General features: G+C 34.3%; 2 protein-coding genes across 2 annotated transcripts; both read right to left on the bottom strand.

Annotated features, from left to right (window-relative positions):
* Positions 1-14,674: 14,674 nt before the first annotated feature.
* LOC142357154 (uncharacterized) lies at positions 14,675-24,980 on the bottom strand. The gene is made up of 2 exons (XM_075408834.1): positions 24,657-24,980; positions 14,675-15,514 (listed from the first exon to the last, which is right to left on the bottom strand). The coding sequence occupies exons 1-2, from the start codon at positions 24,892-24,894 to the stop codon at positions 14,898-14,900; spliced, it is 855 nt and encodes a 284-aa protein (XP_075264949.1). The 5' UTR covers positions 24,895-24,980; the 3' UTR covers positions 14,675-14,897.
* A 16,321-nt stretch (positions 24,981-41,301) lies between these two features.
* LOC142357153 (prothrombin-like) lies at positions 41,302-42,753 on the bottom strand. Its single transcript, XM_075408833.1, has 2 exons — positions 42,380-42,753; positions 41,302-42,027 (listed from the first exon to the last, which is right to left on the bottom strand). Exons 1-2 carry the CDS (start codon positions 42,624-42,626, stop codon positions 41,417-41,419), a joined length of 858 nt encoding a protein of 285 aa, XP_075264948.1. The 5' UTR covers positions 42,627-42,753; the 3' UTR covers positions 41,302-41,416.
* Positions 42,754-50,465: the final 7,712 nt, after the last annotated feature.

Below are 50,465 nucleotides of genomic sequence, written 5' to 3'. Positions count from 1 at the left end.
ACTTTTTTTAGCAGTTTTGCGGTCTGTTTTATGGCAAATTTAGACAACGTGAACTAATAACAGTTACAGGAGATAGTCGGACCAAACAAACTCAGCAAACCGCATTAGCCTCTGAAGGTGAAACCAAAAATACTAATGTTAACAATTAGGGCATACTTTAACAAAATTGTTCAAAGGTTCGGTTCAACAAACATTTGCGGAAATTTGAACAAACACAAAGAAACTTAGTCTAATTTAAAAACAAATTTATACATTGGTAATTCTTCAAAGAATACTTAACTAAAAAAATTAACCCATTACCTATTCTATATCCCGCTCGATGAGCTATATCATGCCACCACCCACTCATGTCTTTCTATTGCATCTACATCAATTGGCTATTATTGACTGAAGAAATAAGAGCCTGTTGAGCATAAAATTCCTCGCTCGATTAAGTTGGGGCTGGAACAATAAAGAGAGGTCGAGAGCCCAAGAATGTTTGAGAAAAGTAACTAAACGGAACGGAGATTTTTATTACGGAAGTCTGATTGTGTGACCACGGCTAAAAACTAAAAAGTGAGTTATTATATTAGTGTTTTTAATCATCAAATGCAATGTCAGTCACAATTGACACCAATTTTTACTGTCCAAAAGTTTCTTCACCAATAATATATCTCCGCTAGAAAACTTCAGACAGCCTGTCAAAATTGCTAATTAAATTGTCTTGATACTGAGAAAATTGATTTTTTTCTTTGCTCAATTATTACATGTGCCAAAATGGGTTGGATCGCTTCTCAGAACAATCTACGTGAATTTTTCACCAATATTATGGTTGAACTGAAAAGGAAAAGCCTAGCCAATATTAACAATTGTAGTAAATAGTAGGCTTTTTTCAACCCTCTGAGCGCTTTTGTATGTGTTAATGTAGTTTTGCTGGCGAGAAAGTTTACTTATACAAAAGATTTCCTCATCTGTCGATTAAAACAACAAGGTTCCGCAATGTTCTGCAATATCCCAATCCATTTGACTCCCTCTTCCTTTTAATCCTGCATGTTTTAAAACTAGAAAAAAGAGGGTAAAAGTTAAGTTGAAGTTGTACAACACGATGACTCATAAAATTTTTTACAGAAAAGGTTCTGACTTGACAATTAATTGAAGTTGGATTTTCTCTTTCAGCTAATTCCGGTTTCGAGCTTAGAATTGCGGTACAAAAATCTGATTGGAAATAATCTAAGTCAACGCCATGTACGTTGAATGAATTTGGGAAAACGGAGATCATGGACGTTTATCTGAGACTCACTTACAGGTTCCTTCAAGGAGGCTCAAGTGGGACCAAGACGTAATATGCTTTTTGGTTGACAAAACGATGCAGATCTTTCCCCCGAAAAAATTTTTAATGTACCAAAAAACTGCTTATTTTGGATTCAGGTTGCGGCAAACAGTCAAAGTTTTTGAGATTTTCAACCTTTTATTAGTAAATTGTTATATCTGTGGTCAAAACAAAAAAAGATTTGACATGAAGCTAGCTCTTTTTTAGTAGCTTGGGTTATATCTCTGACATTCGAGCAACACCTATTATACATGTAGAATTTTTTTGAAACGAAAAATCTCAGTAAAACATAACCAAAGTTAATGGCTTTGCTTACATCAATTAAATATCACCTGTTTCTCAGAGTTGAGTTTTTAATTTGTATGAATAAAAAAAATATTTGTGGTGACTTCAACTTTTTGTTGTTCGCATCAATGAGCTATTGAAGGTTTAATGTATCTACAGATAAAATCAAACCTCAGGACTTTTCTTCAAAAGGCAATTTTTTAGCGGAAAAGGCAATTTTCCCAAAAACCAAATCGATTCACTGCGTACGATCAACACTGAGATCCACTTTAAAGGAGTAGCCAGAGATTTCAATAAATTTAAAGAAAACTGCAAAGAGCAACGAGGCTGATCTAAATATTTGCATTAGAGATTTGTCTTTGACACACATGTTGACGCCTGTATAAGATTGAGACTGAAGATAGCCATTTTTTAAGGACAATTTGCATACAAGATAACTATAAAAACTTGTTTTTTGTACTAAAATTTATTATTCAACTGAGGTGGCAGAAAATTCACAGCAATGTTTACAATTTGAAAACAAAGATGCGTGTGAATCAAAAACAATTAACAAACCTTTTTTAACAGAAAATTCATGTCGTGGCAGTGAAATGATGAGAGAACATTAGATGATGAGTTTTTCATACAGAGACGTTCTGCCATAAATTGATGATTTTTTTAAAACAGCCGTTTATAGATAGCGCAAAATCATCCAAAAACAAAAATTCTATTATTTGTTTTAAAAACTGGAGGCAGTGAAAATTTTTCGTTTGTATATTTGGTGGGAAAACGTGCGACTTTTGGAGAAGATTATAAATTTTTCAATAATTAATGGAGTTTTTTTAAAGCAAACAAAACTGTCCTTAAATTTGCAAAATTTCAGATGGGAGACTTATTATCCCCAAAAATTACAATTGAGCCAAAATTTGTGCTACACCTAAAAACTACTCTGAAGTGCCTACCTTGTGATAATCTAAAACAGACACAATTGTTTCCAAAATAATGAAAAATATTAGTCCTTCTATTACAATTCTTAAAAGCTACAATTTGACAGTGACAGAAGTAGAGTTACAAAAAGTGATAGAAAAAAACTGGGGATTAGGACCAATGACAGTTCCCATTTATCTGGAATGACACTCAAATTTGCTGAAGAAGACGCTATTATTTTACGGTCAATTCTTTTGACAAAATGGGCAAATGAGTCGGGTTTGACAAACTTATTTTTTTAGATCAAAGATTGCGTTATGATTCTCTCAAAATTACACCAGCTTGAAAAAAGAGGTCTACTATGTAAATTAGCAACAACTAATGGTTGAATAAAGTTAGTAAACTTTTCTTGAATTGAAAGTATTATACAACAGTACTTAAAATTAAGCGAAATGCGCCCAAACAGTGAAGGAAAACCTAACATTGATTACAAACACCTCCTCTTTCATCTCAACAACTCCTCCAACCGGGAGTTTTACTGGGATTTAAATATTCTGCTCTCGAAGTTCTTTTGAGGTTACCACTTATATCTTTCTACCTCAAATATATAGATGAGCCAAAATTGATGAAACAAAAGATATCAATTGAGTTTGGGCATGAACAATCACCTAGTTGATTAAAACTGTAGCATCAATTAAACCTCGCGCAGTATGGCTTGAAAATGCAACTGACTGGAGAATTAGTTAATCAGTAAACAAGTTAAACTTGTTTTTTCGTTCTTCTGTTCTCATAGCGATTAATTGTGTTTATTAGTCGGAACTAGTTTGGTAGAGGAAAAAAATGTTAGTTTTTCTGAATTTATCTTTAGTTGCAAGGTGAAAACACAAACAACTAAATTTTTGCAACCTTTTCATATATCCGTAATCCATTTCTAAAAAAAAACAAAAATGGTTTCAAAACTATTGCTCAGCTGTGAGAAAAAATATTGAGTAATTTATGCTAGTTTGGTCTCGAAATGCCCATGGCATGGAACTTGTAAGAAATATTCTTTATTTCCATTTTGTCTTTAATCGATAAAATGGAAGACATCTGGTATCTAAAAAAAACAAAAACTTTTTTTCTATTCGTGAAAAGCCAGCATAATAACAGATATTTTCCGAGGCTTGTTCAGGATTCAGCCAATTGCGTTTCACAAGTTCAAGTTTACAGTTTGTTATAGTGTTCAATTTGAGGTCGAAAGATTCATTTTAGAAAAACGGTTCACACAAGCTTATAATGAAGTTTCTAACGAGACGAATGGAACTACAAAACTACAAAAACTTGTTATGGGAATAAAGTTTGCTTATTTAGATAACCCCATTGATTATTTCAACATTTAACATATTTTTATAAGAGTTGCCTACACATCTGAAATTTAACATCCTCTCTTTTTACTAATTACTATAAGAAATTACTATAAGTCCACTGAAATAAACTAGATAGCATAAAAATTGTTGATCCAACCTTAATAGTTAGATCAGAAATTGGTATTAGTTTTACCAGGCGAACAAAGATTAGATAAAATATTTGTTTACATCTAAAACATACTTGCACCAAATTTTGCTATGAAGTTTTTTCTTTCGTGATTTCTATAGTTTATAGTTTATAGTTTAAACATACAATAGAGTTCAAATCGTCATGACCATTCGTTAATTTGGTGCAATCGCTGTTTTGTGCAACTCGCTTCTGGTGACTCAAATTTTCGCCATTCGATCTATGGTTTCTTAAAACTCAAATGAAATTCAAGAAATCTCGTACAATGAAGAGCTCGCTCTTAAAATGAATGCAGAAAAATGTAATGTTGTTAATTGGAAAAAAAATTAGGTTCTATCAAGAATTGAGCACCCCCAGTTTTCTAGGCGTGCAAGTTTTATGCCCACTAAGCTGAGGGCTAAAACAGAACAGATACTAATAGCCTACCTAGCCGAACTCCATTCTCATTGTAAAAGCATTTCGTTGAAGTGAGTATATTACGCTCGTCAACAAAGGCACCCGTACAGGCTTCTGAATGGTTGTTCATATCCCAAATTTCAACCCCTGCGAAGAATTCTCTATTTGGTGCCAGAAATTCTGCATTGTAATCATCACTCAGAACCATTTTGGAAGCAAAAATTAGATAGAAAATTCGAGCAAATGTGGACAAAAGTGTACACATCATTGCGTTTTTATTTAGCTGTTTCGACCAGTTATCTATTTATAATCAAATCGAACTGAGTTCAGTTGCGCTTCGCCTATCAAAATAATTTGAACACAATGCCACAATTATCCCAAGGATAGATTAATAAAATTTAATTGGTTCCTCGAATTGATGTCTCTTCCTAAATGAGACAAGATTGAATTATAGCTCTATTGTGTTTCAATGTTGAACAATTGACGTTAGAAGGGGTGACCTGTGAAGTGTTGAAACATTATTATAAACAGGCATTTCATCGAATCGCTTTTCACGCCACTCTAGACTACGCAAAAATTTGCGTCAAGTTTAAAAAAGGAAGTGACAATAATGATAAATGTTTGTAAATCTAAATTGGATTAATTTTGTTATTGTGTTCAAATTCTATCGATAGGAGAGCCACAACTGTTTTTATTAGTTTGAGTTGATTGCAGACAGATAACTGGTCAAACCAGTGAAATAAAAAGCAAAGATTTGGTCGTAAACAGTTCGTGTGCAACGATAAATTTTGATCGATTCGTGGTGCGTTTAGACTGGTTCCATTTAGAATGCTGTATCGCGGGGCGAATCAGGTTTTTTTACTTTATTACTCTAGTAGTCACATTTGAGAAGTAGGAGTGAACTTAAGAATATAATATCATGATTTCTTGAAGGAACAGGAATTATGAACAGAGTTAAATTTAGAGCGCCAATGCATGAAAGACATATCAAATGAACTTGAAACGTAAAAACTTGCAGACAGAAATCATTTATATGGAGGGAAGATTAAATGGGAAGTTGACTGGTACTAAATATGTAAATATATGCAGAAGATGGCACATGTGTACCACATTATCTCCTCGAAAAGAACAAAAATAAAAATTTGATTGATTTTTGTTCTCATCAATGGGCGTGCAAGATGATTTTAAAAAAAACGTGTACTTGTTACATTCATAATAAAACTTTTCATTGTGGAATGTTCTTGAAAGTTCGAAGTTTTAATCTGAATTCGTTTCTGTCTCCAAAGCAGATCGTACTATTGGGTCAATGCGAGCAATTCTGTGGTGAATAAGCTTGTATTCTTGACGCAATTCTGCGGTGAAACAACTTCAATTTCTAAGTGCGGTTCCGGTGTGGGATTTTGCTCCGCAAGTGTTTGAATTTACGTGTAGGTGTTGTTATGGCTCGGTGTATTGGCGTTTTGTTTTGGGATGGTGGTGGTGGTTGTGAGGGCATAACGGGCATGCGGACTTGAACGGAAAGTTAAAATCACCAGAAGAGACAACGCTAACGTCGTCTATCGGTTGTTCCCGGCTAATCCGTCTTCCGCCTTCCCTTATCTTTAATGATCAATTGCGTGCGTACCAATTTTATCTTCCAGTAGAAAAAAAACTTGATCAGTATTCTTGAAAATTGACTATCCTTAGTTTCAAGGTAAAAACACAAACAAATGAACATTTATCATGTTGGCAAATCAAAAACTACGATAAATAAACGCTAAAAAGTACCAAAGGTGTTTTGATCCCTGAAGAGATATTGTTGGTTTGTGAAACAGTTTGAATCGGTTTTCGACCGAAGTATATTTAACGGAGATGTTGTTGAGAACCCGAGGTTGCTTCGCATTCAGCCAAGTGTACTCTGCTCAGAAGAAATTAGAAAAATGCTCGGAATTGGACAAAGCATTCTAAAAACTGAAAAAAAATCCAATAAAAAAAGAAATTTCTCTTGAGGTGTTGTTACATTCATTCAAACCACTTGCATATAATCGGTTTTGAAAAGCAAAAAAGATCCGCAACCTGTGAGAATTACAACAGATGCATTGTTCAGACAATAAATGTGGCAGCCATGAGCAACTCATTACGTTGAACGTGCAACAGAATGTGTCAAAATTACCATATCAATTGTTTATTTTTCACGAAAGACAGTCTTTACCTAGCCAGAATCTCATGTTTGGAAACGGCTATTATTTGACTGAGGCTAGGTTAAGGAACGAGACACATATAAACTCTTAATTGCTGTTGTCGTGCATTTTAAAAAGTGAAAAAAAGTGTGGCAAGTAAAAAAGTGTGTCTAACTGATAATTGATGCAAAGTGTGGCTTAATGATTTATTTTTTTCTAAATACGTTCAAGCAGGTCCGTCTAGTCAATTTTCCCTGCTAACCTAATCTAAAATTTAAAAATTAAACACCAGATTTAGGTAGAAATTTTGATATAAATTTGTCATTTATTTGCTTGAACCTGAGTTACTCCAGCAAAAATTTTCCACTTATGGCCGCATTTTTCAAAACCTCTGAGTCTGATCAGACATTTTCAAATCATTTCATCTGAGGAGATCTTGGCCTAGCCTTTCCTGATTGGACCATGGCCCAGCTCCTGCTTTTTTATTAGACTACTTATGTTATCATCGCTATTTCAAAGAAATCAATTTTAGTCTGCTCAACGATTGCAACTCTATATGGTCTCTTCAGAGGACAAATCTGGAAAACGGCTGAAACCAGTCGGCTGGGTTATATTGCAATTGAGCTCCCAAGCTTTTTCATCGCCGTTTTAACGTTGTTAGAGGTTCTGTGAGAGCTCTTGCTGTCATGATCAAGGTCTCGCGTCAACACTTTGAAAACTGTCAACACTTTGAAAGCTGCAGAGAAAGGTTTTCTTGCTTACATACAGCAAAAAAAATTCAATGCGAAAAATCTCGAGAAAATTTTAAAACTGAAAATAATTGATAGATGAATCTATTTATATGTAGGATTGGAATAGCCTGCCAGAGAGCATTGAAATGAGGCGAAACCGAGTTGAAATGAAAATCGACACTAAACAAAAAATCTTCCTCTATATAGATGCAGTCCTAAATTTTAAAGAAAACAGCTGAAAAAAAATGAATTGGTTGATGGATTTTATTGAAAAACTGAAATCGGCATAGCTGTCAAAGCACATAAAAGATGCAATAAATCCATTTAATCGGACGCAAAACGAGAAATAGATGAAAACAAGGGCGAAAAAAGAGAGAAAAGAGAGAGAGAGAGAAAAAGAAAGAGAGCAAAAGAGAGAGAGAGAGAGAGTATGCGAGGGAGCGACCATTTAAAAAGTCCTGGTGTAACGTGATGTAGAAGAAAATGGCTTGCTGATAATTAATGCAATCAACTTAACTCTATTTTTGCCTCAATAAGTTAAAGCAAGCCCGTCCAGTCAATTTTTCCCGTTATCGTAAACTAAAAGATAAAAATCAAACAAATTTAGCTATATATTTTGATGTACTGAGATGAAGTCGTCATTTATTTACTTGAACCGGCTGTAGTCCAGCCAAAATTTTCCACGTAAGACTGAATTTCAAAGACCATTGTGTCTGATCTGATTTCTTCAAATTTGTTTCATCTGAACAGATCAAGACCATTCTGATTGGATCTTGTTGCAGCTGTTGCTTTTTTAGCAGACGATTTATGATGTCATCATGGCTCTTCCAAACAAATTAAATTTAGTCGTACTTTACACCACGTTTCCAACTCCATATGGACTCCTCAGAAAACAAACTTGAAACGAGCTATAAAACTAGCCCACTTGGTTATCCTGCAATCGAGCTCTAAAAGCTTTTTGATTCCAGTTTTGACGTTGTTAGAAATTTCGTGAGAGCTCTTGCTGTCATGATCAAGACGACGAAGATATTTGCGTCAAAATTTTTTGAAAGCCTCAGACAAATGTATTCTTACATCAAGGCTCAAAAATATTTCGACTGGAAAAATCTCCAGAAAAAAATTGAAAACCAAAATTGTTACCAAAGTTGAATCTACTTATATGTATGATTGAAAAAGCATGCAGGACAGCATTGAATCGAGGCAAAGTTGATATGGAACTTCTAAATGTGCAAAACACCTATTGATGTTAGCCACACAAACAGACCTCCCCACTTTTGATGCAGTCCTAATTTTTGCTGAAAACAGCTCAAAAAATTGCATTGGTTAACGGATCTGCATGAAAAACTGAAATCAAGATAGCTGTCAAAGCACATAAAAATGCAAAACGTCCGTTTTATCAGAGGCAAAAAAAAGAGATGGAGAGAGAAAGAACTATAAATAAAGAGAGAGAGAGAGAGAGAGAGAGAGAGCGAGGTTGGCAACTTAGAGTCTTTTGAAATTTCAGTGCGAAATTTTATTTAATTTCCACTCCTTCTTGAGAAAAATTTTGTAGCCTAAAAACGATTCATTATAAGTCTACTCCATCCAATGCCAACTATTTTAATCACGATTTAAAGCAGTTTCCGCGACCGACCTCTCAAAACTACAATCTGTTATGTAGATAATCTTTTAATATGAAAAATTGAATGATGAGTGCAAAAGGTTTTCGTTTGCTAAACTATTGAATGAAGCAAAAGAGGTCCATATTTTTGAAACTGGAAAAAAGTTACTAAAATAAATGAAGTAAAGGAAGCGTTAAGAAGTCACTGAATACTACATTTCAGATCCCCTGTAAACCTTCAGGCTTCATTTAAACACTTCACTAATTATTAACTCACTACACGTAAAAATTTGTCTCAGTTGCACCTAAAATTGCCAAACCGTAATAGAAAGACTTTTATTTTCGGCAACAACATTTGATTGAGATCAGAACTCCTACTGTTTCTTTTCTGTGTTCAATATTTGTGAAGTCTTTTGTTTGATTCTCCGGGAACAAAATTTTATCGCTTCTCTGATTCTCGTCAATGAGTTCGAAAGAAACTTGATGTCTGTGCTTGAGTGTCCAATATTGAAATACAGTTTGACGATCAAAGGCAGGAGAAAACCAATTAGCTGCAAAGTCTAGAAAACCACTTCAAAGCATAGTTTAAGGCTGACTCAGCAACAGCTATACCTATGATTTTTTAGACTCTGTCTAGAATGTTTATTTCATTAGTTTTGCTATATTTCAAGTTCACACATTGAAAAGATGTTTTAGTTTTCTTTGGTCCTGTAGAATATATAATTTTGCAAATCAATCAAATGACCAAGCTAAACAAAAATACTTATAAAAACATGAAAGCGCTTGATACAAACAACTTTTTTGTTAGTTAAATTGCGTTTTAAAGCAGCACAAGCTAGAAGTAATTATAGTTTATCAATGCAACTAATCGAATGCTAATTAACAATGAACAAAAGCAACTTCGACTAATCAACAAGATCTATTCAAAGCTAATAGACAAAAAGACGACCCCTTTGTTAAGAAACGGCAAAAAGTCTAAGTAGGGCTAATTACACTTACAGTCACGAAATCCGGGTAGCCTCAATAGCGACGACTCTTGGGTTTTGGTTCCTTAGGTTTATTCAAGGCACCCACGACAAGCATAGAGTGAGCCTCGTTATCCTTGCGCGTTTCAAACCAAGTATAAATTGCGCCATTTTCACACCCCCGGTTATTGCCCGCATAGTAACCCCAAATGCCATTGTCTGCATCGTACTCAATAATATGCACTCCCATGATCTTAGCCAGAGCAAACAAGTCGATAGTTTGGATACCGCGTTCTTTCAGGCTCTGATTAAGATCTATACGCGGAAAGTAGTAACTGTCGTACCACTTCTTAAGGCAACTCTCCCGAGCTACCTCCAACGCGACAACGAGTGCTTCAGAATTATTGATTGACCCTGTAAGTCGTGTACTAATGCAGGCAAGGAAACAATTATAACGGTTAGTCGCGCAATCTTTCACGTCGATCAGTTCCTTCGGCAGATCTATTGAAGGAGCATCTCTGACATTAAAAGGAAGCTTCTCCTTAGGCTCCAAACCTAATGCCCGACAAATTGTTATCCGCTTCTTCTCACTTATTTGCACCATTCGCTTACCCTCGATAGTAACAAGACGTCGATAGGCGCATAGAGTACAAAACGAAGTAAGAGAGCGGCATATATCCCGCAACTTGTAAATGTCGTAACGTCCAGCGGTGAAACCTTCTAATGCTTTTCCTTCACCATGATGGTCAAGAATTACATCGTGATTATGTTTTAAAGTTTCCCATGCCGCTGAGGCAGAAACAACAGTTCTTCCGTTCTTTCGAAGAACGCCATCGGAAAAATGATAGCGTTTCGACTTACGAACGAAAGCGTTCCGTGATAAATTGTCGATACACGTATTAGGAATGGTCTTATTAAGATGGTATTCGAAAATTTGATTCTTTTCAATTGAGTCCATGGATAAACAAAAAGGAACCAAATGAATAATGAAAAGAAAACAATGTTCAGATAAAAAGAAAAGAATAAAGTTTGGTATACAAAAAGTGAATCAAAAACGAGCTGTTTTAAAAGTGTGGTATAAAGAATGGTAGCAAAGCAGAATGAATGAGAATTAGTATCGAGTTTGACAAATTTGACTAAGAACTTAGAGAATTTTTCAAAAAATACAGAATTAACCGAATTCGCTCAGCACCCCCCATTTCCGAGGAGAAAGTCCTATTGACATGAAAATTTGGGAGCGGATAGAAATGATGATTTCAATAGGACCTTATCAGGGGGTATTTTTCGATATGAGAGTTTGAACCCGAGATATTAGCGCCCAAAGTGAGTTAGATCGAAGTAGGAGGAAGTCATAGTTAGCGTCACTGTTATCTCTTAGAAATCACAGGACTTGTAACCCTTAGTACCCTAATTACAAATGAAACATAAAACAGGCTTAAATCGTCTTTCCCGGGTCACTATCCCAGGAAAACTAGGAAAACTCTTAACTCATGAAACTTCTAAACTATTCATTGAAAAATAACCAAAATCGGCGTGAGAGCCCGAAGCAGTATGTCCTTCTGATTGGAGTAGATTTTAGATCCCAGAATGGTGTTAATAAACGTTTTTTCCATGGAAAACCCGAGAACACGGAAGTTAATAATTTTTAATAGTTATGTCGGCAAATTGTACTTTCTAAATAGCACATACAGTTTATATTGGATAGCAAAGTTAAATGAGGATGGTTTGCAGACTCTGCCTACACCATGTATTGCGCTATAGCGAAATTTGGGAAACAATATGACGAAACACTATGGCTCCTGAAACAACGAAAAAATGTCCAATATTGTATGAACGAACGAATTTAGAATATTATGGACTAAAAGATGGAATTTATGGCCTAAGTCAACCCCCGCTCCCTATGTCGACATATATTTCGGATTACTCAGATTTCACAAATGAACTCTTCCATGGGTATTTTCAAGCATGCAGAAGATAAAGAACAATGAAAAAAAGACTCTAAACTACCCACCCCATTCTGAAATTGACAGGCGAGATTTCATGAGGGCATTCATGTCGAAATTAGGATCCTGGTGGAAATTCAGACTACTGTTAGGAATATTTTACGGGTTGACATTTGAAGCAGTTTTAAAGATAGACAAAGGGAATCTAGATATGTTTTTGTTTTGATAAAAGTATATAATTGACGTTTGGCCCAATGAGAAATATGTCGCCATTTAACCCAACTAGAAAATCTCTGTTAGCAGAAAGATAATTATCATTTTTGAAAAAGAAAGGTGGGTACATTGGAACGGAATACTTCGGAATATTCCGGAGAAGTTGGGAAAAGTTCTTAAACGTACCGGTTAAATTGCGACATGCGCAAATATTTCGTTGTTCTAAAAATCATTTAATCTTGCAAATGGTGATCGTAGCATGACGACCTTGATTATTTGTGTGCTCTATCAGATTACTTTTGCTGAATTTGGTATTTGGTAGGGGAGTATGTTCGAACATTGGTTTTTAATTGGTTCAAAAGTCAAGTGATTTGTTTCTACACTACAATAGGGAGGAGCATGTATTATGCAAAGCATTTGACGTTTGGTATTTAGTAGGCGGATTGGTATTTGCGTGAACAAATTTGCATAACTCGTGATATAGGTAGAGGTAGTGCAGCGTGACTTGTTTCGTTTACCAATGAGAGTTGAGTTCATCTTCGGAACAGCGTTCCAAAAGAGCGAAAGTAAAGAAATCAATGCAGCTAGCAATCAACCATCCCCCAAAGAGAGCGAGTAGTAGAACAAAGAGGTGTAATGACAGTAGTTCACACAGGTAACGATTTCTAATGCCACGTGGCAGAAGGCGTTGCATCTAAGTTATTGAGAGTAGAAAGCAAAAACCGCGAGGACAGAGAACGAAGAGAGAGATTACAGAACAATTGGTTCTAGATAGAGAGAACCAAGAGAGAGATTACAGAACAGTTGGTTCTAGTTAGACAGAACGAAGAGAGAGACTACAGAACAGTTGGTTCTAGATAGAGAGAACCAAGAGAGAGATTACAGAACAGTTGGTTCTATATAGAGAGAACGAAGAGAGAGATTACAGAACAGTTGGTTCTAGATAGAGAGAACCAAGAGAGAGATTACAGAACAGTTGGTTCTAGATAGAGAGAACGAAGAGAGAGATTACAGAACAGTTGGTTCTAGATAGAGAGAACCAAGAGAGAGATTACAGAACAGTTGGTTCTATATAGAGAGAACGAAGAGAGAGGATACAGAACAGTTGGTTCTAGATAGAGAAGAAAAAGTTAAAAGTAAGTTTGAGTTTGATTAAATTTTGTCAAGACCAGTTGGACTGTGAGACAATTTGCAATCAACAAATTTGACTTTTAGATTTTGTTAAGACGGAAACGCAGATTTTGAGATAACTTTAAAAATAGGACTGAAATAGTTAGGAACACTTTTCAGAAACGGAAAATACTTTTCAGAAGCTGGGACTTGATTTGATGAAAGTTCATTTTAGAAGTGTGCACCCTTTATTTAGTGTAAATATTTTTTTGAGTTTATGTATCTACATTTTCGATTGATTAATTAATTGCAGTTGACAACATTTCTTGCCGGTTATTGTTACTTTGGCTTGATTACTTATTTTCGACTGTTAATTTATTTAATCAACGGAACTTTTGAACGGCGGCCGAGAGCAACTGAGGACAAAAGACATCAGTTTCAGCAAATAGACGACCCACCGAATAAACCTTTTGAAATTGATAGAGTTTTGGGCGCTAGCCAGTCCTCAGCTAGAAGCCTTCAAACGACAAAATACAAAATTCTACAGGTCCACCTGTCGTACTGTTATTTCATAAAAGTTTGCAATAAACAATATAAAAGAAACAAAGACTCCTAATACTAAAATAATCAAAATATTGATATGAGATTTTATACAAAACCTTCAATGTCCAGTACGCCGCAAAAAGCATACAATCTTGCCGGAAAAAGTACTTTTTGAGTTTTTTGTCAGCTATCATGACAAAAACTTCAACTAACTTGAACTTTTCTTCCGAATTTTTCTTCAAAAAAATTTGCATTACTTGTATGTTAATCTGCCATTAGTAATGTAATGGTTACTTATGCCATTATTTAAAAGTTTGACTTTTGTTCATTTATATCTAACTGAGGGAAAAGCCACAGTGGCATGAGGCGATGAAATTAAGTTACTGTAATCAAGTAATTGTACTTTTGTGGCGTTTCGGTCCATCTAGGTGATCAAAAAACTAATTGAAACTATAAAATGCATACTCCTGCTAGAAAGCCAAGGAACGTTTGCAGATTGCTCAATAAATTTACAGAAGAATGAAGAAAAAATATTTTCCCGCGGAGACAAGTTTAAATAGAAATTGGAGACCCGGATAGCTGAAAACGTTTTGATTGAAGTTCTAAGTCGCGAAAATCAGAAACTGAAACAATTGCGGGCTATTCTTGTCGAAAAATCGTGACTGTCTCTTGCACTGCGAAATGCATTCTGAAAGTTATGTCTTAACGTACTTTCCGATATATCCTTGACAAATTGTGACTAATGAAAAATTTCTACAGTTTTATCCGGAGATAAATACAAGAGAATTTCTATGTAAAATAGTTTGAAATCAATTCGTATGTACAATGGAAATGAGGTTCAAATCTGATTAAAAACATCTTTAAGTTCATTTCAATTATCATGTAATTATTTCAGAGTCATTTTATTTCGCGCCGTGTGCCATTTTTAATCATTTCATGATCTTCTATGTAACGCTACCTTTTCTGTATATAGGGGGTGCATATCGTTCTGGGGGGGGGGGGGTATGAGCACAAACAGAAAAGATCTCCCATTTATAAGGCTTTCGCTGGTAATGAGATCTTTTGGAAAATTTAAATTTTAGTGGATGCGATTTAGCCTCATGAGATAGTATTCCTAGTATATAGGGGGGGGGGGGGGGTTACCTGCATGTTTTATGATTGGTTAGTCCCCCTATTGCTCCCCATTGAGGTTCTAGTCAGCTTTTTATACTAGTAGCATTTTCACAGCACAAATCATTGCGAGTAGTTTAGACGAGAAAACCGCATAAATATTGCTGTAGCTTTTAGCACCTGTATCATCTATAAACTGATTAATCCAATCACGATAAAGCGAAACGTTCACTGCAATACTTTTAGGGCATTCACGAGCTTCACGTTTTGTCACAATTCCTTGTAAACAAATTGGGTTATCCTCCTGGTCGACGTAAAACGCCGGGCTTCCGTTTTCAAATTTGCACCTCCCCTTATTAGGTTGCGGGTCAACCAAACAAATATGCTCTTTCGGGTTCCAAATATCCATGTCTGAACAGTTATCGGATTTCTCTTGAAGTGTTACTTCGAGAAATTGGCCACTATCAAACGATGGCACATCGCAAACTTTAATTCTTTCACTCAAGTCTGAACTATTCATTGGATCGCAAATTTCGATAAACTTTTGATTTTGAGCAATTAGGGTCTGATTCACTCTAATCATGGTTAAACCCTCTGAATATGGAGTCCAGTCATAAGTAGGGTAGTGTGTGTAGTTCGAAGCTGGATAGGAATTGACGAACATTTTGCCATCAGTAAAGTCACCCACGAAGACACTGACGTTTCTAACAGCTGAAATTCAATGTTTTGCTTAATTTTATACATAAAATTGACCTATTTGACGTCGTTGAAATTAACGACCAACAGAAAGACGAGGGAATGTATTAATATTAAGTTTTTTTTCAATTGAAGTTGACTACAATTAACTTAAACTATTTGATGATTATAATAGCAGTTAAATAACTATTGTTCCTGCCCCTCTTGAGACAATTTTGACCGATCGATATATTCATGGTAGAGAGATGTGAGTTGTATCAATAAAAAATCCGTCCAGCGTAGAATATGGAATTGAAACGATTTTTTTGAATTTTATTTTCAAGAACGAGTTATCGTAGTTTATAATTTTTGTGAATATTAGACCGATTTGCGTTATTTTTATTCACATTTTTTGGAATTTTTGTCTAAAATTTCGTCAATTTTGCTTAAAAAAATGAAAAAACTGTCAATATTAGCTTCGTTGATTCTATTTTTAAGAACAAAAAAGCTTTGTTGACTATTTTGATTTGTTTTTTTACTAAAATTCTGGCTAAACATTTCTAAATTCAGCCTTTCTCATAAAAAGTTGCCCAAATAAGCTTCTTTAGTCCACTTTGATTGAGTTTGCCGGAAGCATACACCCAAAAAAACTAACAAAATCTTTATAAACTACAAAGGGAGCTAGCCTTACTTCCACTTCCAATGAGTAGTCTGGAATTAAAATTTGCCGTGTTTTTCGATAACTTTACTCTATGATTATCAAACACGAAGCATTTTTAAAACTCTTTTAACAAACAAATTATCTAGATCTATAACATTCGAAACAAATGAGGGTTCCTAATGGACGAAAAATAGCAAGGCTGGTTTGGGTTCAATCTTGGACGGTTACAATCCAAAAACATTTCGGATTGTAATCAGTCAGTATTTTTTTTAAAAAAAATCTATATTTTATATGTTAATTAAAGAACGGAACAATTCAAATCAAAGCTCACTGTTGATAGCTCCAAATATTATCCTATGCAGTTCCAAAATATTGTATTTAAATTCTTTACTATAAATTTTCTGATCCATCTGATTTTTAAAGATGCTTGATTTTTAAATGAACAGTGGCTTTTTGAAATTTGCCACTAAATTGCTCTTACTTTGGTCAATTTTTGGCTTAGTGTCCGCAAAGCAATAATGCTTCTCCTTCCACTTCATTCTATTGAAAAAAAATAGACAAAAAAAATAAGTTTTTTGGTTGTAAGTGTTGAGCAATGGTTTCCTGTCTTTGATATTACTATATTTCTCAATTTCTTTTTTACTTTTAGGCATTGGCTCATTTCCACGTTTGTTCTCGTTTTGTCAGATTTTCAGGTTTTTTCCGGTTTTCTCACACTATCACAACTTTGACAATTCACATATTACTTTATTGGCGTTCCAAATAGGGCACAATTGATTATATCAAAGTGTAGAAAGGCATAGATTATTGTTTGAACGGCTTCGACGCCCCTTTCTCGAAGAATTTAATTGAGGTTTTTACATTTTTCTTTAACTGTCGCTTTGACCTTTTTTTAATCGTGTTAAATCTCGTGAAAAAGGTCAGTTCTCAATAATTTTTTATGAACAAATAAATGAGCCTATGTTTTGATTTGAGTAGATAGCTGATGGCTTTCATGTCTTTGGAAACAATTGTTTTCAAAAATTAAAGAGAAAACACTTTTTAACTTTGCTTTTTTGTTCGTTTGTCTTTTTGTTACCAAGTCCCGTTAATAACAAGTCATATATGAAATTATTGTTGTCACGGGAAGACGCAAGAGTACCAAATCTAATGTTTTTTAATAGAATTCTTTAAGAGTTTACTTTCTTCGACACGGGTTTTTCGCAAATAAAAATATACTACCAAACTAATTTCTGATTTTGTCCATATTGGACGTTCTATATGCAGACGTAAGACAGATTCGGAATAAATACTGGCTTCAAGCGCTTTTCTGGATGAATAAACGAATCTGCTTAGTTAATTCATTTTGTGGCTAATGGCTTTCATACCTTTGAAAAAAATTGTTTCAAAAAATACAAAAGTGTTGCTGAATTTTGCTTTTTTTTTCTTTTTTGTCTATTTGCTATCTATCCTCATTAATAAGTGGTCCTATATCCAGTTACTGGTGCTCGAGACAGCCTCAACTGAGCATATTTTGATGCGCAAATTATGGCTTTATGGCTTCGACATCGTTTTCTCGCAATTTTTATTTGAATTTTTGTTTGTTGTCTCTATTTGTTGTTCTTTTTGTACCTGCATTAAGAATTGAATTATGACAGGTCAAAAAACCCTCCTGTAGAAGCGTTTGTGATCATAAACATGTTGGATGTTTTCAATTGCCATCTAATCGTTTTCATTACTTTGCATTTGATTGTTTTTTAAATTAAAAGCCATTTTTTAAAATTCGCTCTGTTTTTTTGTTCTTTTTGTCTAATTGTCATAAAACCTTTCATGGAGTGGTCCCATATATTTTCTAGTGAGCTAAAAGTTATTCTGTTTAGTTTCAGTCTTATCCGACGCTATTTTAACCTTGCTAATAATTTTTTTTTAAACGGAAATAAAGTTTTGGATGTAACTAATGTTTGTTGTTATTGTCGTTTGAATTTGTTGTTCTTCTGGACTTGCTTTTCTAATAATGTCTGATCTCCTCGATCTAGTGGGGTATTTTTTAGTCTGCTGATTTATTTGCATTGGAGGCGATCTATTTGTTCGTACAGTTTTTTTTAAAATATACATGAATTTTTCGTGGTTTACTCTCGATTCCTCATTTGGCAGATATTTATGCAAAAAAAATGAATTAGCGGGGTCGGAACTTTATGTGCAAACGCTCTTTACCGATCCTCTTTGTTATTAAATTTAAATTTACTTTACCAGCTAAAACTGGTCAGACTTCTAATCAAAGTGCTTGCTTCAAATCAATATTAAAAATTTTACAACTTCAACTATTACATAATAAATGGGTGTGAGAAACAGGTCATTGAAAAGTGAGAGAAAAGTCTCAAACATAGTTGCCCCATTTTTTACGATCAAAAATCTGCAAAAATTTTCAAAACAAACGTTGAGTTTTTTTCTAATAATGTATATACTTTTTCAATTTGATGTGAATTAATTCACTGCCGTTTTAAACATACATTAGGGAAAAATCGTTGTGACTATTCGTTGTTTTATGCGGTCGCCGTTACTAGAAAAAAAAACAAATTTTGACTGATAATGAAGTTGGATTGTAGAAAATTATAGATTTTTTACAATCTAACTTTAATATCTAACAAAGTTAGACCCAATGTCTTGCATTGCAATACGTTACAATTTGAACGATTCATCGGCTCTTATTCGCGTTTCCCTTACCAAAACAGTGAAATCCCATTGACGGATTTTCTATGATTTAGAAAATCTCAAAAATTTTCCCCTGACAGGTAGTTTAAGATTCAGAGAAAATCAGAGGATTTCCATCGATGGATTTTCAATAATAAAGTGAAAATCAGAGATTTCCCATCCATGGGATTTCTATGACCAAGTGAAATCACATTGATGGACCCTCTAAGACCCAGTGAAATCCCATCAAGGGATTCTCTATGACCCAATTGAATCCCATGATGGACTTTCTATGACCCAGTGAAATCACATCGAGGGATTTTCTATGGCCCAGTGGAATCCTATCGATTGACTTTCTATGACCCAGTGAAATCACATCGAGGGATTTTCTATGGCCCAGTGGAATCCTATCGATTGACTTTCTATGACCCAGTAAAATCCCATCGATGAACTTTCTACAACCCAGTGAAATCCCATCGATGATTTTTCTATTTCCCTGTAAAAATCAGTGAAGTCTGTATATAATAGCAGCAATATTCTGTAAAACATATACATAAATTGTTGTAAACTTCATTAAATTCTTTGCTGCTATAATAAAGTTATTGAAAGGAGCAAAAAATTGTGTATTATCGGCCAAAAATTGAGCTAACTTGTTTAACCAATTAGAAGTACTAATGAAATAAGATTACAAAATTCTCAAGCTGCCATTAAAGTACTTTTAAGAAGTGATTTTTAGTTTTAAAGGAAAATAGGGTTAAAAAAATTAATCGATTGGATAAATAGTTGTAATAAATACCTTATTGTTGACAACACCGACGATTAATTGAAAACAAGTTCCTGTTTTTAAACTTTTCTAACCAAGACAGCTTTTGGGGCTTCTCAGCGTCTCCAAAATTTTGGCGCTCTCTCTCTCTCTCTCTCTCTCTCTCTCTCTCTTCATCTCTATCTCTCTCCCTCTCTCCTTCTCTCTCTCTCTCTCTCTCTCTCTCTCTCTCTCTCTCTCTCTCTGCTTCTCTTTCTCTCTCATTACTTAATCAGAAACTCGTGAAGAAAAAAGTTTTTTAAAAATAAACTATTTTCTGAATTCTAATCTACAACTTTTTTTAAAACAAAAATTACTATTGCAATTTCTTGTCATATTCCTTGCGTTTTGACAGAATTGAAGCAGGCCTTTGAAAAACAGTTAAATTTGTGCTTAAAGTTTCCTAATTTTTATTTAATTTTGGGTTCTGTTCAGTATCGCCCCCAGTGTTTTTATGCGCACCAACTACAATTTATATGTTGTTACATAACCAGTTACTTTGTAAAATAACGCACGCGCGCTTTGGATAAAAGTAAAATGCCAAATAGTATGGAGATAAACAGAAAAGATCCAAAAATGGATTTCATCAATCCTTAGAGATCTCTAACTCTAAATTACCAATTGAACTTTTCTTCGAGAGCAAAAAAAAAATATTTTATGCTTTTTTAGCGGAACGGACGACAAATTTTTCCCAGTTATAATATCAACATCTAAAAGACCTTTAATGACTTGAAATATAAAAGAAAAAAAAGCACCCAAATTTTTTGGTAGCCATTTTTTCTCCATTTTGTGCGACTAGCTACTCAAGACTAATTTTTTCCATTCAAACTAACGGGTCTTAAAATTAACATAACGAGCAATTTACCGGTGACAAATTTTCGAGCAAGTTTACTCGTTTTCATTGCCAGATTGCACTTTTTCTTTGTGAACACATTGTGTGCGTGAAACATACTTTCAAACACTGCAGACGAAAATCACATCGAGGGATTACATCGAGGGATTTTCTATGGCCCAGTGGAATGCTATCGATTGACTTTCTATGACCCAGTAAAATCTAATCGATGAACTTTTTACGACCCAGTGAAATCCCATCGATGATTTTTCTATTTCCCTGTAAAAATCGGTGAAGTCTGTATATAATAGCAGCAATATTCTGTAAAACATATACATAAATTGTTATAAATTTTATTAAATTCTTTGCTGCTATAATAAAGTTATTGAAAGGAGCAAAAAATTGTGTATTATCGGCCAAAAATTGAGCTAACTTGTTTAACCAATTAGAAGTACTAATGAAATAAGATTACAAAATTCTCAAGCTGCCATTAAAGTACTTTTAAGAAGTGATTTTTAGTTTTAAAGAAAAATAGGGTTTAAAAATGAATCTAATGGATAAATAGTTGTAATAAATACCTTATTGTGGACAGCACCGACGATTAATTGAAAACAAGTTCCTGTTTTTAAACTTTTCTAACCAAGACAGCTTTTGGTGCTTCTCAGCGTCTCCAGAATTTTGGCGCGCTCTCTCTCTCTCTCTTCATCTCTATCTCTCTCTCTCTCTCCTTCTCTCTCTCTCTCTCTCTCTCTCTCTGCTTCTCTTTCTCTCTCATTACTTAATCAGAAACTCGTGAAGAAAAATTTTTTTAAAAATAAACTATTTTCTGAATTCTAATCTACAACTTTTTTTAAAACAAAAATTACTATTGCAATTTCTTGTCATATTCCTTGCGTTTTAACAGAATTGAAGCAGGCCTTTGAAAAACAGTTAAATTTGTGCTTAAAGTTTCCTAATTTTTATTTAATTTTGGGTTCTGTTCAGTATCGCCCCCAGTGTTTTTATGCGCACCAACTACAATTTATATGTTGTTACATAACCAGTTACTTTGTAAAATAACGCACGCGCGCTTTGGGTAAAAGTAAAATGCCAAATAGTATGGAGATAAACAGAAAAGATCCAAAAATGAATTTCATCAAACCTTAGAGATCTCTTACTCTATATTACCAATTGAACTTTTCTTCAAAAGCAAAAAAAAATTATTTTATGCTTTTTTAGCGGAACGGACGGCATATTTTTCCCAGTTATAATATCAACATCTAAAAGACCTTTAATGACTTGAAATATAACAGAAAAAAAGCACCCAAATTTTTTGGTAGCCATTTTTTCTCCATTTTGTGCGACTAGCTACTCAAGACTAATTTTTTCCATTCAAACTAACGGGTCCTAAAATTAACATAACGAGCAATTTACCGGCGACAAATTTTCGAGCAAGTTTACTCGTTTTCATTGCCAGATTTCACTTTTTCTTTGTGAACACATTGTGTGCGTGAAACATACTTTCAAACACTGCAGACGAAAATCACATCGAGGGATTACATCGAGGGATTTTCTATGGCCCAGTGGAATGCTATTGATTGACTTTCTATGACCCAGTAAAATCTAATCGATGAACTTTTTACGACCCAGTTAAATCCCATCGATGATTTTTCTATTTCCCTGTAAAAATCGGTGAAGTCTGTATATAATAGCAGCAATATTCTGTAAAACATATACATAAATTGTTATAAATTTTATTAAATTCTTTGCTGCTATAATAAAGTTATTGAAAGGAGCAAAAAATTGTGTATTATCGGCCGAAAATTGAGCTAACTTGTTTAACCAATAGAAGTACTAATGAAATAAGATTACAAAATTCTCAAGCTGCCATTAAAGTACTTTTAAGAAGTGATTTTTAGTTTTAAAGGAAAATAGGGTTAAAAATTGAATAGATTGGATAAATAGTTGTAATAAATACCTTATTGTGGACAGCACCGACGATTAATTGAAAAAAAGTTCCTGTTTTTAAACTTTTCTAACCAAGACAGCTTTTGGTGCTTCTCAGCGTCTCCAAAATTTTGGCGCGCTCTCTCTCTCTCTCTCTCTTCATCTCTATCTCTCTCTCTCTCCTCTCTCTCTCTCTCTCTCTCTCTCTCTCTCTCTCTCTCTCTCTCTCTCTCTCTCTCTCTCTCTCTCTCTCTCTCTGCTTGTCTTTCTCTCTCATTACTTAATCAGAAACGCGTGAAGAAAAAAGTTTTTTTAAAAAAAACTATTTTCTGAATTCTAATCTACAACTTTTTTTAAAACAAAAATCACTTTTGCAATTTCTTGTCATATTCATTGCGTTTTGACAGAATTGAAGCAGGCCTTTGAAAAACAGTTACATTTGTGCTTAAAGTTTCCTAATTTTTATTTAAATTTGGGATCTGTTCAGTATCGCCCCCCGTGTTTTTATGCGCACCAACTACAATTTATATGTTGTTACATAACCAGTTACTTTGTAAAATAACGCACGCGCGCTTTGGGTAAAAGTAAAATGCCAAATAGTATGGAGATAAACAGAAAAGATCCAAAAATGAATTTCATCAAACCTTAGAGATCTCTTACTCTATATTACCAATTGAACTTTTCTTTAAAAGCAAAAAAAAAATATTATTTTATGCTTTTTTGCGGAACGGACGACAAATTTTTCTCAGTTATCATATCAACATCTAAAAGACCTTTAATGACTTGAAATATAAAAGAAAAAAAGCACCCAAATTTTTTGGTAGCCATTTTTTCTCCATTTTGTGCGACTAGCTACTCAAGACTAATTTTTTTCCATTCAAACTCACAGGTCTTAAAATTAACATAACGAGCAATTTACCGGTGACAAATTTTCGAGCCAGTTTACTCGTTTTCATTGCCAGATTTCACTTTTTCTTTGTGAATACATTGTGTGCGTGAAACATACTTTCAAACACTGTAGACGAAAACGCGGTTCTTTATTTGTAAATTCTTGTCAGTGTTTTTCACTTTTTAAAGTGGAAGTTTAAAAGTGAAAACTGTTTTTAAACCGAAAAAAGGTTTGATGGAAGCGCGTTTGGGAAACAATTGTGGGCAGATTAATTAAAGTATGATCCCTCATCTTAGTAATCTTGAAACATTAAGTTGTAACATTGAGTGGCAAAGAATTAAAATTTTGTGAAATGCCCTTACCTATTTTTCATTTTAAGGCTCTTAAATGTTTTGTAAAAACCACGTTCACAAAATTTGAGCGCTTTTGGCAATTAACGGTAGTCGGTGCCCGAAGGTACCAGCCACTTTCTTTGGAAGTATTTTGAGTTCGGTACCGGTATATGCTCGTAATGAAATGAAACTCAACAATTCTCTTATAAATTACTGCAGTAACGCGTCTAGTCTTAAAATGGTTATCGTTAAAAATGGTTGGCTTATTTTGAAAAGTTAAGTTACGTTGAAAGATGGGTACAAGGACGATTGAACATATAGTAGGATACTGGTCGAACTGAAAAATTTTTTATCTTATTTAATATTTTCTGTTGAAATTTTTTGTGTAACATAATAATCACTTTAATTTTCTGTCAATGAATACACTAACTTGTAGTTTTTGAGTTGAAAAGTTTTTCAGAGAACATCAAGAAATTCCTTTTTGGTCAAAAGATTTGATTAAATTTTTGCGTGTAAAATGATATCAATGAAACTCGTTTTTTTTTCTCCATATCAAGTGATCTCTGCCTTGTTAGTTTTATTTTAAACAACCAGCAAAAGCATTAAAAGTTATGGTTAAGAATATTATAACCAATTAGTTGACGAAACTATAAACAATGCTTACTATGCCATTACGATATGTGCACAATAAGTTACATACTTGTATATGAGAAAAGCGACCTCAAATTCGGGAGACTAAGAATAGGTATGGACTAAGCAAACTTTCAAAAAGTGAGAATGAAACTATACCTTATTTTTGTCGTGACAGACAGCTTCAAGCGTCTTGACAAACATTTGCAATGTTCCGTTGGCATAGAGTACAAATTTTATATAATCAGTTCTTGGTCTGATCTAAAAAGTTATAGCAATAGCCAGATCTATTCTGTCCCCCCCCCCCCTCAGTTATAAATGATGTGTAGTTATACAGCAAATTACCATGTAAAATTATAACATGTGCGCCTAGGGGCCCACAAGTATTATTCCTACTACACTGGGGGTCGAGACAGAACAGATCCCGAGAGCCTACCTAGTTCTTCGCCATTCTCATCGAAGAAGCATTGCGTTAAAGTGAGTACATTATACTTGTCAACAAAAGCACCCGCACAGACTTCTGAATTGTTATTCATATCCCAAATTCCAATTATGGAGTAGAATTCTCTAGTCGGCGCCAGAAAAGCATCTGTATAATCATCACTAAGAGCTGTTGTGCAAGGAAAAATTAGTTCATTCATTAGAACTAATATGGGGAAAAGTTTATAGATCATTGCGTTTTTATTTCGTAAATTCGACCAGTTATGTATTTATAATCAAATCAAACTTAGTTAAAAATCAATTGCTGCTCGCCTATTGATAGAATTTGAACACAATGCCGCAATTAATCCAAGGATAGAGTAATAAAATTTTATTGGTTCTTAGAATTCATGTCTTTCTAAATGTGACAAGATTGAATAATAGCTCTATTGTGTTTTAATGTTGAACAATTGCGTGAGAAGGGGCGACGCGTGAAGTGTTGAAACAATATGATAAACAGTCAGTTCTTCGAATCACTTTTCGCACAACACTAGACTACAAAAGTTTGCGTCGGTCAAGAATAAAAAGGCATTGAGCCTAATGATAAATGTTTATTAATCTAACTTGGATTAATTATGTTATTGTGTTCAAATTCCATCGATAGGCGAGCCATAACTGTTTCTTTTATCAGTTTGAAGTTGATTGAACACAGATAACTGGTCGAACCAGTAAAACAGAAAAGCAAAAATTTGAAATTTTTTCTAATAGAAATTTTTGCCAGTTTTAAACTTTTGAAAATGATCACCAAAAAGTCTAGAACATTTGTCATGTTCAGGACACAAACTGAATCGATTATTTCTATCTTTGCAAGGCTATTCCGGATAACCATTTAAGGAAGCACATACTCCCAATACCTCAGAGCGAACAAAAAAATACAACAATTATTCTTTTTTCGCAAAGAAAAATTTGCATAATCTTTCTATAGATATTTTTGGATATTTTTGGATTTTTGGATATTTTCCCTATATGGCCCTCCAGTAAATTATACAACCCCCCTCATAGAAAATGCGCCATTAGAAAGCAATTTATTAAGTGATGATTTTGTTTGTTATATTTTGAGTTCAAAGTGTATGAAAGAATTTTATTAGGTGTATTCTCTTTTCGAGCGCTTATTTTTTGCAATTTTATTCCTGCATTTAATTCAACAGAACAGAACAGCACTGTAAGCCAAAGTTTTCTTTAATTCGGGTTAACCACGCATCGCAAAAGCTATTAATGCAACTAGTACTTGTAATTTTACAACTGCTGAGGTTAATTTTAATCTTGGATTTATTCGGTTTTTATGCACCCATTTACAATATAAGTGATGTTATAAGTGATGGAATTTGTGCGGAAAAAGATGCAAGGAATGAGCTGAATTATTAATAATTCAGCTCATTCCTTGCATCTTTTTTCGCACAAATTCCATCACTTATAACATCACTTATATTGTAAATGGGTGCAAAAAAACCGAATAAATCCAAGATTAAAATTAACCTCAGCAGTTGTAAAATTACAAGTACTAGTTGCATTAATAGCTTTTGCGATGCGTGGTTAACCCGAATTAAAGAAAACTTTGGCTTACAGTGCTGTTCTGTTCTGTTGAATTAAATGCAGGAATAAAATTGCAAAAAATAAGCGCTCGAAAAGAGAATACACCTAATAAAATTCTTTCATACACTTTGAACTCAAAATATAACAAACAAAAGGCTTTCAATTTCAGAGTATGCTTACAATTGGGTTAAAAAGGATAAAAGAGCTCAAATGTGCAACATGAATAACTGAATAACTTTACAAACAATGTACCACAGCAGAAACCAAATACATCTTGTACTCGGGGGGGGGGGGCTTTAATCTTACGCTCTATTTCTGTTGTTTCAATAGTTCTTATTCCATTTTAGGCTCCGATGTTTAGTTTATCAGTAAAAAATGTTATTTTTGTTTTTTGAAAATTCAAATATACCGTTGATTTAATTTGTTTGCCTAACATGGCTTTTGAATGGGCGGGTTTTGACCACATTTTGGTTTCTGAAGATTATAGAAACAAAGCCCAAACAATCGTGTCATCACAAAAGAAATCAATTAGAGGCAACCAAACAATACAAGTATCTATGTATGTCAGCAAAAAGAAGAACTTAATCTCACAAAAAAATGCCTTCAATTTCTCAAAACTGTGGTAAGTTATTGTAGTGCTACATACAAAACAAAACTAAAATTTATTTAGTACAATCGAATGAGATCCTGCTTTGCTGTCGCCTTAATATATGTCGACATAGTGAATCAACTAAAAAGACTATGTCTACAAAAAGTGTAAATCATCACTGATAAAGAAGTGACTTTTACGTAGATTCTCTTCGAGGATACAGTAATACTTCCATCTGTGCTAGGAAACAATCCACTGGCTGGCAATTCCAGCCCAGTATCTGAGAATATCCGCATATAACATTAAACTCAATTGAGCGCGGGGGCTAAGTACATAGCCATTCAATTCCAGCAAAGAGAGCAAAAATTTTGCTTGTTTGCTTACCTCAGAAATTCACAAATTTTCGCGAAACTTTAGAGTGAAATGACTTTCACTAAATGCATATTTCAATGTTGTATCACATATTTCGAACAAACGGTTAATCTAAATTTAGAACCACGCTTTCTTGCGTTCATGCTCAGACTTCCATGCATTTATGTTGGAACCTAAGTGCATTTTTTATGTCTGCAGACAATCAATTTTTGAACACGCGAAACCAAACCCCTTATCTCATCTGGGTTATTGATATACTTGGTTTCATTTGGGAACTCTTCCCGGGTTATGCTGTCAATATCCCCAAAAGTTTTGCAGATCCTAATTGCCAGGCAAAAATCTGATTCCTCCAGAAAATTATACTGGTCGACCACACTTGTTCACAACCAGGATCGAAGATCTACACTCGTTGAAATTTTTTCCAAGCTGACACTGTTGCACGCGATATCCAACTGCGACGGTTAAGAACATGTCAAATAGAACAAAACGAAGGAACGTCTAATTTGTTGTTCAGAGAAGCTCCTCGGATATTATAGGTGGAGTAAGAAGAAGAAGACAGTGAAAAGTTGGCTTTTGAATGGGCGGGTTTTGACACATTTTTGTTTCTGAAGATTATAGAAACAAAACCCAAACAATTGTGTCATCACAAAAAAAATCAATTAGAGGCAACCAAACAATACAAGTATCTGTGTATGTCAAGAAAAAGAAGAACTTAAATTCACAAAAAAATGCCTTCAAATTCTCAAAACTTTGGAAAATTTTTGTAGTGCTACATACAAAACAAAACTCAAATTTGTTTAGTACTATCGAATGAAATCCTGCTTTGCTGTCGCCTTAATATATGTCGTCATAGTGAATCAACTAAACAGACTATGTCTACAAAAAAAAGTAAATCATCACTGATAAAGCAGTGACTTTTACGTAGATTCTCTTCGAGAATACAGTAATACCTCCATCTGTGCTAGGAAACAATCCACTGGCTGGCAATTCAGCCGAGTAGCAGAGAATATCCGCATATAACATTAAACTCAATTGAGCGCGGTGGCTAAGTATATAGCCCTTTAATTCAAGCAAAGAGAGCAAGCAAAAATTTTGCTAGTTTGCTTACCTCAGAAATTCATAAATTTTGCGAAACTTTAGATTGAAATGACTTTCACTAAGTGCATGTTTCAATGTATCACATATTTTGAACAAACGGTTAATCTTAATTTAGAACCACGCTTTCTTGCGTTCATGCTCAGACTTTCATGCATTTATGTTGGAACCTAAGTGCTTTTTTTATGTCTGCAGACAATCATTTTTTGAACACGCGAATCCAACCCCCTAATCTCATCTGGGATCTTGATATACTTGGTTTCATTTGGGAACTCTTCCCGGGTTATGCTGTCAATATCCCCAAAAGTTTTGCAGATCCTAATTGCCAGGCAAAAATCTGATTCCTCCAGAAAATTATACTGGTCGACCACTCTTGTTCACAACCAGGATCGAAGATCTACACTCGTTGAAATTTTTTTCCAAGCTGACACTGTTGCACGCGATATCCAACTGCGACGGTTAAGAACATGTCAAATAGAACAAAACGAAGGAACGTCTAATTTTTTGTTCAGAAAAGCTCCTCGGATATTATTGGTGGAGTAAGTAGAAGAAGACAGTGAAAAGTTGGTCCTGCAAAAACTCATATCATTAATCTCAAGCACAATCATTCTTTGTGTTCGGCTTCAGTTAGCTACTAAAAAGATTCGAGCAAAATAGTTGATTTTGACCATAAAAAAATCACGATTTTGAGCATTCAATAGTCTAATTGAATACTCAGTACTACGAGAATAAAAATCTCAGCATTGTCTTTTGTTTATGCCCAATAAAAATGAGAACTAAAGCAAAATTTCGCAGAGCATAATTATTAAAAGTGGGACTCCAAGATCTGAACGAACTATGGCTTTGTTAATCGAAAGTCCAGATATAAATTTTTTCCGGAGTGTAGAAATCTGAATGGGATTTTTAAAAATCAGGTAACTTACAGCTCAGCTAATAATAATAACATTTAGGCTTTTAACGCACTTGGTTTAGGCATAATAACAATAATAATAATAACATTTAAGCTTTTAACGCACTTGGTGAACTTGTATAAATTTGCTGCTATGCATCAACGGAGGTTGACATTATCTCTATAAGTTAAACTCTAGGTTCAAGTTTCTTCCAATATCAAATTCGATTTCAACCTCCTCAAATGAGAAGTTTTTTGTCTGCCTTGAGTTCATTTCCATCACAACTGCTGCAAACTTTTTGCGCATTGGAGACAATTTGTGATTTCTAATAGATGTCCGCTGCCATCTTGTCAAGCAGAACGGCTGACCCAAACGAAAAAAATTTCCGCGAAGGTTTTTTCACTTAAATTTGGTCCGTGATTTTGCAAAACTGTGGTTTGATACATCTTATGTTGTGCAGACCAATCGAATTGGAAGTTTTTTTGAATTACAGATGTCTGAAACAATTGTAAAAAATACAGTTTTTTGAACTACTGCTGCTATGCCCGGGTATTCGTCATCTGATGATGAAAGAAAAGTTGAGAAATCTCTGCTCACTGCTTCTTCAAAGCTTTTGAGCTTGAAGTAGTGGCTCGCTTAATTTTTTATCGTTTACATCTCTATTCTGGCGTTCGACATTTTGTTAATATGTATTCTCTGATAACTATTCTCTTCAGTAGAAGTCTTAGAGTATAGAAGCACTCAGTGTCGAAGCAATTTGAGCTTAATCTCTATGTAGCCCGCTTGATGGACTATTTTTTTTACCTCAATTTTCCTCATTTGTAGGTCCACTATCCGGTGATCTGGCCCTCTGTCTTCCATGTAGAAATTAGTTTTCAGAGCGTCCTTGAGGTCGGAGGTCACTGTCGTGTTTCTCGACGTAACAATGATGTCGTCAAACCAGACCACAAAAAATACCATATCGATAATTGTCTTTGCTTTTGACGAATTCCTGTCGCAGTAGAACATTCGCCAGTTCCCTGCACCAGTAGTAATCGGCCCGCTTCACCAAAAAAATGTTTTTTTTTCGGCATGCTAATAATTCTTCTTCTTATCCTCTCTCCAAGAAATCTTGAGGTTGTTCCAGATACGCTTCTATTACAATGGGTGAATTCCGGAAACTTCTCTTGACATGAAATTAGTGCATCTCATGGACATATTTTGCGAAAAATGACGTAGTAATCTGTATGATTCTGGTGGGCTAGCTACTAAGGATTTTTCAAAACATTGCAGTCGCACCAACTATTGGACGCCTTTCGCTGGATATAACGCTTCGTACTTGTTAAACTAAACAATGTGTCCCAGTTTCATTTTTTGAACCCGTCTGACTAAGGTTTTGCATATATCTATAAAAAGATAAAAGAAGACAACCTATGGTGGGTTAGTACAACAAACCCGTCAAGTAAACATTGACTTATGTCTTTGCTAGCACCATACGTTGTGTGTTGTCTGGAATTTTACCTGTTCAGCCAAATTGTTTGACGCAACGTACATTGCTGGAGAATCAATGTCCATTCCTTCTCATTATCCAATTGATATATGAACTAATTGTTGTATTTGGTTGGACCCAGGGTTCACGTTTCCAGAAAATTCAAACTGCAATTTCAAGTTAGAACAGCCTAGTTTCTTTGTTCATGGTCAAAAACTGAAAAATGGGGAGCAGCAATTTTCTTGAACTTAACATTATTTTCGATTAAGACGGTTCTTTGCCGATGAGCTGACAGCGTGGAAAGAAACACGCCAAAAGGTTCAATAATAAATGGCTCCGCAGCAAATATTGGCAAAAATTTAGGGGAGAAACTGATAACTTTGCAACAAAAAACAGCAACACCGTTTTCGTTAGTGAGGAAAGATAAGCGCACGTTTCATGACTCAGATTTCGTTGTTAATGCTGTAGCATGCTTGGTCATAAGTCAGCGGTGGGTTTCAATGTGGATGCAGCTCTGAATCTGAAATATGAAACCGAGATAATGGTTGTGCATAAGAATACTCATCTTTTAAGACAGCAATATGCCAGTTATACCAAAGAGCAAATATGTAAAACGGCAGAAATTAATTAAAAAAACGGGTAAAAGTCATTGGCTCATTGACATATTTGGGACAACCCAAATTTAATACCAGGAGCAAGCTCTATGGTAGGATTTTACATGGAAAAATCTAGCGCGGTAGTATATGTACAAAAATTTATTTAGCTATCTCTAGTTATTTATTTATACATGTAGCTATTGCTCTTACTGTACTGAGGAGGCTCCTTTAGTTATGAATATAGCAACCAAAAGTAGATTCAGGAGTCCGATCAACCAGGTAGTTTTTTAAATTATTCATTTAATATTGTGATCCGATTGCACTCTATATAAAAAAACTGCTTAGGGAATTTGAATGCAGAGCTGAAGCGATCAGTCTGTGACTTTGAGAACGGAGTCATATGGAATTTGTTGACAATTTAGCTTCTCTGCAAACGGCAGGGTTTTTTTCGCAAAAAGACTGCGGCAGACTGCACCAGCACGTCTTTTAAATTTTTGAAGATGACAGTCTTAGGCCGGGAGGATGACCTATAGGCTGCTAGCAAATATTCAAATTCTGATTTAAGCCATTTCTATCTGAACTTAATATTGCAACAGTCAGGCTTACATAATTGAAGATACTCGGAAGCCTTGGAAAAATGCTTCCGAGTATCTTCTGCGACTTCATGGAAAAGCTGCGACTTCTTTGTTTTGCGCTGAAAAAGCAAGCCTTTCTATTTTGAGAATGCTTACAATGATTGCTGTATTTATGTAGAGTCTAAAAGCCTTTTTTTGTTATTTTCGTTTTACAGTTAACGTACTGCGTATTTTGCCGAACCGTTGTTTTGCTCATGATTACTTTTGCTCCACTGCTGCGGACCATGATGGTCATCTGGCGTTTCTACGTGCGCGCCCTCCAATGACCGGTGTTCCGGATCAACTACTACTGTAATCGACACCTGCACGAGTAGTGAGATATAGGTCCTATCCATCGGAAAATATAGTTTATCAAATTTGAAACTAACGGCATCTAGTTTTTCATTCGGAATAGCTTTCTTTAGCAACAATATCAACAGCAATAACAGCAACGGCGACGATCAATCTTTTGTGGAGGTCCTCAACAGTCCGTTAACCGTTACTAAAACAGTATCGCTATTTAGCTTCAATTAAAGCTGTACTTGATCCAAGGAAGTCAAAAGGACCAGGGATAACTTCGTGCGTGTATCGTATCAGCAACCGCTGTGCATATAACATATTCCGTGAAAGTTGAAATTCAGAAAAAAAATCAAAAATCTGCTAAAAAAGATGAACGAATTTCAGAAGATTAGGGAAGTTGTAGTTCTTTTCAATTTAACTGATTGAGCGCCTTTTTTCATACAAACGAATCTTGGCCGAGGGAAATCTAAGTGATTACTGAAAGCTGTTACTTTTGATTACCAAAAGCTGTTACTTTTAAAATTTGGCGGTTTTGTTACCCCATACAGCCTGATGCTGAAAATGGAAGAAATCAAGTCAGGAGCAACAGTCTTTGTTAAAAAAGATCGACTCAAGAAATATGGCCGGCTGAAAAAGGGACGCAAAGAATTCTAACTGAAATGAATTACTTGAAAAGTGTTAACTCTAACCTCAGGTAAAGGATGAAATAATTAAAAGTGCGGGTTTATAACAAAGATGAAAGGTAAAAAGCAGAATAAGTTTTGGAGTTGGGCGAAGAAACCATGCAAAACTACAACAGGAGTAGAAAAACGAGAAACAAGAAGCAAAAATATTTTGAAAAGAAAACGAAAGGAAAAAATAGGGAAGGACAGGACTCGTCGGGTGGTAACTGTTCAATTGACAAGAGGCTCTTGTAACTGCTCCAAAAACTGATTGTCTCCACTCCATAGCATCTACCGCGCAAAAGTCCAAAAGAAAAAGAAACGATGGAGGCTTGCGTCTCATCAATCACCTCTTTTCCACGACACAATGTAAGCATGGTTCAAAACAAATTTCTGTGGAGTTTGGTTACTCTTAAATATATTCCTTTATTTTTTAGTGTACGATAAATAAGTCTCCTTTACTGCATACAGGCGTGCCCTCAGCGAGAGATGTAACAATCCAAGACGCAGATAATCATTCATTTGTTTGTTTCCTTCGTTTTACTTTTTTGTGATTCATTGTTTGCTAGGTAAAGTTTTGTTAATTTTTTTTTTCTAGTTCAGTGCCTCTAGTAAAGTGAATTTTCGAGGAGGGAACAATTCAAACTAAATTGTATGTGAAACTTTTCGTTATTGTTCGGATTTCAAACTTTACTTTAAGCTGTGGGTAAAGATCTGAAATTCTCTTTCGATTCGTTGCTTCAAGTAAAAAAACAAAGCCTTGAAAATGAACTAAGTATTCTATTTAGTAAAACAAAACGTGCAGATTTTTGCAGTTGCCCTATTTAACAAAACCAAGTCGAGCTCGCACAAATATTTTGTAAACTTTTAAAGTAAAGTAATGGGTAGCCTTGCTAGACAAATATGAATGCTAAAGATCACATCAAACAGGTGAATGAAGCTATTTTTTGCAACAAATTGGTCACTGAAGACAGAAGGACACAAAGACTGTGAACCAACAAAAATCATTGCTGATTAGCACTCTGCTACCACGATTTGACCCAAAAAATTTATTTGTGTACCTTTGGGTTGCTAACCGTAGTTTTGGACGCTTCACTTTCCTCAAGCTTAAGCAATACGTAAATAGAACCGTGGAACAACTAACCGCAACAATTTTTGTTTCGGTATCTGTTTGAGATGTGTGGTAGAAAAAACAATGAGCTTTCATTGCTAAAGTTTATAAATCGACAACCCACCGCAAATTGAGCAAAGAAACACTGAAAGCAGCTCAAGTTTTACGCAAAGCATTGCCCGGAAAATTTTGTATTTAATGCATTAGAAATTTGTCGGTTTATTCAATTCTATGGGAGCACAAAACGAAACGGAACCAACCGTATGAGTCAATCGACAACTTGGATCACAGGGCGGCGGGGTAACATGGAGTTCTGTTGTCATAGATGCCGGTGTTGTGGCAATGATTTGACAATTCAACTCAGGGTTTGATGCTCTGCAGCGCACACCCTTTTTTAAAATTGTAAGAAAATGGGACATCCTCGAAAAGTACGAAAAATAAACGCCTCTAAAACTGTAATACTTTCTGTACAGTAGGCAGTGTGAAATGATATGATGGGCCGGTTTTTGTGATATCTTACACTTTAAAAAATTTCAAGGTATATTTACCTGTAGCGTTTGCAGGTAACACTGCTAGCAAAATTACCTGCAAAACAAGATACGTGCAATTCACATAGAATACATTATCTAGAATTTACCTTCAAAATCACAAAAACAATGTTATATTAGGTATGTAGATTTTGAATTTAAAAAAACATTCAAAATTTCTAATTGAAGTGTAGATAGTATTTCGCAATGGATTATTACATGTGTAATAAAAGTTTCATTAGAGAACAAATTACTTGGGTAAATATACCTGCAATTTATAATCAATTTACCAGCAAATATTTCAGAGTGTATCAAAGTATTGACTGTCGTCTAGAGCGGCAGTGATTAAAAAATACAGTACCGCGTATGAAAGCAAAAAATGTCTCATTGATATGCCCAGGAGCCCCACAGATTCAAATAGGGGAAATCAATTCAGGTTCAACACGGTCGTCAGTGCCCATTATAATTTTAATTTGAGCAGAAAAATTTAATTGCGAGTGAGTTGCATTTTCAGTAAACCAATCCGTCCGTGACCCTGGAAAAAATCGGACTTCGAGTTGCATTACCATATCAGTGGAGTTGCTTCAAAAAGCACGCTTAATACTGGTCGTTCATATTGAAAAACTGAATATTGGAACAAATTAAAAAACTTAATAACCATTTCACTAATATCAAGTAGCATGGATCAGTTAAAATTACCCATGATTCAATGGACACAATTATTAATAATAAGTAATTGACACAACAATTTCGGAACTTACGCCTAATGTTATTCAGCACAATGTAAGCTCTTTATCTATGATGCAAGAGAACTAGCCTTTTTTCCAATAATGATCTTAAATTCTGCTACTAAGATGAGAAGCAAAAGCAATTTGGGGCCAAGCAATCGGGGTTTTCTTTTAAAATTATAATCTATGCAACCAGTTTACGGAAAGTTTTTGACATTCAGAACTAGAATGTTGGTGCTGAGCTGGCGTCGCTGGAAAAACTACATCGGCTTGAAAAATTGAGAAGAGAAAACACATTTGTGTGAGTTGTCCATTTTGATCCACTTTCGGTTGTCAAGGCAACCAATCAGTCATAATTATAGTAAAAGTTATAGTATTAGTCACAATTATAAAAAAATTCATATGGGATAAAAAATAAAAGAGGAATAAAACAGAATGCACTTATCAACAACTGCCGCAGATAAAGGCCTTCTTTCCATAAATTTTTCCCTATATAACTCAAATTTTTTGAGCAGTAACCTATTTGTTACCATATCTTGCTCATGCACACTACTGCACTTCAACTGATACTACCCTCCAGCTCCTGGTATTTCAACTCGTGAGCACAAAGAGCAAAAGGCAACTTAAATTTAGTTTTAAATCTTTCTGCAAAAGAGTTCTTAGATATATCGCTTTATCTTTCTTCGGTTTTTTATTGAACAGGTTAAACTGGTATACATAGAGAGACCTGATTTGTTTTATCTCTAGTCCAGATTGATATTTAATAAAAAATTTGTAGCAAGCAAAAAGTCTTTAAACAATTTTGTAAAGCAACGGTAAAGTCACAGAGGATATACAGTTACAAGGGCGAATTGCAAAAACATAAAATCTGGACAGATTTGGAGCCATTAAAGCAAAACCGAGAGGGGTAAAGCTTTGCTCGCTACAAAAAGAGCAGCCGTTACAAAGAGTTTTCCCTAAATACAACCCATAATTAGAATAATTTTTTCGCAATCAATGAAACCATCAGTAATTGTAAAAAAAATCGCGATACTTCGTTTCCTCACTTTATGTTTATTATTTTCTTTTCTAGCATTTGGTCTTCATTTTTGTGTATATTAAGAATAATTTGTAAACTCTGCCTACTAATAAAATTTTCATAGTATTCAGACTAGTTTGTCAATTGCAAGATATATTTTTTATGGAATTTTTGACAAACAAAGTCAAACTAGTTTTTAAAAAGTAGAACAGATCAGGTCAGACGTTAAAAGCAATACAGCAACAACAATAGACAACAAAAACTTTTTTATAGCTTTTATACTACAATAAATCTATTTCTTCAAGAAGTCCTCAAAAACAAAAGATCTCAAAAGACTGCAATTATGGTTAATAAGAAAAATATACGGAAAGATTAGGAACCGTTAAAACATACCGAGTGGGGTAAAGTGTAGCTCTCAACAAAAAATTGAAGAGCAACCGTTAAATAAACTTTCAATACGAACAAACACAATTGGAAATGATTTAAATATAATTATCTTGCAAACGAAGAAATTAAAACTAATTTTTAAAAAGTACTTGATAACTGGCTTCCTCATTTAATGCTTATCATACTCCCTTCTAGTTTTTGATCTTTGTTTTAGTGCATAATTCGCAAGTTCAGAACTCTGCCCTTTAAATTAATTTTTCTTAATTTTCAGACTAGTTTTTCCTTCTCAAGATATATTTATATGAAATTTTGGTAAACAAAATCAAAATAGTTTTCAAAAGCAGAACTGACACATGAGGTCAAACGTTAAAGGCGAAACAACAATAGATAACGAACGTATTTCTGTAATTTTAACTCAAACAACAATCCAATTTCTTCAAGAATCTCTCAGCAACAAAAGATCTCACAATACTGTAATTATGGTTAATTAGCATAGCATGCGGAATTTTTACCGCTAAAACAAACTGATTGTTGTAAAGTTAAGCCCGCCACAAAAAAGTGGCAGAGCGGCCGTTATATTGAAAATTTAATAAGAAAAACCACAATTGGAAATGAATTACTTATAATCATCCTGCTATCGAATAAACTATAACTAACTTCAAAAAATTCTTGATAATTGGTTTCCTAATTTAATGCTTATTATACTCCCTTCTAGCTTTTGAACTTTCTTTTTGTTCATATTGCGAAAGCTAAGAACTCGGCTTACTAAATTAACTTTTCTTATTTTTCAAACTAGTTTTTCCTTCTGATGATAGACTTATGTGGAGCTTTTGATAAACAAAATCAGAATAATCTTCAAAAAGCAGAGATGAGGCCAAACGACAAAGGCAATACAGCAATATAAAATGAAAGTTCTTCTGTAATTTTAATATTACAACAAATCATTTTCTTCAAGAATCTCTCTGTAACAAAGGATCTCTAATACTGTAATTATGGTTATTAAGCATAATATGCGGAAAGATTTGGACCCTTATGCTAAAACAAACTGAGGGGTGTAAAGTTCCCCTAGTCATAAAAAAATGGAGAGCAGCCGTTACGAAGATTTTCCAGTGATAACAACCCACAATTAGAAATGAGTTACATAAAATCATTTAACTAATTTCAACAAACTCGCCATAATTGTTTTCCTCATTTAATGCATATAATATTCCTTTCTATTCTTTTATCTTTATTTTTGTGCATATTGTTGAGAACTGTGCCTACTAAAATACTTTTTATTAATTTTCAAAGTAGTTTGTCTCTCAAGATATATTCAGATGGCGTTGTTGACAAACAAAATCAAAATAATTTTAAAAAAGCAGAACAGATGAGGTCAGACGTTAAGGGCAATACAGCAATAAATAACGATGATATTTCTGCAACTTTATTACTACAACAAATCTTGATGTTCAAGAACCCCTCAGAAACATAAGAACTCAAAACTCTGTAGTAACCGCTAATTAGCAATTGATTGTTTTTGTAGAATTCATATAGGTGACCATTTTTAGACATTTTTACTGATCAAGTGGAAATTTTGACACCCAGCAAATTTTTTTCAAATTTCCTTTGATGAGTTGAAAATCCGTTCCTTCTATCAGCAATTGGAGATTTTAGAGATTACGCGAAAAGCAGTGAAAAAGTCTCCACGATATTGCTATAGCCAAGTTTAGGGTCACAGCTTTTGCGTGAAAAGTGCAACGGATGTCCGCGCGCTCAATTTTGCGACCATATTTGCAAGCTCTGTTGACTAAAGTAACCAAATTGTCTTTTATTGTCACTATACCATTGTTGTTGTTGCTGCTGTCTCAGCAATGATGTTCAAAACGAGGACAACACGTTACCAGCTGGTTTCTATCATCAGTTCCAAAACATTCAGCACAGAGAAAAAGAAAACAAGCCATTTGAAATGACAACAACCATCAAGAAAGATGGTTTACTGCCGGTTCCAACTGGGAAAAAATGTAAGAAGATTGAGAGAGAGCAACTTATTGTAATTTGTGCCTACGACTGGCTTGACATCGCTTGACGAGAATCTCTACCTGTTCAACGCATATTTGGCTATTAGATATGAAGCCTTGAGGCACGGGAAAGAAAGAGAGAATGGGTTAAACGAGATGCCCAAGTTCCAGAGCTGAAGACCAGTTGATGTAGTGGTTAGCACACTATGCTTGCAAGTAAAAGATTATGATTCAAATCCAGTGCAGGTCCAATTTCACCTCCTAGCAAAACTCTAGCTCACGAGAACCTTCGTTCCAGTAATCAAATTACCGAAAAAACCATGAAACAGATATTGGACTTATGCTAATTGTGCAGTTGAATTTTTTTACTCTTACGGGTTATATTTTTAACATGCAAGTCAGAACTTTGCAGATCGGAATAAAAACCTTGAAAACATCGTCCTGCAAGAATCAGTCAGTTACAAAATCTTAGAAAATAAACTTTTCTTTATGGTAGAAGCAAATTGATGTTTTTGTGTGCACATTCTAACGTTCGTTTCGCCTACTGTATGTACGCATGGAAACAATATTATTCCGACCCCACTTGTGGGGGGAGGAACTATATACTCAAATGGGTTTTTTTTCTTCAGACAACTTTGGCCGATCGATATATTCATCGAAGAGAAATGTGAGTGGTATCATTAAAAGGCTCGTCCAGCGTAGAGTTAGGAATTAAAAAGAATTTTTTGAAAATCGTTTTTTCCGCGGAACTATCGGGGTTGTTAGTTTTGTGTGAACACAGGACAATTGGCAAGATTTTTATTCACTTTTTAGCTTAATTTTCGTTGAAATTAAGATTTTTTCAATAGAAATATCAATTCAAGATTACATTTCACACTACTTAGTCAATCATTTTTTCAATCCTAATAGAGAAAAGGCGACAAAATTGCTAGTTTGGGTCTCATGGTTAAGTTTACAATAAAAAATAAAATCGAATTCTCGTTGAGAGGTGTTTTTTAGAAAACTTTTTGCATTTTATTTGTCTTTTAAAGTCACTTATAGAGTAGTCAATTTCCAGATCAAGATTCCATTATTGATGAATGTCACTTACAGTCAAGTGAAGCCCAATTAACAAAAAATTCGTTTTCGAGGGATCGCACTTCTTTTCTTTTTGCTTCAACTTCGACTTTTCGTATTTTTTAATGTTATTTTGAGATTTTACTAAATTTCTCACAAAGATTTTAATAAATTTTTGAAGTCCTATGGCATAACCTCGTTGACTAAAAAAGCGCAACATGCTCCTCAATGAGCATTAATTGTCCCTATCTAGTGCTTTGAGGGACAGCTAATGGCTGTTAAAACATTAAAAATAATTTTTCGAATTTTCTTTGAACATTAACTCCATTGATCTTAAACCTATTTTTTTTAACTCTATGTCGTTTTCAGTAAAGACAGGACTTCCTTCCTTTCTACTGCAAAAAAGTTAATCTGGATAGCATTTTTGACTTCTAACTATTGGTTTTATGAATTCGATGCCACCAGTTTTCCTATTATTTTTAAAACTTGGATAATTTTTCTCAATATTTTGGTTCCCTTTGGAACTTTATAACATTATCTTAAAACTGATACTTCTCATCTGCTTAGAAAAAACGTTCAAAGGATCAGAGAGATTTTTTTCAGAGATAAGCTTCTGGTTTAGATCGTTCAGCCAATTTCTTCTGGCAGTTTTCTATTGCGTTTTTGGTTTTTGCCTGTATTTGTTGTTATTTTCCTAACCATAAGACTTATTGTGATGGCTTACTGATGACCTATGAAAGACAAACATTCTAGGTTTCCCACTGAGGCATAAATTAGCGCATTTATTGATTTTTCTTGAAAGCTATTGAATTTAAGTGCGTTGATATTAAGTGTTTTTCGTAAAAATTTCGTGATTCTGATATACTTGTTCATATTTGTTGATTTTCTGATGTCTTTTTTAACGAAGAAGCATCCCTTTGTTGTCAAACAAAAAATGAAGATAGAAGGTTTTTACATAAAGTTTACTTTTTAATGGCTTCTTCACATTTCTCTCTTTTTATACTTTGCTTTTTTTGACTTTTGACTGTTTATTCTTTCTGTAGTCGTAAAACGCTGAGAGGTCTCGTTGGCTTCTAAGTGAGGATTTGATGAATAATGTTACCCAATTGGGTCAGTTTATAGCAAATAGCGTTAAAAATTATCATATTATTCGTTTTCAATTGTTTTTTTTTTAAACTTTTTCAGATTTTGTTGTTATTTTCTAGAATGATGTTTTTTAGCAAATTCGCGTAATAACCGATCCCAATAATTTTAAAATAAAGATCTAGTGAACCTGGTTTATCACTCCAGCATAAGATAATAATTGAAATAAGAGAAACAGTATTCAGATAAATCTAATGATGTTAATGGCTTCAATAATTTCTGTTGTCGCAATTTGTTTGCCTTTTTTTAAGTTTTTCTACAACTTTAGTTCTTTTGTATGGCTGAGTCTAAACAAATGCAGGTCCTATCGATTTCGTATTGACTCCCAATACACTCCGAAACACTATCTACCAACTCCAGCAAAAAAAATTCTTGGTTTAATTCAAAAAATTTGCTGAGGTAGAGAGATATTGTTCAATATTCCTTAATATTAACTGAAGATCTCCGTCATTCACGGGGACGAACATTCAAGTTCTTCGAGCTGATCTGACACTCCGAAATTGCAAACACTTCAATATTGCTTTAATTTTAGAATTTTTGATTAAAATAGAATATTCATTATTTTATACCAGTAGTTTCTTTTCACTCTTTATAGCCATTTTCTTTCGGACATTGAAAATGTGAATGAGATTAATCGGCTAATTTGGCGAGTATTTTCAAAGCGCACAGTGCGAGGATAATTCTGGAACTGAGCATTGAAGCAACTGCACTGCTATTCGCCGCTGCTGCTTCATAAATCCAGTCTCGATAAGCCGAAACATTCATAGCGACACTGTTTCTGCATTCAAAGTCACCAAAACTAACAATTCCATACAAGCAAATTGGATTGTTATTTTTGTCGACAACAAAAACCGGACTTCCCAAATTAACTCTGCATGTGTTGTCCGATATGGGTTTCTGGTCAACCAAGCATATTTCCTCTCCGGTTCTCGAGGGTCCGATATCGGTACAATTATCTGGATCCTCTTTTACTGTTGTCTCCAGAAGAACTTTGGACTTTATCCTTGGCAAACTGTTGATTTTAATTATGTTTGATCCGGAGTCAAAATCTGGCAGGCAAATCTCAATGCTCTGCTGGTTTGAGGGGAGGTTTCTTTTGAGTTTGACTACAGCGAGGTTGTTCAGGTCAGAATCCCAATCAAATTGGGGGTGCAAAATGATTCTTGATATTGAATGAAAAATGACGTCGGCATAATCGCTTTTGGTGAAATCGCCAATACCAATGGTTAAGTTTTTAATCTCTGAAACAGAAACCGAATCTCACATTCAAGTTAACCGATTCCTGAAAACTCAAATTCATTCAACAACAATTGCGTAAACGTACTGAAATAGCCCAGAAATTTCAATTTCTTAAATTCTTAAAAATGATGGGAGTTATACTTTGTATGTTATATTAATGGTAATGGTTCAATTTAAATTCAAAAACCAATAACTCGAAGACCTCCTATCTAAAAGTGTGCAATGCTTAAAGTTGAAGTTTACCAATCTGGACTAAAACTGAAAATTTTTCCGCACACTAAAAAAATCAAAATGTTGTTTTTCTCATTAAGTATTGTAGAATGAAAAACATTGAACAAAAGTGAACCATAAAACCTCTTCTAGAAGACGATGCATTGAAGAAACAGCTAGACGTAGTCAGAACTGTGTTTTGGTCAATAACAGCACCTGAGCAGTGGATTGCGCGAGTGTCCTTTTCAAAAAGCCTAACCAGTGCATAAAAAGGCCTTTTGGGTGCAATAAATTTGCCATTGGAAACATTTTGGACGTTTTCGTCTTCAATTGTTGGCTTAAGTAAAACGCATAAATTCAAAATCAGCAAAGCATTCATTTGAGTCCACATTGTTGACGTTTGGTTGTGAAACGAAAAAAACTTTACTGATAAGCGGAAAGAACTGGCTACAGATTTATAATAAAACTTAAAATAAGATCACTAGCAATTACTTATCTTTCGAAGTTTTAATTGATAGTAATCTTGTCGGTTAGAAATATTTGACAATTATGGCTTCATTGTGTTTGGCTTCGCATCAATGTAGGTTTGACAGAACAATGTACCCCCAGTTTGAGACAAATACCACGTGGCTAATTTCTTCACGCAATTACGTTGCAAAATCAAAAGCTTAAAGGCCAGTTTAGAAGACAATAAAACAGGAAGTATAGAAAAAAAGAACATTACACACTAGCGCCCATATTAAATTGGGACGGCCATTCTGTCCATTTCAAGCATTATTTTTAACAAAATGTATCTTGAAACGTGCAAAAATGGCTTAAAATGTGAATATGGATAAAAAAGTATAATTGGAAGCTGCTTCAATTTTTTTTGTCACCAAATTTAGCAGAGTGGACATTTTGGCCTTTTTGTGGAAATTGGTAAAAAAAAATGTGTCCATCAGATTACGCCCTTTAAAATACGATGTTCCAAATTTGCGGTTTCCAATTTCGACACGCTATGTCCCTTAGAATCCAAAAATGAGCAATTAATTAATGCTTGTTTGAGTAGTTAATAATCTGACTTCAAAGACGCTTTTAAAAAACAAATTGAGTCGACGGTCCCAGAACATTCACACATCATAGCACATAGCTATAAAAAACTATATTATTATTAAAAATTTGTAAAATATACTTTTGATTGAATAATATGTATTTATTTAAGAGAACGATCGCTTGTGAGTGATTCAAATGAATAGTTTCTATTTCAAAAGTGATAGTTGTTATATAAGTTAGGTTTTCAAAAAAATCGTTTACGAAATTTTGATAAAACTGCTATAACAATTTTAAAGTTTTTCAGAGCCAACTCAAAAAAACCACCTTGTAAGGCTGGTGAAATATATACTCAAATCAAATTTATTTCATAATTCTCCGCCAAATGAAATGTTCTCCACAAAATTACTCATTCACAGCTAAATCAACGCCCGATGCACTTTTAAAAACATGGTTTTTAATTTTTGGAAATCAAATATACTTCATCAATTTTCACAAAGAGGGATCATTCAGAAACTGAAAAAGCTATTACTTATACTCCAACAATTGAACGCCCAGCATACTTGAAGTATATTGGACGCTCATTTGGTGGACAAAAAGTCATTGCGTTTCAATTTAATATGTGTGAAAAGTGATAAACTATTATTAATTTCTAAAAATCGCTCTGCAAAAAATCGACCGGGAAAAAATTTTTCTGAAAATTTATTTGTAAATTGGATTGATTTGTTAAGTTTGCCAAAACTAATATAAAAACAACCGTTTGAATATCCGAATTTCAATGATCGAATTTGTGCGGCAAAAAAACAAATTCAACGCTGTTAGATAAATTGAACTTACCGAAAGCAGGCTCACATACTTAATTGTAGTTTAAGGTGACAAAATTTGGCACCATAATTTTAAAAGTAAGCAGTTTTGAGAAATTTGTGTTAATATATTTGAACGAGATAGGTTGAAATTGAATGGAGCACTAGTGTATTATCAAATATTTTTCAATTTTTAGTTGAGAGATAATTCAGAACAGCACACAAATGCTTCCCTAGTTGTTCATACATGAGAATTAAAATGGATGTCTCGGAGGTTTTATTCCAAATTGATGAAAAGTAGTTTTCGTAATTGCATTGTTAGCACCTTTTCGTTCGGTTATTTCAAACATTTGAACAGTGAGCGTGTGAACTGTGTGCTAAGTACACAGAATATAAATATCCTTTGTTAACTTAAAAAGATTACCTATTTTTTTATTTTCAACTTTGGAAACACCTAATCAATATCAATACTTCCACAATGCCTTTACCAGAATTCAAAGCTATTAAGACAAACCAGAAAAACCACGTTTCTATTTAACATTTTCAGGGAAATTACTTTTTAAGTAATAGTATAAATGTAAAAAGCGGGGTCGAACTTCCGACGTTATATAGTTTTGTACAGCAGAAATAGTTTGGCGCAGTTATTTGCAGTAAAAATTAATAACGACTTCAGCCAATAGTATAAATTTTCAAAAAGTTTCTGCTTTGGCATTATCTGTTACAATATATTACATTTTTCATTTTTCTATACACTGAGAAAAAAATGGTTCACAAACGACACCTAAGAGCCATTATTACAATTTGTCTACGACTGTAAATCAGAAAGACCAAAAAAATGGCGAAAGAAGTATTGAGAGCGAAGGAAACCAAACAATAACTTTGGTAAAGTGCGCCAGGATTGCAAATTTATTCTCGTTTCTTATCAATTCTAAACTACTAGGACAAAACTTGTCACAAGCGTGATCTTTAAATAGAGACGTATGCAGAACGATTGATACTGCTTATACTTTTACAACTTTCACACCGCCAACACAGTTATATCTTTTTGATTTTTAAAATTTCACCAAAAAGCACACAAAAATTGCGTCCTTGAAGGTTTCAGCAGGGTCCATTATTTTAACCTATACTCAAGACAGAAAAACACAATTATGACAGAAAAACAGAACTCAGAATGTTTTAATTCTGACCAGACTTTACTTTTTTGCAGCTACCTTCTCTGAACCTCATTATCCACTATATTGTGTTTTATCATTGCATTACCTAACACTCAATTAGCGCCAATAACTAATAGTCCAGCTTTACTGACCAATAAATTTGCTTCAATAATATAATCGAACCGATTCCAAGTTGAAACAATCAAAGATTGTTGAATTGTTCCGTATGAAAAAACCCAAATCGGAGCAAAATTAGCAAATTCCAACAAGAAGAATTAGTGGTATAGGTTGTTAATCCTTTACCAAGTTTCAGATTTTATAAAAATATGTGCTGTGCTCAAGAATTTTTGAAAAAGCCAACAGAAACAATAACAGAATCAACCGAATAATCGTTCTAAAATGGATTAATTTTTAAAAAGCACATCAAATCAATTTAATTTAAAATAACTAAATTTCTGAGTTTCCAGCTGAAATTCGAAAATCCTTCATCCCTACTTTTACTTACAGTCTTCTGGCTTACCAATTAGATTTTGGTCGTTGGTTGACTGGAGATACGAAGGTCAACAAAATTTGAAAAGATTTCCGCAAAATCCTTTTCCATTATAACTTACAAATTCTAGGGAAGTTAATAGCCATTTCTATATCGGCAACAATTTTCAAGACAAACTTTTCGGCAAATATCTGAATCAAATTTAAAGTTGACTTGTTATGTTGCCCACACGAAGCAAGTTTGATTACTGTGGGCTGTCTTAGAGTCCTGTTATGGTTTGAGTTTGACTTCACGTGGGTTTTTATTTTCCAGCAATAATAAACATGAAGGTAAAGATAGGGTTTTGATTAAAACGAATCGATAAATTTTGCATTTAACATGCTAACTTACCCTAAGTTTTGATTTGGCTTTTGAATGCGTTTGCTCATTTGATTAACCTTCTTTTTTTGGCCAACTTTTCTATTTGAAAGCATCTGTTCTCTCTTGTACAACAGGAGCAAAATTCTTTTCTAGAATCCTTTGTTCGATCGAACTTTCGCTGACTTAATCAAATAGTTAAGCTTTTCGATTATCTCCGTAACTCGACCCAAACTTTTTGTCGTTGTTTTTGGTCAAACAGAGAAACACCACTTCCTTTATGGTTTTTCTTTGACTTCGATTGTCTTTTCAGACAATAATTTACAACCGACTTTTTCTGTTTGCAAAAGGTATGCCATACAAGATTCTAATATGCCGGAATTTTTAGCGAGATCTTCAAATGACCGACGCATTTTCTGCGGATGGTAGTTAAAGTAAGCAAACGTTTATGTTGCCGAACACGAGGTTCCTCTACGTCATTAACGCCTGAAGTGAGGAAGTTAAATTTTCTAGCCTTCAGTACCTGTTTGAAGACATTTTGTATTTTGGAAACCTTTTCAGTGAGTAATCTGTTCCCCAAAACTGCGCACATTGCTTTCTTACAACTTCTAACCAACTGTTCTCATACTCCTCTCAAGGGGGTGCACTAAGTGGATTTAACCTACATTTGATCTCCTGTTGAACCAGATGTCCGTCTATCCTTTCTTTGTTCTGTGTTTAATTCACTCAGAAGCTTTTGCAATTGCCATCAGACACCGATATAGATTTAACACTATTTCAATCTGTCCCGCTCTCGCATTTAGAAATGTGTCGGACGCAATTGTTGATGCAATCGTTTGTGCTCCGCTTTTGCTGCAGTTAAGCTTCCATTCTGGAATAAACAAAAAGCATTCTTTCTGAGTAGACTCTACATCTGCTATTGATCTATATTTCTAGTATGCTTTGATTTCTTTTTGTCTGTTTGAATGTCCCATGTAACAATATAAGAATTTTGTTTTGCATTGAGGTGAACTGATTTTTGCTCTTTTCTGGTTTTTGGTCAAACAAAATACATAATTTTAAAGAGGGGTAAAAATTTTCAGATTTTTTCAGGAATTTGAGAGATGCAGTTTCAAAACGATTGCTGGAACTAGCTTCAAAACAACTACATTTGTTTCTCTTTTTTCTCAGTGCTTACTATCTGTTGCCGTTCAACGTTTGTTCAACACTCGCTGCACATGTGCCATTGTGTTCACTAGCCAGTGAAATTTTTCCCCAATAAAAAAGGGTTTTCTTTTCTTCAGCCTTTGTTATGAAGACTGATGAGGATTTGATCTCTTCTTTTGATGCATATATGAGGTTCGCCTTCTTGGCCCAATCACTTTCCGGTTGCTTCAAACATGCCGTCACTTACTTTTCCTCCGTTTCTCAAAATTGTTGCTTTGATGTCAATGTCAGTGCTGCGTTGTTGGCAAAATTTAATGTTTCCACGGCAAAAAATAGTTGCGTCGAGTATTTAAGTCGATTACAAAGACTTTTTGCTTACAATGGCAGCTGTGCATCAATTAAAGCACTTCATTTGAGTCTTTCCACAAACTCGATTGTTTTCTTAATCTCATCATCCCTAACCATCTTTTCTATAAACCTCACAACGTTGTTTTTTTAATATTTTTTAATGATTGGCGTTAAAAGATGCTTCTTGGGATGACAAATTTCAAATCGCCTGCTTATTCTTCTTTTTGGTTGTTTGTGAAATTTGATGAGTCACTACATAAATCTTGTCTATAGTAGCCGCAGCAAACACATGAAGCTAACTTTTTTCCGAACTATTGAAGTATTTCAATTCGATGCCTGTTTCAGTCTTACTCAGAACTTGTTCTTAGCGTTTCATGAAATCTCTTCCCTGGAAAATTTAATTTTTGTCTCTTGATCCAATGTTAAAATTTTTTGCATTGGTTTATCGCTACAGACCACCTGAAACTCCTTTCGTCATATGATTGTTTTTTTAATTTATAATTCATTAAAGAGTCTCAAAAGAACAACTCGCAATCAGTGCAACTTTTAAGATCGTTTCTTAAACAATTTTCACTACAAAAACGTTTCTTCTATACAATAAACTAACAATTAAAAAAATAAAAAACAGTTTTGATGAAAAACACCGGAATTTTCATCGAACATCAGAAGAGATTATTACTTCTCTGGGCCCACATAGTTCAATGCAAACTTTTTTTAGGACAGAAAAAAATTCATTGTCAATTTGTATATTTTGCTCTCTACCAAAGTGTATAAAACTCCATAAGGTAATTCTAAAAAACACTCGAGCAAGAGACAAAAAAAGGAATCTGGCGACGAAATAGAATTCATGAAATGGACAGAACAAATTCTAATTATGTCTGACATAATTTCGATATAAAATACTTCAATACAACGAAAATAAAAATTGAGTTTCATGTGTTAGCTGACGCATCTAAAGACGCGGTCTGTATAGTGGTTTATCTCCTTTCACAACCAAAAAAATAGGCAATCAAGGTATAATTTTCGGTTTTCAAACAGATAAATTTGTTTTAAAACCCTGTGTTTTAATACTTTTTGATCGATTCTATTTTGCATCACTTCAGCCATTAAATCTATGTATTCTTCATAATATAATATACTGTAATCCATGTCTCCACATAATTGTTTTTATCCACATAATTGTTGTGGATAAAATTGTTTTTATCCACATAATCCACATAATTGTTGTCACCCAAGTGCATCAATGAGAAGTAGTTTTTCGTGATGAACAAAATTTTTCAGCTCAACAATGCAAAGCAAAACTTGCCTGTAGAGTAGTCTTCTCTGGCCATCCAAATAAATTGGGCAGTATTTCTCAGAATATGTCATCAGAATGTGATTTGATCAGGCTATCCAGGCTCTAGAAAAAGTTATGATCAACCAGACAAACCATACAATACCACCAGATAATCCACACTCCTCAGGTTGAGTTCGCGCTCGAAATCGCCTTTGATCAGACCGTCCCAGACAAGTGGGACCTCTGATCACACCGTCCCAGACCAAAGTGACCTCTGATCAGACGAGTGTGCCCTCGAAGATCGTTGTGCTCTCGAAGTGCGCTCGAAGCCGCCTCTGACCAGACGAGTTCCAGAGCGAAGTGACCCTTGATCAAACGAGTTTCAGACCATTGGCCCGACCAGTTCCAGACCATTGTCCAGACTAAAATGCGCTCGAAATACTTTCCCAGACCGTATGCATGGATGATCTCTGCAGATCTTCAATCACGAAAGTATTGCACAACCTACATGAAAAAAAAGTAAAACAATAAGATATATCAATGAAAAAAATTTTTCTTAGCAATAAACGAGTCCATATATCAACCAGGTTAAAGTTCAGAAGCGAGTATGTCCATACTTAAGATGAACACACTGCATGGAATGTTATGCTAAATTCTGTGTTAGTGGATTCTTATAATAGACAAGCAAGCTCGGTAATATACGCTTCCACATAATGCTCCGACCCCGCTCATCCACGTTTTGATTTAATTGTCTAACAAATGAGGAAGAGATGGAAATCTTTCAAAATTTCACATATCGTTCGACAAAAACAATGAGAAAAAACACTGCTGGATTAAGTGAACAGATAACGCTGGACTTCAGGGCCGATGTGATTTGCCATTAATGAAAGTAAAAAAGACATGAACAACAATAAAAGTGTTTAATAGAAAACCTTAATTGCGACACTAAAGTCGGTGTCTATTACAACACTAATTAACAAAATGAACGACGAATCAGCTAAAACTTGATTTCATTATATTAACATGTTTCTCATTAGATAAGATACGAGACCTTACAGTAATGAGACGCGGTAACAGGTCGACGAAAAAGAACAAAAATGGCAAAGATCAAACATACGTTTCCGTATTGAAAATAGCAATCTTCCAATTGATTTAAACCTATACATACCAACTCGTCACATTAAAAAATATTTGTTGAACCACATAGGAAACAAGTAAAAAATTTTTCTTCCATTATATGTCGTGTGACTAAAAAAAACGGTAAAAACAGAAAAATCAATTAAAATTACTACGAAAGCGTTATCACTATCGTTAAAACCCTAGGCTATTCATAAAAAAATTGAACTTCTCAAGCAGCGCTTTTTTTACCATTTGGACGAGTACAACAGTTTAAAAAGTGGAGTTGTTTAAATTACATAGAGCTCTGATCAGACTATCCAGACCTTTGACTGCACTGAATTTGCCGATTTTTTCATTGTCGTCTGAACACTTTGTAGACAAATACACGCGGCACATTGACATAGCTTCTCGGCAGCTATTCAAATTTCCAATTGTTACGACAGTTAATTAAATTTAAAAATTTGATTTCACTTGATTTGATTAAAAATTTGATTTCATCCTTATTGTC

The sequence above is a fragment of the Convolutriloba macropyga genome, unplaced genomic scaffold (assembly GCF_964194025.1).
Source record: "Convolutriloba macropyga unplaced genomic scaffold, txConMacr16.3 SCAFFOLD_685, whole genome shotgun sequence".
Classification (NCBI taxonomy): domain Eukaryota; kingdom Metazoa; phylum Xenacoelomorpha; order Acoela; family Convolutidae; genus Convolutriloba; species Convolutriloba macropyga.
Note: the sequence above shows the minus strand (reverse complement) of the source record. Positions and strands in the feature narration are given on the sequence as shown.

Coding starts and splice junctions, on each gene's coding strand:
- LOC142357154 (XM_075408834.1), bottom strand. CDS start 24,894: ATGATCTATAAACTTTTCCCCATATTAGTTCTAATGAATGAACTAATT. Junction 15,515..24,656: donor TGAGAATGGCGAAGAACTAG/GTAGGCTCTCGG, acceptor ATTGAATTTCAG/CTGTTAGAAACGTCAGTGTC.
- LOC142357153 (XM_075408833.1), bottom strand. CDS start 42,626: ATGTGGACTCAAATGAATGCTTTGCTGATTTTGAATTTATGCGTTTTA. Junction 42,028..42,379: donor TGCATCGTCTTCTAGAAGAG/GTTTTATGGTTC, acceptor TTTCTGTTTCAG/AGATTAAAAACTTAACCATT.